We start from the raw sequence: 72,089 nt of genomic DNA, 5'->3' as shown, positions 1-72,089 counted from the left end.
GGTCTGAATCTCAATAGAAGGCATTCATAGAGTTGAAAGATTGCCTCTACTTGGCACTAATGCTCACATTACCAGACTTGCAAAAACCATTTAAGGTCGAGACAGATGCCTTTGACTATGCTATTGGGGCAGTCCTTACTCAACATAGGCATCCAGTGGCATATCACAATGAGACACTTTCAGAGACAGTTCAAAAATATCCCACTTATAACAAAGAGATGTATTCCATTGTGCAGGTCTGCTGACAATGGAAGCATTACATTTTGGGGAAGGAAATGGTCATCCACACAGATCACCGACCCCTGTAGTTCGTACAAACTGAAGGGAAATTCCAGAATGATCGCCATCAAAAGTGGTTGATATACCTGCAACAGTTCCATTTGAATATCAAGTATAAGAAGGGCAACACCAATAATGTTGCAGATTGCCTTAGTCGACCACTGATCATGGAATTAACCACCGTGCTCAACTCTTGCGGGAGCAAGACTTTTGATTGGCCACTTCTCTGCAAAATCGACCTAGAATTCGGCCACACATACTAGACACTCTTGGAGGGTGAACATGTTCTAGATTTTCACCTCTAAGATGCCTTGTTATGCCACCTGGGTCACGTTTGTGTTCCTTCAAGTGAGCGTGCCAAGATGATTTTGGAAGCACACTATAGTCAGGTTTCTATTCATTTCGGGGTCAAGAAAACGGTGGCAGTACTACAGAATTATTTCTATTGGCCAAATCTTTGACAGGATGTCGGGAAGTGCATCAGATCATGCACTGCTTGCGCTATTACCAAACTGACCATCAAGAAGCAAGGCCTATATACCCTGCTGCCTACCCCAAGTCGACCTTGGGAATCCATCTCCATGTATTACATGTCAGACCTTCCTTCAACTAAGCATGGAAATGACTGTGTTTTTGAGCTCATCAACAGGTTCTCGAAGATGGCCATTATGGTGGCCTCTAAGAAGAATATCACAGCAGAAGCCGCTGCTAAACTCTTCTTTGAACAAGTGTGGGTGCACTTTGGGATCCCACAGTTGATCATCTCAAATCGGGACAACAGGTTCCTCAGTACATTTTGGTCCAGTCTTTGGTCAATGCTGGACACCAAACTCACTAAGTCCACAACCTTCCATCCTCAAACTAATGGCCAGACATAGGTTGTCAACAAGATGATCATACACATTCTACGCATGTACAACTCAAAGAATCCACGCACATGGGATGAGATCCTCCCCTATGTTCAACACAGCTACAACTAGGCTCTCCACAGCTCAACTGGCCACAACCTTTTTTAGGTGGGCTTGGGATTCAAGCCACCATGTCCCATTGACGTGGGCATGCAATTTTTAGCTACTCGCGCAGATTCGGCTCATGTCTAGTCCGAAACAGATAAGGAAAACAACTTTATTGAGCACATCCAACATATTTTCCAACAGGTCCATGGCATTTTGGAGAAATCAAAATCCAAGTACAAGCAGCGACATGATCAACATCGGGTGCCACACAAGTTTCAGGTGGGTGATAAAGTCTAGTATCATTTGTAAAAGGAATGCCTTACCAGAACCTATTAGAAAATTAGGCCACTGTGATATGGTCCTTACACCATTATCAACGCCATGGGAGACAATGCATTTGAGCTCAGCATTCCCCCATTCCTTGGCATGCACCTAGTGTTCAATTTGGACCACCTTCGGCCATACTTTCCACCATTATTATACACATCCAACATTGCAGAACATCTCACACCCACAGAATTAAGTCCAGATTGCTTGGAACAAGCTGCAACTAATTGAATCATGGACACACAGATCAAGTGCACTCGCTAGCAGAATATCCAACTATATCAAGTTGTCAAAGTAGGCCAACTCCTTCACCAGGGCAAGTGGCTCTCCAGGGACCAAGTTTAGCAGAAGTTTCCTCATCTCATGGAGGAACTCAACGTAATGGGGACCATTGCTTCCTAAGGGGGGAGGAATGATCCAGGTCGATATTGGTGGATACACACCAAGTCCACTTGGACCCCCACCATTATTTCTTTCACCTTTTCACTTTCCTTAATTGTAGCACAGTTTAGTATTTTTAGCAGTTTTTCAGGTCCTAAACTTTCGGAGCCATTTTGAGGCCCTAAACGACATTTTTTGGGAAAATTGGGAGCAACGGGTCTATAGACTAATGCTTCTCTTCCCAAAGTTGTATTTCTCAAATAGATCTTTCTAACGAGATATTGTGCGCATTAAACAGAGATCGTATGCCAAAGTTACGACCGTAGGAAGTTGATGTACCAATTTTCCCAAACAGGGCCCACAATTTGGCATTTCATCTTCTAGGGTTAGGTTTTTGGATGTTTAGGGTTTTCCATTGTTTCTCAACAATAAATAGGCCTTCAAGCCTCATTGTAACACAGTTCAGAGGCATGTAGCTGCCACATCTCTTCTCAGAGATAAGCTACCATAGCCCTAGATGGTTTATTCAGTTTATGTTTGTAAGCATATTTCAGTATTTTACATTAATGAAATGAAGTATTATTTCCACTGCATCTTTGTGTATATGCTTATCTTTGTATTTTGTTGCATTATTTTTTAAATCCCTGTCATCTTTCAATGCAAGGAAATAGTGAGTGCACTTTGATTTGCCCTCTCTTGAATTGAACAATGAAGCAATATCTCTAAGGTGGTTCTCTCCTCCATAGGGTCCAGTATCAAACAAACTGGAAACCTCTCCCAATCAGTGGTTAAACACATTGGTTGAGTTGAATCACAACCACAAGAAATATCCACAACAATGGACAACATCAGCACAACATGAGTTTGTAGATCTGACTACGATCTCAGCCAATGATAAAATAATTGGAGAGGAGCCATGCGACAACAAGATCTCACAACCTTCGATCTCACAGCCCTCACAGATCTGGGCCTTCTTGCTCTCAGATTTGAGGCCTCACTATATCTCCCGCTCTGGTTCTCAACTCCACACCATAAGCTCTGATACCATATTAGAAAACAGAGAGTTAACACAACAGAACATATTATTAATTCAGGCCTAAGCCTGCACACTTACTTCATGCACATACATCACAATGTGTCCCATTATATAATGATGGGATCACTAGACTATAACAACATGGAAGGTAGAGTCTATGACTCAGATACAACTAACTTACACAGACTACGAAGACACAACTCATGATAGATAGACTCAACACTAACTACGAGAATACAACTCATCAACTCTATCTTGACATATCATTTCTACATTATTCCAACAGTTGGACTGCGAGGGGCTCTCCAGTTCAAAATGGAAGATAGTTGTAATCTCATTAAATATTCTAATTTGGTTAAATTATTTAAAAGTTAAAATAAAATCAATTATTTAATTAATATAATTATATTTTAATTTTTATATATTTTAACTAAATTAAAAAGTTTAACAAATATAATATGACATTACAATTATTTCTTTCATTTTGACATGAAGATACTTTATATAATTATTAATAAATAATTTTTATTCAATAAAGCTATTTAAAAATAAAATAAAATAAATAATTATCACTATTTTCATTACTCATGTTGTTAAACAACTTCTAAAAGAGAACTGTTCAACATTTCTTGCACACTACACTTATCATCATGACTAGAGAGATTGATTGTATATTTGATAATTATATTTATATTCATAATTATAATTAATAATTAAATCAGCCTAGATCTATCTTATCTAACAAGCATTGCGAGGGATCAAATCTCTTTAGGTGCAAACTTCTTTTAGAGTTAAAAGAGATTGATCACTCTCTATGCTTGATAGATTTAAATTTAAAATGGATCTAGGTTGCTATTCAGGGTTGAAGATTTAAGTTGCTTTCATTTTTTAAAGATTATTCAACATAATATTGTTGGTTGTATGATAGGGAGAGTTTCCCTTGCCTTTTATTTACAATATTTTGTTTTCATAACATGTAAAATTTGAGCTTTGTCAAGTTTTTTTTATAATAATAATTAAGGGTGTACAACACAATCTTACATGTGTCAAATGCTTTGGGTAATCTGGTCCCATTGCAATCTATTTATCTCTTTAACACTTAATCAATATGGAGATTTTGTGAGTGTTATATATATATGGTAAACCACATAACCTTCTTTTGTTGAAGTAATATAATTGTCTTAATTTACACAAAAGAAAAAATTTAATCAATATTTTAATATTTATTTAACATAGTAAAAGTTTAAAATCTCTATGTGCATGTTCTATGTCCCTTTGCAGAAAATCTAACTCAATCGTCCTAATATGATCTATTCTACGATGACGACTCCAGAGGGGGCCCCTGCCCCTCCTCCCCCTACAAACACGACCACAAATTTTGAAGCGTTAGTGGAAATTTCATCAAATTGTCCCAGAAGCAAGCATTCACAGACAAAAAAATTGTTAAAAAGTCTAATGCAATTCACTCGATTTCCATCCCTAAAGGAGCGATCAATACAAAGTTAACATTTTTTAGAGTGTTCCCTCATTAGAAAATCTATGAGGATGTGGCCATCTCCCTAATCAATTGAAACCTATATCGAGTAAACTTGGATATGGAAGACGAATGGAAAGACTCAATTTTAAGCATGTGGTAATGATTTCTTTTCTTTTTATTTTTTAACTAAAGGAAGATAGGGATATTATATTCGAAAATCGGTTGTATTTATTTAGATCTAAGGGTATACCTTTGAGTTAGTGGTCACTGGATTTTAATTCAGATGAAGATATCCTAACAATGATCAATGTTTGGGTAAAACTTCCATGACTCCCTCTTTCCCGCTACAATGATAAATGCTTAAGAGCTATAGGAAATGGGGTAGGGTGGCATTTGTATATAGTGGAACCAAAGGACTTTCAGTTTACTCATGCTAAGATATACGTTGAACTATATCTTGAAAAGGGGTTACCATAAAAAATCAATCTTACCCTCAGAGGGTGGACTTGTTGCCAAACTTTAGTTTATGAGAAATTCCCATTCAAGTGTCATTACTGTTACGAATACAACCACTTAGCAAGAGATTTCAAGAAGGCTCTTACAAGAAAGGGGCAAGATCCACCAATGAAACTAGGGGAGTAATGGAAAGTACAAAAAAAAGGAGGAAACAAAGCCAGATTAATGGGAATAGGAAACAACCTATGAAGAATATAAATTAGGCCTCTACATCATCAAATATGTTCAAAAATTTGCAAAATATTCCAGACAATGATCAAGGAAACCCTAATCATAACTACAGTTTACAAATTATAGAGAAAAATCTAGAAGAGCACAAGGAAGGGTAATTAAATGAGGATGAGGACAAGCCTAATAATGAAGATCATGCATACCCTCCTCAATCAGAGCCAGCATTTGAGGCACCCCATTTAACTCCACCAATAATCAAGAGTCCTCCCCTAAATCTGAGAATGTAGAAAGAAGTCATCACCGTTCATGAGTAATCATTAGAAATATGTCACAAACCTAATTTGGGAAAAGGATAGTAGTAGCCATGAGACAGAGAGCAAAAAAAGGAAGCAAGGATGACATAAAAGAAGGTGATATAGGAGAGTGAAGAAAATCAAAATAAGAAAATGGGAAATCAACTAGTCGTCTCAGACATTTTAAAATTGAAAGGACCTAAAGGATTGGAAAATCCAAAAAAAGTAGGAGGTTCCTCTCAAAACCCTCCTAATAAATGTTAATTATACCTTTGAATATAAGGGGTCTGGGTCTCCCAATTAAAACCTAGGCAATCCAAGATCTATTGAAACAAGAAAAACCTTGGGTACTTCTACTACAGGAGACAAAGGTTGAAGAAAAATATGCGCATAAGGTAGCATAGCTGTTTTGGAAAGGTAGCTTTGGAATAACGCAAGGCTCAAGAGTAGAATTAGGAAGACTTGGTATGTATTGATTTGATATGCACTTTTAATTAACTGATAGTAATAAATCACAATTTTGGATAACAATCATTCTTAATAGGAAGGATACAAAATAATGCATACCTGTAATAAACATATATGGGCCCATGTTGTATGGAGAATAACCTAAATTTTGGGACTCTTTAAACTCTACTAAAGTTGAGATAGGTACTCCAATTTCATTATGGAGGGTGACATTAATACAATTCTTAGAGTTAAGGAGAAGTGAGGAGTATCTCATGACGGAGATCCTTTTCATGAAAGGATGTAATATCTCATCAGTGATTGGGACCCGGTGGACGTCGCCCCTAAACTCAAGAAATTTACTTGATCAAATGAAAGAAATGGGGATCATAATCATACTGCACCACCTAGATAGGTTCCTCATTCATATCAACTGGTTGTTGAAAGGATTAGAATGTTCCTCTTTAATCCTTGATCAAGGTGATTCATATCATCATCTGATATCATTATCTCTTGTTTAAATGGAAAATTTGGCTCTGATTCCCTTTAGATACAATCGTGTATGGCTAAATGAAAAAGGAGTAGAAGATATGATCGAGCAAGCTTGGCTAACCATGATGACTCGATCGCCAACCTAGATATGGGAGTCCAAACTCAAATTTGTTAAGAAATCTTTGAGAAATTGGCTTAAATATGAGTATGTGCCTATGAGACATAAATGAAAGGAATCGATCGAGTAGCTTGAACAACACCAAAGTTTGATTGAAGAATGTTTAGTAGAATAATGTCACCTTGATAAGAGTGTTGAATTTCCATGACCTTGGATGTAGGATAGAGTCTTAAAATCATTGACGCTACCAAACAAAGAATCTCAACCATAAACTACTTTGGACAGGGGAAATATAAATAAGTAAATCACATATGCACAATATACACAGTTTTAAACAAAATTGTACAATATGTACAATCCCAATCTTCGTTATATTAAACAAGTTGTGTAATAAAACAGTCTATGTTTTACAACATATAATGACAATATTCTTTGCAACTTTTGTGTCATACCTCATCCTATCAGTCCTTCACTTTCGTCTTGCTCACTAGTAGTGCCTTGGTCCATCAAGGCATCTACACATCGAGACTCTAAGAGGGATGCCGCCTAACACGGTTGCAAGTCATTTATGTAGCATGTACAGGGGCTGATCTAGTCTACTCTCTGGGTAGGCCTAATCCAGAGGTCCAAAATTTCATGCTAGAAAAAACTTTTGTCAATTAAAGTGTTGCACTTCAACACCGATCTTCACCAAACCTTCAACCACTCTTCATCCTTCAATATAGCTCATCTAACGCTACTTTGGGCTATCAGTGCATTGCCCTCCAACCAGCTCTATGACACCCAATACTTCACTATTGAATTTTCTCCTAGGAAGAGAGCTTCCATCCCTGGAATGTCTTCCAATTGGATCCAACGGGCTTCTAGATAAACTAATCCAAAACTGGTCAACTCCTTTGACCGAAGACATACCGAAAGGATGTTGTTTGTGACTCCTGCACTGCTGCAATTTTTGGGACTTGTTAGGGCACACAACACAATCCTTAACCATCCTCAAATATGGCCCAAAATTTCCCTTATGAAATGTGGTTGTCCTTCAACGGAATGCTTCCCCTCCACACTGCTCTTTTAGGGCAGATTCAAGCCCATAAACACAAACTTATTCTCCTAAAAGACAACGACATCCTACAAGTGTATAGAAAAACTTGTGGAAGCCTCTAATGAGGATATTCCACCCACCAAACAACCTCAAAAGTAAACCGTTGTCCCTACCTTGGCTGTGGCCTACAAGAATAGGGTTTTGAACCTCTCACTAGTAGTTTTGTCCTCAAAACAAGACATCTGAATAGACCTTAACCCCCGTTGTTTCAGATTCTCTTTTGCTGCGAGTAGGGTACAAAATTGTTCTCTCCAACAAGTTATATTTATAAGGTATGTGTTTCACAAGATTGGATGCCTAAAATGACTTCAATATGCCTTATATTTATACACATACAGGGGATCAACGTCTCACTTGAGGTGACACATATTAAGTCGGTCTAGTTGACAACCAAATTAATTTTCCAGCTTCAAAAACTAATATCTCTCTAACGACAACTCAGGTTTGGACAATTTTTGATGCATTGGAATCATCTTTCTGAGCATTATCATCCTTATCCATCACATTCTGTGACTCCATCATGGTTTTTTGCCAAAATGCAATGGGTTAGAAAACCCCATTATTAGGTTCCAAGCCCACAAATTTCCCTTGTGGCACTTTGTCCTCCAAACCCTGAACCCTAGGGCTTGTAGTACCTCCCAAGCTACATAAATCAACACTGCCTCTTATCGAGGGAGGTACTTCCAAGGCTAGGAAGTATCTCTTCATCATAATCACTTCTCATAACACTTATCCAACTCTTGGTGCTCACAATCGCAGCAATCTCAGTACGGTGAACTACACCCTTCTTGGAAGTGGCATTGTCACTGATGGAAGAAACCTGCTTCTTCTTCTTATTCTGTAACATCTTCCACTCTTTCCATGATTCCTTCCTGGAAGTTGTAGGAGCACCATTTCTCACCACTAACCACATGGTCTTCTTGAGTTGTAGAGTCTCCCTCTGAATCGTCATGCTCCCTCTCAAACAAGACTCCCTCTGAGTCTCTTGAAGCTAGACCTTATTGGGAAAGTGTGCCTTCTTCTCGAGAACCTAGAACTTCTCGGTAAAGTGTACTTTCTTCTTGGGAACCTGTACCTTCTCCTTCAAAGCCTACACATGCACCTGCACTTGCTCCTGCTTCTCTAGAACCTGCACTGGTCCCTTCTTCTTTCCATGATGCTCAAACTTGGCATTCAACCCGTAGAGACCATGTTATCTAACTCTGAGTACAATCACATCTGAATTAAAGCCTTTGAGCTTGACTCTTGCCTTTCCATCCTGGAACAAGACCTCAAACCCCTTCTTCTCCATCATTGAGATGGAGAGCACATTATATCTAAGTCTTGGTAAAAACAGTACAACCTGGATCCACATTATACATCCTATCTCCATTCTGAATGGCACAACACTCGATCCTCAAATCTCCAACTGAATCTTGTCGCCCAACACCATGTGCAACTTTGAGTCCCATCCAGCTAGAGTCTCAAAAATATCACGTGACCCTGTCATATGCTTCGTCGCACATGTGTCCACATACCATCCGTCCTCTTGAAGGAGAATCATACAGCCATAAAATCATATGCACAACAAATTAACTCACAAACAATAAGCTGGCAACACACAAAAGACAAACTGGCGGAAGAGGCGGAGAGCCAACATGTGGTCTCTCATGCTCATGTATTTCTCTCTTATTCAAATAATTTAATAATACATTTAAATACATGAGCAAGTGGTCTTAAGATTTTGCGTCTATCTTAGACGCACTTGGTTGAGACATTTTCTCAACTTACACACTAATTTAGGAGAGCTAGTTGGAGAGAATCTCTCATCCAAACTAGAATCCTTGGTTTGAGGAATTCTCATGATTTAATTTAATTAATTATTTTATTTGGATTTATAACTTTTTTTAAGAGAGTGATTCTAACATTCCCCCCCTCAATGATAAATCCAATAAGAACAAGGAACCATCTTCCAAGTTCTCAAGTCTATCCTCAAAAATCATTTGCCTGAAAAACCGCCAAAGCAGGATGCTGAAAAAAAACTCAAATTTGAAGAGAACATGAATCAACTACATGTTTGATTCATCTCTGAATTTCACTTGGTTCTGACAGGCTGCTAGATAAACGGATCCAAAACTGGTCAACTCCTTTCAACCAACACATACCAAAACACTATTGTTTGTGACTCTTGCACTACTGCAATTTCTGGGACTGGTTAGAGCACACAACATAGTCCTTAACCATCCTCAAATTTGTCCAAGATTTTCCCTTAGAAGTGTGGTTGTCCTTAAATGGTAGTATGCCCCTCCACACTGTTATTTTAGGGTAGATTCAAGCCCTTAAGCATAGACTTATCCTACTAAAAGATAGTGGAATCCTACAGGTGTATCGACAGACTTATGGCTACCTCTTATGAGGACTTTCCACCCACCAAAATTTCTCCAAAACTCGATGTCCTTGCCTTAGCTATGGCCTACAAGAATACGTCTTCGGCCCTCCCACCAATAGTTATGTCCTAAAAAGATGGACCCCTGAACATACCTTAACCCATGATGTTTCATATCCTCCTTTGTTGTGGTAAGGGCACATAATTCTTCTATCCAACAAGTTCTCTTTCTAAGGTATGTGTTGCATAAGATTATATGTGTCAAATGACTTCAATACACCTTTTATTTATACACATACAAGGGCTCAACATCTCACGTGAGGTGACACATTAAGTTAGCCTACTTGACAACCAAATTAATTTTCCAACTTCAAAAATTAATATCTCTCTAACGACAACTTGAATTTAGATGATTTTCAATGCATTAGAATCATCTTTTCGAGCACTATCATCCTCATCCATCACATTCCGTGAATCCATCATGATTTTTCCCCAAAACACGATGGGTGCCAAAACCCCAATCTTGGGTTCGAAGCCTGTAAGTTGCCCTTGTGGTGGTTTGTCCTCCAAACCATGAACCCTAGGATTGGAGTACCTCCCAAACTACATAAATCAACAAAGAGAGGGAATTAACTAAACAAATCTTTGTATTGAATTGATAGGAGGAAGAGATTTTCCATCTAAAATTGCGATGTTTATGGATGCGCATTGGTGATCAAAATACCTTCTTCTTCCATAAGTAGGCCAAAGAAAAAGAGCTAAGGAATACGGTGAAGAAGACCATTCCTGAGGGAAGGTCAAAATTCACCTCCTGTGAGGAGATAAAATAGGAAGCTTTTTGACACTCTTAAGCTCTCTATCAAGAAGATCGAGAGGTTGATTTTGATTTGGCTCAAAAAATTTCCAATGTGTTCCCATTGTAGTTATGACTTCTATGAATTTGTTCCTCGTAAGAGATATATATGAAGCAAAGGTTATCGAGGTAATTTGGAGTTTGGATCCTGACAAGGCCCCATGACCAGATGGTTTCTCTATCAATTCCTTTAGGGTGTTTTGGATCTTGATAAAAAAGGATATGTTGAGGGTGTTGAATAAATGAGAATAAAACAAATATTGGGAGGTTCCACCAATTCATCCTTTCTAGCTCTTATCCCCAAGTAATCAAACACTACGATTATTTCTAGATTTCACCCTATATCCCTTTGTAACTCGACATATTAAGTCCTTAGAAAAATCATAAAAAATGGATTAAATAAGTTGCTTCCATAATTTATCTCTAAGAACGAATGGTGGTTTCATGCAACATAGATAATTTTTTGATAACATCATATTTGTTTATGAGGTGATACATTCAATTAAGGAAGAAAGTGAGCAAGGAATGATGGTGAAATTAGATATGGAAAATGCCTTCAACTAGATAAGTCATTCTTTCCTTTATGTAATACTTGATAAAATGGGATTTAGCAGAGAGTGTAGTAGATGAATCAAATCGTGTATTGGATCTCCTTGGATAGCCCCAATGGTCAATGACCAACCAACATCATTTCTCATAGCTTCTAGAGGGTTGTTGTAAGGATTTCCTTTATCCCCTCTCCTCTATATCATCATGAAAAAGAGCTTAAGTCAAAATTTGAAGCAATCTAGACAAAAAGGTAAGTTAGTGGGATTAAGTATAGAGAAATGTAAAGGGTGCGAATCATTCTCATTTTGTAGATGATACTCTTATGCCGGGGGGAGATTCAAAGATAGTCACAGTAAGATCTAATAAAATATTAGACTCTTATTTTTCCTTTTCCGATGGATTGGTTAATAAAATGAAGTTACAAGTCTATGACTAGAACTGTGTAGAATCAACCATTCTTGAGCTCTCAAGAATATTTGAATTCCCAACAATTCCATATTATAGGGGCTCAAATATCTGTGTATTCTCGTCTCTCTAGTGCAGACGAATGGGAGGAAGTAATGCAAAAGTTAAAAAAGAGAATCCATTCTTAGGTAGTGCAAAGGTTAAAGGTAGCAGAGAAAGTGGTATCAATAAATTTAGTATTGGCCTCCCTTCCAATTTATATGGGATCATGCTTTTTAACTCCAAAACGTATCATTCATCAAATCAATGGGCTTTTGAGGAAGTTTTGTGGCATTGACCGAAACATAATGAAAATCGATTTCATCTTGTGAATTGGAACACTATGTGATTATCCAACGCATTTGGAGGATTATCAATTAAGGAGCCCAAGCTAATGAATTTGACATTAGGAGAAAAAATAGTATGGTGACTTCTCTAAAAATAAATGAATGGTGGAAACGGGTCTTTATTTGCAAATATTTACACAAGAATAGGCTACTTAAGGGAGAGCGGGAGGCTTGCCAAGAGAAGGGGTCAAAGATATGGGAGTTGTGCAAAGAAGTGACTACTATTGTCAGTGATAATATAGGATGGAAAACATGAATTGGAGCATGCATCCACCTATGGAAGGATCACACTCTAGCTGCAGAATTAGTAAGTGATATGAAGAGATAAATGACTTGGAAAAATGGGTGGAATATGAGGGACTTAGGAAGCTTGTTGACATTTCCCAATGAGATAACATGAATAGGGGATCAGATGGCACTATGAAAACATCCCTCCCAACCTTAATCAATCATGGGACCTATTGATTAAAGCATTTAAAGGGTATGTTCTAGTAATGACATCAAGGTTGGATCGACATATCTAGAAGAGCAACAAAACTAGTAATTATTTAGTCAAAGAAGGACAAAACCTTTTTACTCAAAAGCTACCTCATTCCACTATTGATAGTAAATGGGGAAGAATATGGAATACACATGAGATGCCAAAAATAAGCTCTCATGTTCGGAATTGGTGCATGAGAAAGTATTAGCTGCCAAAATTTTAAAGAAAAGAAATATCCATGGTCCATCTTGTTGCGTGCTATGACAAAATGTAGAAGAGAATATCCACCATGTCTTCCATCAGTACCCTTTCTCTTTGGAGGCATGGAAACTAGATTTTGTGTAGGTCTTAGAACTTCCTAGTATCCCTAAGAATTGGGAAGAAATGTTTGATACGTGGAGCGCAAAATACCATGGAAAAGAAATATGAACTCAGTGGTTAAGAGATTTTGGATTGCCCTTCAAAATTATATTTGTTAGGGAATATAAAAAGCTTAGAATCATGTAATATTTAAGGAAGTAAGTCCAGATGCAATCTCCCCTAACTCTTAAGCATTATCAATGCTCTTTGGGATGATTTCCACCAAAGGCTATTACTCAAACGATATTGATGACCTCTTTTCATCCAAAAATGATTGGCTAAAATTAGATCCTTTCCATCATGATGGTAGCTCCATTTTTAAATGCTGAGATAAAAAATTAGCTACAATCAAATCAGATCCGTATGAAATCTCCAAATGGAAGAAGAATTTGAGACATTATGTATTATATTTTGATGGAGCATTGAAAGGAAACCTTGGGGAAGCAAGAGTGGGAAGGGTTATCTTTCTCTTTGATGAAGAAAGGGAGATTCAATTTTCGTAGGGATTAGGAATTTCAACAAATAATCAGACTAAATATTTAGTTGTGTGGTCAGGCTTGGAACTGGCCTTCTCTAAGGGATTTTTCCAATTGATGGGTTTTAGCGACTCAATGATTGTGATCTAGCAAGTGAATAAAGTTAAAGAAAATGGTGCACAAACTTCAACTCCTATTTTGCATCAAACAAAACTATTACTTGATAAATTTGATCTGATGAATTCTTCCATGTTAAGGGAAACCTTAACACGGAGGCAGATTAATTGGCTAATCAAGAAACACTTTTAGAGCAAGGTGTGCTAAAGATAGATGAAGGGGAGTTGAATATAAAACAAATCCCATGAGAAAAATAGTGGATATTTTTTTTCCTTCAAAATTCCCAAGAATTAAATTGAGAATAAGGTGTCGGGTCTCATTATCTAATATGATCATGCATTATTTCAAAATCACATTAACTCCCTCAGCACTGCGGTGGAATTTTTCTGTGGTGGAAGGACATGCTCGTGTGTCCATCTGGATAGTGATCATCACACTATGCTGGATAAAGGATGGTTGGAGAAGCAAAGTTACAGTTAATAAAAACTTTCAATGTAGGAGGTCTTCGTTCTTGCATTCGAGATGTAGTTTTCATGTGAGATATCTATGCCCTTATTGGAATTTGTTTCAGACAACAACCTTTCCATTATGGCCTCTAATTCTCATGATCAGTTGGTACCTATGGCTTGAGGCGACATTAATGTCAAATGTAGAGGCTTTGAATCAAGGGAAGTTAGCTCGATGCTATATAAAGAACATCATAAAAAATATGAAATCCCAGAGTCGTGGATTAGAGTAATGACCTGCCAAGTTTATGAACAGGTTTGGCATCGGTTAAAGATTATGGAGCATAATTCTAAAAATACAAAGGAAGAGCTCGACATCTCGCTAGTTAAAATAGCGGGTGCTCTGGAATTTCTCATTGCAATGATGTCAAGGCATGTAGAGATGATCCTGAATGAGTCACGAGCCATGTGCAAGCTCTTAGACTAGAGAATGGGAATATTGGAGGTCAAGATGGATTTTCTACAATTAGAAATGAAATGTTGAGCGTCCATGTGGGAAATATGGGATAGGTAGAGAACACCAATGATGATGAGGTTTGTAGTGGAGCACTTGAGGATATCATGGAGCAGCATCAGACTTATGTTTGTCAAAAGGAGAGAAGTCTTGACTATGCAGACAATGAGGATGTCATTTTATGTTAGGTCGAGCCTAAAGAAAATGAATCCCACGTCGGTTCCATTATGGAGGATATGTAGTGATTTACCTAGTTAATGTTTTGTTATGCTTTGCAAATATAAAGTGTTTGTAGGTGTCTTCTAGAGAATCTATGGAGAGAATCAATTTAGAATTGTTATATGTGGCTCACGAGTAAATTATGTCAACTCTTTTTGGAGATTTTAGACATTAGAAGAACACTATTTTACTTCTGACCTACAAACCAAACTCTTTTAACGCAAAGCATAGCCATTTCCTTATATATATATATATATATCTATATATATATATATATATATATATATATATATATATATATATATATATATACATACATATATATATATATATATATATATATATATATATATATATATATATATAGATATATATATATGTATATATATATATATATATATATATATATATATATATATATGTATGTATATATATATATATATATATATATATATATATATATATATATATATATATATATATATATATATATACATACATACATATATATATATATATATATATATATATATATATATATACATATATATATATATATATACATATATATATATATATATACATATATATATATATATATACATATATATATATAATTTATTTCAATGCAAAATGTTACAATATCTAAGGAGGTGTGTGTTGAGATTTTTTCTGTTTTAGACAAAATAGGAAAGAATCCCAGTGTGTGACAACAATAGATATCTGTTGCTAGATTAGCTCCAGGTTGTTGGGAGCAAATTAATGCATCCTAAATTTGATGTGAGAGGTAGTTAGATTCTCTCTGCTATAAAATAGGTGGTCATACAGATAGCTGGGTGAGAGTGTTAGAGTTTCATTGATGTAATCTCCTGTTTGATTAATGAGAATTGCCGATGCCTTAGTTTGGTGGACGTAGCCCAGAATGGTTGGGTGAACCACATTAAAAGATGTGTCCCTGTGAATGATTTTAAATAGCTATGTTTATATTTCACTGTTTGTTGTGCATCTGATCTCCAACAATTGGTATCAGAGCATGTTGGAGGCAAGATTGGACTTGCATACTGGAGGTGGAGCTGAGGTCGTTTATTTGCTGCCTGGAGGTGCTGCCTGGAGGCGCTGCGTGCGTGTAAGTGATCTAATACCTGGTGTGTTGTGGAGCCGTTCAAACAAGCGTGAAGACAAGCCATTTGCGTGGAGCGTGGATAGATATACACCTGCGTTCATACATTTCAAAACGGCAGTTGCGTGGGTATGTATTTAATACACTGCGTGGATATACTATAACAAATGCGTGTATATATGTTCAAAACAGCACGGATATATGTGATAAACAGCGTGGGTATGGATTTGTAAACAGCGTTGATATATATTTGAAAAACAGCGTGAATATCCATTGAAAAACGGCGTGGATTTTCTGTTTTTTAAACCAGCATGAATATATAACATAGAACGGCGTGGATTATTTTGTTTGCTGCTGGAGCCGTGTGAACCCTGCGTGGCTGTAAATCTGCGTGGAGATCTAGTGTTTGCTGCGTGGGAGATTCGATACATGCGCTTTGTTTTATGCGTGGGGATTTCATTGTTTTTATCGCGTGATTGCTGGTGTTACAACGGAGATACAGCGTGCGGATTTTATTTATTTTTTTTTTTTCATTTTTAAAACAAATCGCATGTTTGCATACCATTTAACGCCGGGTATGGTGGTTTATTTCATCCACGGAGAGTTTGCCAGCACACGCAGGTAATATAAATTGCGTGAATTTCCTTATTGGCGCGGATTATCCAAAGACAGTAGCGCCAACCTACTGAATTAGCGCGAATGTTATATAATTAAGTGCGCCAATGCGCTAATGAGCCAGTTAGCGCGCATATGAGTGGGATTGTCGCGCCAATTTGACGTTACTTAAAGCGATTTTTAAGTGGCGCGGGTCATGTGTTGATCAGCAAGCGCCAATTTTATTTACCTTTTTTGTTTTAAATGAGATTAAATGTAAACTGAGGCACAGGCATTTATTGAGTTTAATTTTTTGATTTAAAATTGGAATTGGAGATTGTTTGTGTTAGACGAGATGGCGAAAACTCAGAGTGCCCGATTCGAAATCGAGAAATTTAATGGCAAAAATAATTTCGAGATCTGGAAGGTCAAAATGCATGATCTACTGGTACAGCAGGGCGTGGCGAAGGCGTTGTTGGGCAGGTCCAAACTGCCTTCCCCCGTGACAGATGATGAATGGTCTGAATTGGATGGAAGAGCCTTGAGCGGAATTCGGTTGTGTTTGGCTGATGATGTTTTATTTAACATCGTGTCAGAGACGACTGCAGCTGGTTTGTGGACGAAGTTGGAGAAGCTGTATATGACAAAATCCTTGACAAACCGGATTCTCCTGAAGCGGCAGCTTTATGGTTTGCGGATGAAAGAAGGTACCTCGATTACTGATCACCTGAATGTTTTTAATACCTTACTGGTGCAATTAGACAGTCTAGATGTGAAATTTGATTCAGAGGATAAGGCAATAACTCTGTTGTGTTCATTGCCCGAATCCTGGGATCACTTTGTTACTTCCATAAGCTTTAGTACAACAGACATCCTTGAGTTTGACGATGTTGTTGGAGCCTTGTTGTCTGAGGAGACGAGGAAGAGGTCGAATGCAGATACCTCTACATCAGAGGTAATGATGGCCAGAGGTCGCTCAAGAGAGAGACACTCCGGGGGCAAGCATAGCGACTCTCGTTCAAAGTCCAAAGGAAAGAAGACAAAGGTGAAGTGCTGGCATTGTGGCAAGGCTGGACATCTGAAAAAGGATTGCTGGAAGCGAAAGCAGGCTGCTAAAGATGGCTCGTCGACAGAAAAGAAGGAAGCCAACACCACAGATACAGGTTCAGTATCTGGTTCAGGTATGAGTGATGAGGTATTGTCTGTTAATATGTCAAATCATGATCAACATTGGTTGCTAGATTCCGGTGCATCAAACCACATGTGTATACATAGAGACTGGTTTAAGACATATAGATCAGTGAATGATGGAGTCGTGTACATGGGTAATGATGTCACATCTAATATTGTGGGGATAGGAAGTATAGAACTGCAAATGTTTGATGGCACAACCAAATTGTTAACTGATGTGAGACATGTACCAGATCTAAGAAAAAATCTAATTTCATTAGGAGCACTGGATACGAATGGATATAAAACTGTAATTCAAGGTGGAGTTATGAAAATCTATAAAGGTATCTTACTAGTAATGAAGGCTAAGAAGGTAGGAAATCTTTTTCAATTAGAAGGTAGAACTGGGTCAGATCATGTGTCGCTGTCTGAACAGGACAGTAGTTCCATTCACTTATGGCATCAAAGGTTGGGCCATATGAGCGAACGAGGGTTGAAAATTTTGGCTGACCGCAAGTTGCTTCCTAATCTAAGATCTGGAAAGTTAGATTTCTATAAACATTGCTTGTTTGGAAAACAGAGTAAACAAAAATTTAAAACAGGCAAACATACTAGTAAAGGAATACTTGATTATATCCATTCAGATGTTTGGGGTCCAGCACCTACAACTTCGTATGGTGGCTCGTCGTATTTTGTGTCGTTTATTGATGACTTTTCTCGGAAAGTGTGGGTCTACATGTTGAAAAAGAAGTCTGATGTTTTTACAGTTTTCAAGCAGTTTAGAGCATTGGTAGAAAACAACACTGGTAGAACTATAAAATGTTTAAGAACTGACAATGGTGGTGAGTTTACTTCCAAGTATTTTGACAGCTATTGCAAGGATGCAGGGATCGAGAGACATAAGACCACGGTTTATACTCCTCAGCAAAATGGAGTTGCTGAACGTATGAACAGGACTCTTCTAGAGAGAGCAAGGTGTATGCTCAGTAACGCCGGGTTGCAGAAGGAGTTGTGGACGGAAGCGGTGGCAACAACTTGTTATGTGATAAACCAATCTCCATCAACGGCGATAGGCTGCAAGATTTCGCAAGAGGTATGGAAAGGACACCCTTGTGACTATTCTAAACTCAGAGTGTTTGGTTGTGATGCATATGCTCTAGTGCCTAAACATCAGCGAACTAAATTAGATCCGAAATCGAAAAGGTATGTCTTTGTTGGGTATGGTGATGGAACAAAGGGATTTAGATTGTGGGATCCTACTACCCGCAAAATCATCATCAACAGAGATGTAAAGTTTAATGAATCCTCTCTTGTACAGTTAGATGTAGATAATAAATTGAAACAGGATGATGTATCTGATTTTCAACACATTCAGTTTGACAGCACTTCAGATGATAGTCGTGATGACCATAGTTCAGATTCTAGTCATGAACAGGTTTCAGAGTCAGATTATGAACAGGGTTCAGATGGAGGTCATGAACAGGTCTCAGATGGCGATCATGAAGAAGTTCCTACAGAGGGTAGACAGCCAATTGTGGAAGCACCAGAAACATCCTTAAGGAGGTCTACAAGGATCAAACGTCCTCCGAGAAGGTATGATGATTATGTTACTTCAGTTGCTTTGACCGCTAATGATGATGAACCTTTGTGTTATCAGGAAGCTGTGGAAGGTTCAAAGTGTGACAAATGGAAAGCAGCCATGAAGGAAGAAATGATGGCCTTAGGTAAGAATGGCACATGGGATCTGGTTGAACTTCCCAAAGGCAGGAAAACTGTTGGATGTAAGTGGGTGTTCAAGGTGAAACGAGGTGTGAATGATACGGAAGACAGGTACAAAGCGAGACTAGTTGCAAAAGGGTTTTCTCAGAAAGCTGGCATAGACTTTCATGAGATATTTTCACCAGTGGTTAAAATTGTTTCAATTAGAATTGTGTTAGCATTAGTGGCTTTGCTTGATTTAGAGTTGCAGCAGTTAGATGTTAAGACTGCATTTTTACATGGTGATTTAGATGAGGAAATTTATATGGAACAACCGGAAGGGTTTGTTCAGCGTCGCAATGAGAAATTTTTCTGCAGGCTCAAGAAGTCATTATATGGCCTGAAGCAGTCGCCTCGGCAGTGGTATAAGAAGCTTGATTCTTTCATGTTGAGTCAGAAATATGTAAGAAGTGAATATGATCATTGTGTTTACTTTAAGCAGTTAAATAATGACATGTTCATTATCTTAGTGTTATATGTTGATGATATGCTTCTAGCAAGCAAAAGCATTGAAGAAATCAACAGGTTGAAGACTCAGATGGCAAGGACGTTTGATATGAAAGATCTAGGAGCGGCAAGACAGATTTTGGGCATGGAGATTTTCAGAGACAAGGGCAATGGTAAGCTGTGGCTGTCACAACAAAAGTATGTTGAGAAAATACTTTTGAGGTTTGGTATGAATAATGTGAAGCCTGTTTCAGTCCCTTTAGCTTCCCATTTTAAGCTTTCTTCGAGTTTATGTCCTAATACAAATGAAGAAAAGGATTATATGTCTCGAATTCCATATGCCAATGTAGTAGGATGTTTGATGTATGCGATGGTGTGTACGCGACCAGATATTTCTCATGCAGTTGGGGTTGTCAGCAGGTATATGACAAATCCGGGTAAAGAGCACTGGTCAGCAGTAAAATGGGTGCTTCGGTATATGAGAGGCACAAGTAGTTATTGTATAACTTACAATAAGAGTAGTGAATATGTTTGCGGATATGTTGATTCTGATTTTGCAGGTGATTTGGATAAGAGAAGGTCAACTTCAGGATATGTCTTTACTCTTGCAGGTGGAGCTATTAGTTGGATGTCAAAGCTACAAAACATTGTTGCTTTATCCACTACTGAAGCAGAGTACATTGCTGCTTTGCATGCTTGCAAAGAGGCGATTTGGTTGAAAGGTTTGCTTGGTGAGTTTGGTAGGTTACAGGACAACATCAGGTTACTTTTTGATAGTCAAAGTGCAATACATTTGGCTAAGAATCCAGCCTATCATAGTAAATCAAAGCATATTCCAATTAAGTACCATTTTGTAAGACAGGTTATCACTGAAAGGGGCGTCTCTCTTGAAAAGGTGCATACAAAGGAAAACTGTGCAGACATGTTCACGAAACCAGTTTTGTTAGAGAAGCTACGTTGGTGTTTGGCTTCTCTTGGCTTGCAGAAAAGATAAAAATAATAAACAAACAGGGCATCAGGCTAATTGTTGTCAAGGTGGAGATTGTTGAGATTTTTTCTGTTTTAGACAAAATAGGAAAGAATCCCAGTGTGTGACAACAATAGATATCTGTTGCTGGATTAGCTCCAGGTTGTTGGGAGCAAATTAATGCATCCTAAATTTGATGTGAGAGGCAGTTAGATTCTCTCTGCTATAAAATAGGTGGTCATACGGATAGCTGGGTGAGAGTGTGAGAGTTTCATTGATGTAATCTCCTGTTTGATTAATGAGAATTGCCGATGCCTTAGTTTGGTGGACGTAGCCCAGAATGGTTGGGTGAACCACGTTAAAAGTTGTGTCCCTGTGCATGATTTTAATTGCTGTGTTTATATTTCACTGTTTGCTGTGCATCTGATCTCCAACAGTGTGGCCAACCGATTGTTATTCAGTTACATATTACAATTACAAAAAATACAAGTGCCTCTCTTTCCACTTAATTAATGTAATTATTCACTCTGCCCATTAATTGTACTCACTATACTTTATGTGGAAGGAAGTCACATCTAAACCTTTGAGATCTAGGCAAATTCTCTAATTTATTTTTTTCCATTTTTAAAATACAAACCATTTGTAAAATATTTATATTATTATTTTTAAATTAAAATTAAAATTTATTAATAAATTTTTATTAAAAATTATTAAAAATTAAATTTAAAAATTATTATTAAATTATTTAATATAATTTAAACAAATAAAAATAAAAATAAAAATGATGAATCAAATTTATTTTAAATTTTATCTTTAAAAAAGGGTCAAATCATATTGGTGATATGTTATAGATAGATTACAATTTTACCATTTTCCAAAGTACCATTTTACCATGTTTTATTTTAAGATTAAAATAAAAGTCAATTTAAATAAGGTTTACAATAAATTATTTGAGATTTAAACTTATTTTAAAAATTACATATTCATGTTTAAACTTTTATATATATATATATATATATATATATATTATGGTGTAGGTCAAATTTTTTCACAGTAATCTTCTTTGTGGAAAGGAAGACTATCATGGGCTAAAGAGGTATAGTAATAGCTATCAAAATCGAGAAAAAAATAATAATAATTTTATAGATAATCTTTTATATTAATAATTAATTTATCATTTTATAGGTAAATTTAATGTTTTTTTTTCTAATCAATTTCATCTTAAATTTAAAAATTCATGAAATTTACATATTAGATCTATTTACATTATATAATTCAAATAAAAAATTTAACAATAAATTTCTTTATATATTTAAAAATTACTGTCTCGTGAAAAACAAATTTGAACAACACACATCATTCCATATTTAAATTCAAATTTAGTAACTATATTTAGACCACACCCACATCCCCTATTCATTTCTTTTGCTGAGCCCAGAGAGTTGTACTTTAAATTGTTTAAAACTCTTTGTATCGACAGTGAAATTTCCACATCTATGAATTTAGACTTTACACCCAATCCCGCACATTCTTGTTCATCTAATGTAAACATTTCAAGAAAAACCCACCGGTCTCTTTAAAGACAACTCCTTCAACAAACCACAACGTACTATCGTGGCAAACTACCAACCACGTGCATGGTTGCGTGTTTGGTATGGAGATTGTGATCGGCACGGCAGTGCCGACACACGAATCCGAGGGTCAGCGAACGAATTATATCGCAGGAATGGTCGGCATCGGATGTTTAAATCGTGATGTGATTCTCCGATTATCCACATTGACACCTCTCGAAAGGGAAGAGAGACAAAAATGAGCGCCATTGTTCCTCCTTCTGAAGCAATGGGCCTTCCAGTTTGTGTAACAGGTGCAGGGGGATACATCGGATCATGGCTCGTAAAGACCCTGCTGGAGAATGGCCACACAGTGCATGCCACTCTCAGAGATCCAGACAGCCCATCAAAGAATTCATGCCTTCTCTCATTCCCAGGGGCCCAAGAGAGGCTTCGTCTTTTCAGAGCAGATCTCTGCGAGGAAGGGAGTTTCGATTCTGCCATCCATGGCTGCCGCGGCGTCTTTCATGTTGCCACTCCCACAGATTTCGGTTCCCAGGATCCGGAGGTAAGCACGAACACTTAATAAGCATATTTCAATATACAGGGACTACAAAACTGAACCAAATATTGGTTGTCGGTAGAATGAGATCATAGAGGCTGCAATCCGAGGAACACTGAATGTTCTGAGATCGTGCAAGCGAGTTCCAAGCGTGAGGCGTGTCGTGTGCACTTCATCTCTCACCGCAGCATCCACGGCCGACGAAAGTGCCCATGTCGACGAATCGTTGTGGAGTTCAGTGGACTCCATCAGAGAAAACAAACGTGAAAGTTGGGTAAGCGCCTTTTTATTTTTTTGCTTTTTCTTTTTTTCATTTAAAAAAAGAGAGTAAATTCAGTGTTGATTTCAAACATTCTACTTTCTATCTTTTCTGTTGCTGTATCTTACAATTTCTGTTTCAAAATGATGTGTATCATCCTTAATCTATACATATTCTCTGTTTGCATATATTCCTATCTTTTCGTAAGCGTCTTCCTTATCCATTTTTGTTAAAAAAGGATTTCTGTTCTTGTTTTTCAAACATTATAAATATCTTATATTACAGCATGTAACCATCAAATTATTCAATCCCTAAATAAAGTTGATGTATCCAACCCTGTACATAAGCTGCAAAATAATACTTACCTGTCTCCAAGTCAATTCCTCTCTTGGAGAGAAGATCAACAACCTCATTTCAGACAGGTTGGGTAAGCTGCAAAATAATACTTACCTGTCTCCAAGTCAATTCCTCTCTTGGAGAGAAAATCGACAACCTGATTTCAGACAGGTTGAGTAAGCTGCAAAATAGTACTTACCTGTCTCCAAGTCAATTCCTCTCTTGGAGAGAAGATCAACAACCTTATTTCAGACAGGTTGGGTAAGCTGTAAAATAATACTTACCTGTCTCCAAGTCATGGAGAGAAGATCAACAACCTGATTTCAGACAGGTTGGGTAAGCGTTTTTATCACATACGTTCTAATTTTAACTGAGTCAGATCCATCATAGAAAACCATTAATTCAGACGAGTCCATCGAACAAAGCCATTTAATAAAATTGAAATGAATTCAGATCAGTGAATTGAAATGAATTTGTATTTGTGAAAGCAAGTACAATAATTTGTAAACTACTTTTTCGCTGTATTTTTAATATAAACTTGCATGTTATATGTTATGAATTATATAGTTTAAATTTAAGAATCATATACACTTACATGTTATATATTATGAATTATATAGTTTAAATTTAAGAACCTTGTAAGTAAGAAATAAATATTCTGTAAAATATAGAAGTGAAACTTTCTTCAAAAGATGTGATCAATTAAAACTTATAGATATAAAAATAAAATATATAAATCTAGAATAAAATCAATTTAAGCTAATTCTTAATACACCATGCTGGACTTGATTGGACTCCATGAGAGAAGAGTTAGGATTAGGTAAGATCTTTGATCAGATAAACTCTACTTTGAACCTATACAGATCCATCCTACAAATCGATTTTTTTTTTTTTTTTTAATTTATTAAAGATTAAGGAAAACAATTGAAATTCTAATTCATTTAAATAACGAATATATATTCGTGAAAATAGTTACTTTTGAATTTATTAAAGTTTAAGGGTAACAACCATTGAAATTCTAATTCATTTAGATAATGAATATATATTCGTGAAAATAGTTACTTTATACCATCACATTTGGTTTATAGTTAATTATTTTATAGTTAATTATTATTTTATAGTTTTTAAAATTAATGATTTTGTTACTGTTTTGTTATTTTTCACATAATAATTTATATAATGATTTTATATTTATCTGTGAAAATAAAATGATTTTAAAAATATAAAATATCTTATAATTAAAAATTTGTAGATAAATATTGAAAATATGTTAATGTTTTTTATTTATAATTATAAGACAAAAATTTGAATTAAAGAAATTATGAATATTCAAAAAAGAAAAGGTATATCCATATATTAAATTAGAATATATTCTAATTTAAATTTAGACTAATACACCTAAGAAAGTTATTTTAATTTTGTTTTGATTTTTAATCTATCAAATAAATCTAAGTTCAAAAACATGTACACTGTTAAATAATTTTTCTTACACCCTTTTAAAATAAATTTTCATATTATACATATAATCCTCACCACTCCCCTAACACATTATTTCTCGAGAAAGAAAAATCATAGTATCATTTTTTAAATCAAATATTTAGACAAAGAGATCCCTAACACATTATTTCTCGAGAAAGAAAAATCATAGTATCATTTTTTAAATCAAATATTTAGACAAAGAGATTGAGTTGAAATCCATCACCTACCAAATTTTCTTGGTTGTTACTATTCCTAATTTTTCTCATTTAATTTTCCTTTTTTTTCATTAAATTTTATATCTTTTAGTTAGAGGGAGAGATTGAGTTGAAATTGATGATATCCTTAGTATTTTTTGTTAGGTTTAAATCAAATATTTAGAGGGAAGGATTGCGTTGAAATTAATGATATATCATATTTCTTTGAGGTTATTTTTCCTAATTTTTTTTCTTTATTTTAAGGTTTAAATAAAGATTAAGTTGAATTTTGTGATCTCCCATTCGTCATATGCATTTACCTGGAAACTTTTTTTCTTCTTTACATATTTAAATGAAAATGAAAGTCTGATTGACATTTATAATCTTTTTCATGTACAATATACTTTTAATTAATGATCAATCTGCATTTTAATGTGCAATTAGTTTAATTTTTTCTTATATATGCAAATTTTACAACACGTGAATTGTATAATATGCATTCTTTCTTTGTAGTTTTACGCAGAATCAAAAACACTTGCAGAGAAAGCTGCACTAGAATTTGGAAAGGAGGAGGGTATAAATGTGATCAGTATTATCCCGCCCATAATTGCAGGCCCTTTCATGACCGCCAAAATACCCTCTAGCGTCCATGCAACATTATCCTTGATCACAGGTACAATTTGTTTCTTATCATCGATCCATTTGTATTTTGTAACATTCCTTCATTTTTTTTTCCTATGGGGTTTCTGATGTTTCTGATTTTTTATGGCTGTCAAATGTGGCGTAATCCATAGGTGATCCCTTATCATATGGATTGCTACAATCCATTCACTTCCTACCAAATACAGTCTCGCTCATCCATGTTCAAGATATCTGTAATGCTCATATATTTTTGATGGACCACCCATCTGCGGAGGGACGCTATCTTTGCTCTGGCCATACCATTAGCATGCGAGAGTTTGCACATTTCATTTCTGGACGCTATCCACAGTACAAAATAACTGCAAAGTCAGTTATCCCTTACAAAATTACTTTTCCACATATATTTGGTTTAAATTGTCACCTGCATATTGTTTACTGGGTTCCTTCAATTTTCTATAATTTGTTATTACGTTGATTGATTGATTGATGCAGGTTGGATGAATCACAGTCTGCTAGCGGTGGTGGTAGCATTTCATCCAAGAAATTATTAGATTTGGGGTTCAAATATAAGTATAGTCTAGAGGAGATTATTGATGACAGCATCCAATATGTTCAGAAACTAGCCACACTCAAGTGACGACCTAGATTTACTTTCATTGTGATATTAAGTTTTAACAAATCATTAACCTAAAATTGCTTTCATTGTGATATTAAGTTTTAACAAATCATTAGCCTCATTGAATATGTCTTACAATTTTATGAGTAGTGCTACTTGAATGTTGTTAACACTGAGGTTTGGAGCACTACAAATCACATAGATGTGAGATGTTATTTCTTCCATACATTACCATAGTGAGAATGGCGTGATACTGTCTTTGCACTATATGGGTATAATGTGTTTTTGGTGCTTTTGTTTGGATTGGCAACTATGAAAAAAATGTTTAAATTTATTTACTGTTAATATATATTTCAATGTGTTTCTCCAATCCTTGCAATAAGAGATTTCTTGCAATATGAGTTTGCTGCTTGATTGCTGAAAATGAGGTTGTTACACTAATAGAATCGTACCGGGAATTTTCGAAATTTTTGACCGAATACTGCCTAACTTGGTAACTATGTTTCACACCAAAAAACGATTTGCCTTGCACTACATTGTAAGGGGGAGAAGATTAAATTTCTTCGTTATATATTGCTTCGATGATTAGGGGTAGAAAATTAAATTTCTTATGAATATATTGCTATATTTTTATTAGCTAAGGGTGTAGTAAGATTAATATTGATGAATCAACTTTTATTTTGAAAAATTATGTATATATTGCTATATTTTTATTAGCTAAGGGTGTAGTAAGATTAATATTGATGAATCAACTTTTATTTTGAAAAATTAAATATTACGATTAATTTTATTGTTTTTTACTTTTATGTTAAAGTCACTTATGGAGAGCATAATTTTCTATTTAATTATTACACCAGAGTTTTTGATCTAGTGTGTAGTGAAATTATTATTACTTATTTGTGGATGTGTAATAGACTATAATTTTTTTTTTGTCTAATTATTATCTAAATGTGAAGTGGGATTATTATTTTATAAAATATTATAATTATTTTGTTTTGATCGTTATGCAATTTTATTACAATTCCATAAAAAATCGAGAAAAAAAGAGTCACAAAAATAAATATCATTGTTGCTGCCCCTGAAGGGATGGGCCTCCCCGTGTGCGTGACAGGAGCACAGGGATGCATTGGATCATGGCTCGTAAAGACTCTACTAGAGAACGGCCACACAGTGCATGCCAGTCTCAGAGATCCAGAGAGCCCATCAAAGAATTCATGTCTTCTCTCACTCCCACGGGCCCAAGAGATGCTTCGTCTTCAGAGCAGATCTCTGTGAGGAAGGAAGCTTTGATTCTGCCATCCACGGCCAGGGCATCTTCCCCATGTTGCAACTCCCATGGATTTTCGTTCCTAGGATTCGAAGGTAAGAGAAACAATAAAACATAAAGTTACTGATGTTTTTGGGAGAACAATATGGTATTAATGGAATTGTTTTGTACAGAAAGAAGTCATTGAGACTCTTGTGAGAGGAACTCTGAATGTTCACAAGTCTCAAAGAATTCATGTCTTCTCTCACTCCCAGGGGCCCAAGATGTTAGAACACACAACGGATTTATAATGAGAGGGAAAAGCAAAGAATAATTCACAAAGACAGACAAATGGAGAAAAAACAAGATTACTCAGTCAGAAACAACAGATTAGATAAAACAATCATTGGAGAACAGAAATCACTTTTCGTTACATAATAGGCTTGGCCTTGGCTTGCTTTCCTTGGCCAAAGCAATTACTATTTTATAGAGGCACAAGAAGGATCTAGATTCCTGTATGTGATTCAGATGGAGTTCTGGAATGATGTAGAAACTAATGGCGGCGTAGAAAGATCTAGAAACTATTGGCAGTGTAGAAGAATCCAGAATCCTGCATGTGATTCTAGAAACTATTGGCGGTGTAGAAGGATCTAGAATCCTACATGAATTTGGCTTCACACTTAACATTCTCCCACTTGAAGCCAAATATGAATCAAGTCACACCGAGTCCTACCATGCCTCTACATAACTCATGTTTCTTTCGTGGTAGAATCTTAGTGAGCATATCAGTAGGGTTCGTATCTGTATGGACCTTTTCCAAGGATAACTGTTCTTTCTCCAACACATACCGGATCCAATGGTACCTTAAGTCAATGTGCTTGGTTTTTGAATGACATGCTAGGTTTTTCGCCAAGTGAATGGCACTCTGACTATCACAATATAACACATACTTGTCCTACTTTATTCCTATCTCTCCTAGGAATCGCTGCGTCCACAACATCTCTTTACAAGCTTCTGTTGTAGCTTTGTACTCTGCTTCTGTTGTAGAGAGGGCTACTATTCTTTGTAGCCTTGACACTCAAGATATTGTTGCACCTGCAAATGTATACAAATAACCTGTAGTGGATTTTCTGGTATCCATATCTCTAACCATATCTGCATCTGTAAATCCTTCAAGCACAATCTCATCATGACCAAAAAATAAACAATGATGACTAGTACCCTTGAAATACCTCAAAATCCATTTTACTGCTTGCCAATGTTGTTTGTCTGGATTGGCAAGGAACCTACTCACTCCTCCCACTGAATATGCAATGTCTGGTCGTGTGCATACCATGGCATACATCAAACTGCCAACTATTGAAGCATAAGGAATCTTGCTCATCCATTTTTTCTCCTTGTCATCACTAGGAAATAATTCAGTACTCAGCTTGAAGTGGGCTGCAAGGGGTGTACCAACTAGCTTGGCATCCTTCATATTAAACCTGTCAAGCACCTTCTTCATATTTTTTCTTGTGACAGCCACAACCTTTTGTTTTTCCTATCACGCATAATCTGCATGCCCAGTATCTATTGTGCTAGTCCCAAATCCTTCATTGCAAATTCGCTACCTAAATCTTTCTTCAATCTATTGATCTTATTCTTATCATGCCCAAAAATCCACATGTCATCCACATATAACAATAATATGATATACTTTCCTTGATCATACCTCTTGATATAGACGCAATGGTAAGCTTCCAACCTCTGAAAACCATGTTCCTACATGAATGAATCAAATTTCTTGTACCATTGTCGAGGTGCCTATTTGAACCCATAGAAACTCTTCTTCAACCTACAAACAAAGCCTTCTTTGCATTTTTCTATGAAATCTTATGGCTGCTCCATATAAATTTCTTCCTCCAATTCACCATGAAGGAATGCAGTTTTACATCTAACTATTCATATTCTAGGTCTAAACCAGCGACTAGACCAAGAATGACTCTAATGGATGACATTTTAACAATAGGTGAAAAACTTTCATTGAAGTCAATACCTTCTTTTCGGGCAAAACCTTTCACCACTAGCCTTTCTTTATACCTCTCCTTCTTTTAGTCACCTTAATGATTAATCCTGTAAACCCATTTGTTTTGTAGAGCCCTTCTACCTTTTGGAAGGTTTACCAACTCCCATGTTTTATTTTCCAGCAAAGAGTTCATTTCTTCTTCCATTCGTCACTGTGCTCAACTTTACAAGCTTCTTGAAAACAATTGGGTTCACCTTCATCACTCAACAAAATATAGTTTGAAGGAGGATACCTTTGTGAAGGCTTATGAGGCCTAGAAGATCTACGAACCAACTGTGGTGGTGCATTATCAGGTTGAATCTCCTGTAAAGGTTCCTGTAAGATTCCTTCTTCTTGTTGTTCATCATTTTCTAGTTGTTGTTCTTCATGCTGCTGAATTTGCTGTTCATTTTCTTGTATTGGTGGTATGTTTTCCTAATGCTCTTCAAACCTATCAATAACCTTCTTGACCTCCAACTCACCTATAGTCCTCTTGAACATTTCTGACCCATTAAATATAACATCCTTGCTTCTAATAATTTTATGTTTGACTCGATCCCATAGACGATAACCAAAACCTTCATCCGCATATCCCAAAAAAACGAATTTCATAGATTTATCATCTACCTTAATTCTATTTTCTTTGGGAATATGTACGAATGCTTCACATCCAAAGATTTTCAAGTGAGAATAATTCAAATTCTTATTATTTCAAACTACTTCAGGGATACCGCCATCCAAGGTTGTAGTTGGAGATCTATTTATGAGGTAGCAAGCGGTCCTAACTACGTCAGTGCAAAAATTCTTCTCCAAACTAGAATTGGACAACATAATTCACACCTTTTCCATTATGGTGCGATTCATCCTTTCTGCGACACCATTCTATTGAGGAGTACCAGGCACAGTCTTCTCATGCTTTATGCCAAACTTGTTACAGTATTCCTTAAATGCATTTGAGAAATATTCTCCACCATTATCTATTCTTAAACACTTCAGCAACTTGTTAGTCTCTCTTTCAATAGCAACATGGAATTTTTGAAATATTCCAAACACTTCACTTTTACATTTCATAGGATATGCCCAAACCTTCCTGGAAGCATCATCTATAAATGTTAGAAAATATGATGCTCCTCTTAATGATTTGATGTTAACATGCCCAAACACATATGAGTGTACCAATTCTAACATGTTTTTCTTTCTGTCATGGCCACCTCTAAGAAATGAAACCCTTCTTTGTCTACCATATATGCAATGCTCACAAAGATCAAGATTGTAGGATTTCAAACGTGGTAATAAATTTTTACCAATAAGGATTTTTAATCCCTTCTCGCTCATGTGACCCAAATGTTTATGCCACAGATTTGCTGAACTTCCTTCTTTTGTGACAACAACCAAATCTAATTTTTCTATCAGTTTCTTCAATGTGTATAATGTTCCTGCCTTGGGTCCTTTGGCCATGACCAATGATCCTTTGTTAATTTTCCAGCCTCCTTTTCCAAAGCTTGTGGAATAGCCTTCATCATCCAGTAGTCCCATAGAGATTAAACTCATACGCATTTCTAGTACATGCCTAACCTGTTTCAACAATATATCTTTTCCATCTTTCATCTTGATCTGGACATCTCCCACTCCAACAATACTGCAAAAATGATTATTCCCCAAATGCACTCTACCATAATCACTAGGATTATATGAAACAAAACTATCTTTGCATGGGATTACATGGTGAGATGCCCCAGAGTCAAGGATCCAATAAAAAATACTGCTAGATGTATATACACATGCATCCTCTAGTAAAATAGTAAACGACACATCACCATGTGTGGCTACAGCAGTAGTCTCACCTTCATTTGTGTTGGATGACTTATGATTTGTATTAGATGGTCTCTGATCCTTTTGTCCTTTCTTCCAAAATCGACATTCTTTCTTCATGTGCCCAGGTTTGCCACAATGAAAGCAGATGATCCTTCCTCTCCTTGATTTTGATCAGCCTCTTGATCTTAATCGCCCTTGCCAGCCTCGATCCATTCTACCACGATTAGCTAGAGCTAGAGCCTCTCCTCCCTGGTTTTCCACAATTGTTGTAGTGTAGCTCCTCATTCATTCAACTGCTACTGAAATCATCAAACTTCAGGGTCCCAGTAGTTGTTGAAGTGCTCATAGCTACAATTAAATTTTCCCAACTGTCTAGCATAGAACACATTAGCAAAATGGCTCTAATTTCATCATCTAAAATGATTTTAACAGAGGCAAGTTGATTAGTAATAGTATTAAATGCATTCAAGTGCTTAGCAACTGAAGCACCCTCCTTCATTTTGATATTATAAATCTTCTTCATCAAGAACACTTTGTTTGATGCCGTGCTCTTTTCATATAGATCACAGAGCTTCTTCCATAATCCTTCTGTTGTCTTTTCTCCGGACACATTGAAATAAACATTCTTTTCTAAATATTGGTGGATTGTTGAAATCACCTTTCTATCTAGCTTATTCCACTCTTCATTTGTCATCGATGAGGGTTTCTTTGTTGTCACTTCAATCGGCAAATACTGATCCTTTAAAATCAGTATATCCTCCATCTGTGATTTCCATAGGGAAAAATTAGCCCCGCTCAACTTCTCCATATCTGTAACAGTTGTCTCCATTTTCAATCAAATTCATGCCCCAAAACACAAAAACTCCACTTAAAAATAAAACTTTAATTATTACTCTTTAAAACTTAGTAATAATGACCTTCCTCGTTTTAAAATACCCTTTTCAAAATTCCTGCTCCTTTCAAAATATACTTTTCAAAATTCCAACATATAATTATATAAGTTTCATAATAAATACAAAAAACATATATAATGTTTTAACCTTTTCACATTTCATACATATATATGTTGGTTTGAGAAAAAACTTAACATATATGTGCAAGCTTGATGTAAAAAAAACTTATGAACACCACGTTTCAACTCCAATCTCCACGTTTCAAACTCCAACAACACGTTTCAACATAGTTCCACGACCTTGTTTTTCTTACAACAACTGTCTTTTAGTTCCATCGTTCCTCAACTATTTCCTAGACAGATCCTTCAATAGCTCTAGAGGTAATAGCCAATGTTTTATTGAATGCTGCCAGAGTAAGGAGAATGCACTAAGCAGCTTGCACAGTGGATATTCGACCCTAACTCTGATACCAGTTGTTAGAGCAGAGCATACATAACACACAACGGATTTATACTCAGAGACTTAGATAGCAAAAGCAGAGAATAATTCACAGAGATAGAAAAATGGAGAAACAACAAGATTACAAAATTAGAAACAGCAAAATAGATAAAACAATCACTGGAGAACAGAAATCACTTTGCATTACATAACAAGCTTGGGCCTTGGCTTGCTTTCCTTGGCCAGAGCAATTACAATTTTATAGAGGTAGAAGAAGGATCTAGAATCGTGTATGTGATTCAGATGGAGATCTGGAATGATCTAGAAACTAATGGCGGTGTAGAAATATCTAGAAACTATTGGTGGTGTAGAAGAATCTAGAATCCTACATGTGATTCTAGAAACTATTGGCAGTGTAAAAGGATCTAGAATCCTGCATGAATTTGGCTTCACACTTAACACAAGAGAGGCTTCGTCTCTTCAATGCAGATCTGCGCCAAGAAGGGAGCTTAAGTTCTGCCATCTATGGCTACCGCAGCATCTTTCATGTTGCCACTGCCACAGATTTCAGTTCCCAAGATACACTTAATAAGCACGAACACTTAATAAGCGTATTTCAATATACAGAGACTATGAGATCATAGACGCTGCAATCTGAGGAACACTGAATGTTCTGAGATTGTGCAAGTGAGTTTAAAGCGTGAGGTATGTCGTCTGCACTTCGCCTCTGACCACAACATCCACGGTCAATGAAACTGCCCATGTCGACGAATCCTTGTGGAGTTTAGTGGACTCCATCAGAGAAAACAAACATGAAAGTTGGGTAAGCATTTTTTTTATTTTTTCAATGGAAAAAATGCTTTCTTTTCATTTAAAAAAGAGAGAGTACTTTCTATCTTTTCTGTTGTTGTATCTTACAATTTTTGTTTCAAAATTATGTGTATTGTTCATACATATTCTTTGTTTGCACATATTCTTACCTTTCTGTAAGTGTCTTCTCTCTATTCCTATTACTCGAAGGCATTTATGTTCCCAGTTTTTCTGTTTTTGTTTTACAAACATTGTGAGTGTCTTATCTTTATAGCATGTAACCATCAAATTATTCAATTCTTAAATATTTTATAATTAAAAATTTATAGATAAATATTAAAAATATGTCAATATTTTCTATTTATAATTATAAGACAAAAAATTAAATTAAAAAAATTATGAATAAGAAAACATATCTACATATATTAAATTAAAATATATTCTAATTTAAATTTAGACTAATACATGAAGGAAGCTATTTTAATTTTGTTTTGTTTTTTAATCTATCAAATAGCAAGTAAAGAAAATTGAAATAAATTTAAATATGTGAAAACATGTACATGGTTAAATAAATTTTCTTACAGCTTTTTTACATAAATTTATATAGAAAATTGAAATAAATTTAAATTTGTGAAAACATGTACATGGTTAAATAAATTTTCTTACGACTTTTTTACATAAATTTATATAATATACATATATTCATCACCACTCCCCTAACACATTATTTTACAAGGAAAAAAAAATCATAGTATCATTTTTTAAATCAAATATGTGTAGAAAGAGATTGAGTTGAAATTGATGATACCCTATGTCATTTTTTTTGTTAGGTTTAAATCAAATATTTAGAATGAAGGATTGAGTTGAAATTAATGATATATCATATTTCCATTTTTTTTTCTAATTTTTCCATTTATTTTAAGGTTTAAATAAAGATTAAGTTGAATTTTGTGATCTCCCATTCTTCATATGCATTTATTCGGAAACTCTTTTTCTTCTTTACATATTTAAATGAAAATGCAAGTGTTTAAAATTTATAATTTTTTCATGTACAATATAATTTTAATTAATGATCAATCTACATTTTAATGTGCAATATTTTAAATTTTTCTGATATATGCACATTTTACAACACGTGAACGGTATAATATGCATTCTTTCTTTGCAATTTTATGCAGAATCAAAAACACTTGCGGAGAAAGCTGCATTGGAATTTAGAAAGGAGACTATAAATGTGATCAGTATTATCCCGCCCATAATTGCAGGCCCATTCATTACCGCCAAAATACCCACTACTGTCCATGTGACATTGTCGTTGATCACAGGTACAACTGGTTGCTTATCATCGATCAATTTTTATTTCTTAACATTCCTTTGTTTTTTTCCTCCCTATGGGCTTTCTGATATTTCTAATTTTTTATGGCTATCAAATGTGGCGTAATCCATAGGCGATCCCTTATCGTATGGATTGCTACAGTCCATTCACTTCCTACCAAATATAGTCTCGCTCATCCATGCTCAAGATATCTGCAATGCTCATATATTTCTGATGGAGCACCGATCTGCAAAGGGACGCTCTCTTTGTTGTGGCCATACAATTACCATGCCAGACTTTGAAAATTTCATTTATGGACACTATCCATAGTACAAAATAACTGCAAAGTCAGTTATCCCTTACACCATTATGTTTCCACATATATTTGGTTTGAATTGTCACCTACATATTGTTTACTGAGTCCCTCTGTAATGCTCCCGGAAAGTTGTAAATACTTTTATTTTACTACAGTAAGAACAAACTGGTTACTATTGTTTTTACTTGTTTGAATGAATAATATTGTTATTTTTTTTGTAAATAAGAAATGACTGGATATTAATAGATGTTGTAACTTTTTTGGAAGAAGTTAGAAAAGGGCAGTTGCCAGAAAATAAACCCTAACTACCTCCCCTAACTGGAGAAGGGCTCCCAAGAAAAGGGAGTAGGGGGGAGGAAAAACCATGCTAATAGGTTAGACGAAAAAAGGGAGAAAAATGCCATAAGACAGAGGTCTTGCGAGCAAGTTTGGGGGGAGATGAATCTCATGGTCAGGTGGATGAAAGTCAATAGAGAACGAAGGTGAATTTTCTAGTGGAGTCCTTTACAATCTTGGAAAGACCAGGTAAGTGAAAACCCACCTGGAGGAATCTGTTGAACAATCTTTATGTGTTTAATATTTGTGAAAGGTAGAGCCGAAATGCTTACATCAGAAGATAGCAGAAATTACTTGGTTAAGAATTAGACTTTTATTCCAAGAAAAAAATAACATAGGGTTATTCTGTGTAAAACTGGTCTTGATTCCGTACTCAGAAATAGTAAGTTGAAGTCTGTTTTGTATTGGTTAAATACTTATGATCGAAAAGATTTAATTGCTATTGAAATAGTAATAGAATGAAAGTTGACTTCTATAATGTAACAAATTAAATATTCGGAACGAATTACTCGTTAACGAAGAAATAACTGAATGAAGTTAGGTATTATAATGTACACAAATTAGGTGCAAGATGGTGGATTTAGTTTCTTTAGAAATTCATTACTAAGTTGGAGAGAAAACTAATACATTACTATAGCAGAATTAGAAATAAAATGCAAAGTGAAGCTTGGAGATACGTGGAATTATCATAACAGAAATAAAATTAACAAATACATGTCTAAGCCAAAACAAAACTGTTGTATTAAGGTAATAGCATAAACCACATAACACCCAATAGGACGAATGGACCTGTACAGGTAAAGATGTGCACTGATAGATAAGACCCAAGTCTCTGTAGAGTTCCTTCCATGACCCTAAGGCGAGAAGGAACCCTTAGAGGGTCATAACGAATGGTAATGGGCAAACATTATACCGATAAGTGAAAAAGAAAACTCGCTATAGTAAATCCAATGTATACCAAATGTGGAAACACATTGCAGAAAGACAATGACCAGATAAATATATGGACTAATTGACATGCACAACAGAATTCATCAGCACATAACTACACAGAACTAATAGTTTTAAGATATATCCATAGAATTATGCAAGAAAAGCTAAAGCATTGTCTATTCTTCTGAATATAAGAATAAATCCAAAACACATAACGGTCGATAGAAAATGAGTGCAAATATTTCAGAGTTTGGAATGCAAATAAATTAAACCATATTCCAAAGTATTAGGGGAGATTCTAAAAGAAAACCCCAGATAGACAGTTCATATACATGCTCAGAAGTCCTTATGGACTCGGCTTAAATTCAAGTTAAATAAAAACAATATAGCACATTCAGACCAGAATCAAGGTCTCCGTCCAAACTTGAGCATAATGAAAATTTAACAACTTAGCTGGAGAGATTTACAGGGTCTCGACCCAAGATAACTTTAAACAGTACTACAACATCAGACCCAGTGCATTATGCTACTATAACTCTAGAGAACTAACTAAAAGAGAAACAGAACATGAGTTTACGCCAATGCGGCCAGGTCACAGGCCATGAGAAGCCCACGGCTCTAAGGAGCCAACATAAATCAGGAAAACAACAAGGCGCTTTGTTCCGGAACAGTTAAGGATGAGTGCCATGACTGACAAATAATAAGAAACAAGACTATAAAAACCCTTTTGTTGTAGAATGGAACAGAGTCCTAGCAACTCCGTTACCCTGAGAACTCCAACTGACAAATTGACCCATGACATTGAAACTTTTAGCAGAGCCACTAGAGCTTACCTGGAGGCCTTCACTGGAGGGAGGGAGCTTGAAGAACTTTGCCTTTCCCTCGCTGCATGCTGGCATCCCTTGGCCCCACAACTATTTCCCCTACATTAAGAATGCAATAAAGTTGTTACTGTAAGGATTATGCTGAAAATGAAAATAAAGAAATTACACATTGAGGAAAATAATCTCAGGTAAAATGCTTACATGAATTAACAGCGGAGGGTTTTTTGATAGCCCAGCTTCTATGGTTGAACCCCCAAATCGAAGACCCAACATTGCAGACAGATTCGACCTACGAAAGGAGAAGCGGTGCAAGAGCAGGCGCCAAGGAACAAAGGGGCAGAATGAACCCTACCTCCATTGTACACAAATGTGAAACTCTCTGGGAAAAGCTTAGCCCTCGGATCAAAAAACCAAAGCCTCTGTTGTCGATGGGTGGAGGAACCCGAGGTGCACAGTAGCAGATGGACAGCCTGCCCGTGCCACGCCACCATGACAGAGCAGGAGTAAATGTTATGCCAGGTGTGAAGATCGAGTGAACTCTACAGCTAGTGAGAAGTTAAATGCGACTGTAATGGTGGTACTGTGGACTTAAATGTAGTTGATAGCATCTGTAGTGGAGTCAATCACGTCATTGTTATCAGAAAACTTTACCAGCAATCACCAATTTCTTATTTTATGTAGCCTTGTATCGTTTAATGTAATGAAACTTAAGGTGAAAGACCACATCCCTGATGGTGGTATTAATTATTTTATTTCATTTACGTATATTATTTTTTTTGTGTGATAATAGGTGTATGACATGTGGTATCAGAGCTTAAGTTATCAAAATTGAGACCTCTGGCAAATACTTTAAGCGAAAATAACATGTTATTTCTTGTTTTGTTTCTGAACTGTGGTAACCACTAATTTGATGAGACTAGGGAATCAACACAACAACATACTATGAGGAGGACAGATAGTATTCCACATAGGAATGTGGTTGGCTCAGGACCAGCAACGTTGCCTGAAAATAACCCTGAAATTTGGGTGCAGTTAGGAGAGGAGGCTCACAAAACTAATCTTACAATATTGGAAACGATTCAGGAACTGAAGAATGGGATTTCCCGCCTACGGAAGGAAAATTGAAGATTAACCATAGAGCAGGAAAAATTATGAAAAGTTTGTCCGACAAGCAGAACCAGTGCCAGCTGATCCCTAACCCTGAGCAAGAATGGATGTCAAAAGAACAAGGTTACCACACGGAACATGAAGGAACAGTAGGAGGGGAGGAGAATCAGGAGGAGAAGTCAGATAATGCTTCTGAACATCCCACATCAAAAAGGCAGTGAGTGGAATTGCAGGGTGAGTTTCGGAAGATTAAGCCGCCACTCTTCGATGGAGAATGGGAGGAGGTCATGGAAGCCTTGCTTATTAACATGAATAAATACTTCCAACTATATGAATATGATCACAATCTAAAAGCTCGGTTGGCTATCTTCCAATTACAAGGGAAGGCCACCTTATGGTGGGAAGAGGTCAAGATTGTTCGAGGAGGAAATGAACAGAACATAACATGGGAAAAGTTCCAAAAAAAAATTAAGGAAAGATATTTGACTGAACAATTCTACGACGAAAAAGCAAAATAATTTCACGACCTGTGACTTGGGCAGCAAACAATGGATGAGTTTATCACCCGATTCACCTCTTTACTCCGTTATGTACCTTACATACGAGAGGAAAAGGCCAAGGTTCAACGGTTCGTCAGCAGTCTACCCTTGGAAATGAGAGAAAGAATTGAGTTCGACAACCCAAAAATGATGGATGAGGTTATACGAAAGGCCAGGATCTGCTATCAGCAAAGTAAGCAAAAGGGAGAAATTCTGGGAAAAAGATGGGTTGACAAGAAAAGTAGTAAGATTTCTGTGGGTAATAAAGGGAATCATGGTGGTGTGAGCAAAGGATTTTCCAAAGGACAAAATAGCAGAAATCAACATAAGAACTAGCCCAGATTTAAGCCACCTTCTGAACCCAGATTCAGTGAGAAATCTGGTAAAATAGATAATGAAGGGACAGCGAGGCCTCCAATGCAATGCTAGGGATGTGGAGGCCCGCACTATGTTAAAAACTGTCCACATTGAAAAGGCACCGAACAGGTTTCGCAAATCCACGAAGCATCTACAATAGGCGATGTGGCCCGAAGTATACTAAAAATTAATGCCGCTCTCGAAGACCACCAGGCAGAATATTAGCCAACTATGGTGGAGTTTGGAGGTAAGATTCTTCATCATACTGTGTCTGTATTAATTGATCCTGGAGCTACATTAAGCTACATTACTCCTAAAGTTGTGGAATAATGTAAACTACAGACTGTCAAGTTTAAAAAACCATGGCTGGTACAGCTGGCAACTCGGGCAAGGAGACATGTGTTGGCCAAGGACAACAACTATTCTTTGAAAATAGTTGGTCAACCTTTGATGGCAGATCTAAACGTGCTTCCCCTTGGATCGTACGATGCATTGATAGGCATGGACTGGATGGAAAAACACTGGTCCATTATAGAATGTAAAACAAAAACTATGAGCTACATGAATGAACTAGGGGAAAAGCAGGAAATGCAAGGTATCTTGAGGTTAGTACAGATTCGACCGATAACCGCCTCCCAACTAGAAAAATGTATTAGGAAAAGGTGTGAGGTCTATGCTATACAGGTTGGTTATACCAACTCCAAAGATAAGATTACCACTTTGGACAGTATTCCAGTGGTCCAAGACTTTGCTGATGTGTTCCCTGAGGAGATGCGAAGACTGCCACCCAAGAGGGACATAGAATTCACAATTGATTTGGTACTTGGGGCATCCCCAGTGTCCCACACTCCCTACCATATCAGCATACCAGAATTGACTGAATTAAAAATGCAATTGCAGGAGTTGTTGGATAAAAATTACATTCGCCCCAGTGTGTCACCCTGGGGAGCTCTCATGCTGTCCGTCAAGACGAAGTATGGAACCCTTCATATGTGTATGGACTATTTTCAGCTAAATAAGTTGACAATCAAAAATAACTACCCTTTACCCCATATTGATAAAAATTTTGACCAAGTAAAAGGGGCAACCATATTTTCAAAAATTGATTTATGATCCGGATATCACAAGATCAGGATCAAGGAAGAGGATATAGTCAAAATTTCCTTTAGAACTCGTTATGGACATTACGAGTTAGTGGTATTACCCTTTGGGTTAACCAACGCCCCCACGACTTTCATGTGTTTAATGAATAGCATATTCCATCAGTACTTAGACAAATTTGTGTTAATTTTTATTGATGATATATTGTTATATTCTCGGAATATGGAGGAACATAAGGAACACCTTACATTGGTTTTAAAAACTCTTCGAGAACATTAGTTGTATGTCAAATATAGCAAGTGTGGTTTATTTAAGGAACAAATTCAGTACTTAGGACATATTATTTTTAAATATGGAATTGCGGTGGATCTCGAGAAGATAGAGACCATATTGGAATGACCAGTACCGAAGGACGTAGCAGATATAAGATCCTTCATGAGATTATTAGGTTACTATAGATGGTTAGTGGAAGGATTCTCGAGAGTGGCCTATCTAATCACCTCCCTGCAGAAGAAGTGGAAAATTTTTAAATGAATAGCCAAATGCCAAAAAAAATTTGAGTAGCTTAAATATTTGCTCACCACGACGCCAATATTAAGCATAGCAGATCCAAGTAAGGACTTTGTGGTGTGAACAGACACAAGTAAGGAAGGGGTAAGTGGAGTATTAATCCAGGAAGGTAAAGTAATCACCAACGAATCTAGGAAATTAAAGGATTATGAGTAGAAATATTCCACTTACGATTTGGAGTTGACAGCTTTTATTCACACTTTATAAATGTGGGGTCACTATCTCATGGGTAAAAAGTTTCGATTGATGATGGACCATCACAACTTGACTAATTATTTCAACCAGCCCACCTTAAATGATAGGCATACTCGATGGGTAGACTTCTTAAGTGGTTTTGACTTTGAAATTAAGCACCTGAAAAGGAAAGAGAATCGGGTAGCGAAAACTTTAAGTCTGAAGGTACATTGCCTCTACGAAATTTCTTGCAGTGAAGGGCGGTCCACTTTCACCGAGATGATTAAAAAAGCACCAAAACAGGATCTGAATTATCAACAAATGGGACAACAAACTCAAAATCCAACCAACCACGAATACCGACAAGGATATGCGGTGGATGCTACCGGTATGCTGAATTATAAAAAGAGATTATATGTACCCAACCAAGGTAACATTAAAAGTTTTATTTTGGATGAATTCCACAAAATTCCCTATGCAGGACACCCAAGGTACCAAAAACTGATTACTACACTCCGGAAGGAGTATTACTGGCCTGGCATGAAAAGAGATGTAACAGAATACTTAGCACGTTGCTTGGAGTGCCAACAAATCAAAACAGAGCATCAACACCCTACTGGGTTATTACATCCGCTACCAATTCCGGAGTGGAAGTGGGAAATTATTTCTATGGACTTTATAATAGGTTTACCCAAAACCAAAAGAAACAACGATTCCATCATGGTGGTGGTAGAAAAATTAAGTAAATCAGCTCATTTTATACCAGTTCAGTCCACTTTTAAAGCAGTTCAGATTGCCAATATTTTTATGCAAAATATCTTCAGGCTGCATGGGTTACCTAAAACTATAATCTCTGACTGGGATGTAAAGTTCACATCAGCCTTCTGGAGAACCTTGTTTGAGGGGTTAGGAACTCAATTAAACTTCAGTACTACCTATCACCCTCAAACAGATGGACAAATAGAATGGGTGAATCAGGTTGTGGAAGATATGCTAAGATCTTATGTAATGCAGCAGCCAACAAAATGGGAAGACTATCTGCACTTGGTCGAATTTGCATACAATAACGGCTATCATACCTCTTTGCAGATGAGCCCGTTTGAAGTACTGTATGGATGGAAATGCCGCACACCCTCCAGTTGGGGAGGACCAGAAGACAAGCTAATGTTGGGACCCGAAATGTTAAAAGAGATGGAAGGAATGGTCAAGAAAGTACGAGCCAACTTAAAAGCAGCCCAAGATAGACAAAAGAGTTTCGCTGATTAGAAAAGAAATTTTAAAGAATATCAAGTAGGTGATCATGTGTATGTAAGGATTCGAGCGAAGAGGAGTGCGTTACAATGGAGTGGGTGTCCCAAGCTGGCACCCCGGTTCTGTGGACCATTTCAAATTTTAGCAAGGGTTGGGCTAGTGGCATACTAGCTAGCCCTACCAAGCCATATTTGGGTCCACAATGTATTCCATGTGTTGGTTTTAAAAAGATACATTTATGATCCTAAGCACATAGTCAGTTGGCAAGACATTCAGGTAAGAAGGTAACCTTAGGTAGGCCAGATAATTTGATGTTAAAGGTAAAACTAATTTAAATATTGTGTGTTTCAGGTCGAACCGGAAGGAGAGTTCCTGGTCGAGCCACTGACTATACTCGATCGGAGAGAAGTAATGTTGCGAAAACGAGCCATTTCCCAGGTTAAAGTGCAATGGCAGCACTTTGGACCAGAGGAGGCCACCTGGGAGGATGAACAACTCATTAAAGAAGCTTATCCGAAGCTATTTGTGGTCAAAAACATCAGGACGATGTTTGATTTCAGGGGGGAGATGTAATGCTCCCGAAAAGTTGTAAATATTTTTATTTTACTACAGTAAGAACAAACTAGTTACTATTGCTGTTACTTGTTTGAATGAATAATATTGTTATTTTTTTTGTAAATAAGAAATGACTGGATATTAATAGATGTTGTAACTTCTTTAGAAGAAGTTGGAAAAAGGAAGTTTCTAGAAAATAAGCCCTAACTACCTCGCCTAACTGGAGAAGGGTTCCCATGAAAAGGGAGTAGGGAGGAGGAAAGACCACGTCCCAGATGGTGGTACTAATTATTTTATTTCTTTTACGTATATTTTTTTTTTTGATGTGATAATAGGTGTATGACATCCTCCAATTTTCTGTAATTTGTTATTACACTGATTGATGGATTGATGCAAGTTGGATGAATCATGGTCTGCTAGTGGTGGTGGTAGCATTTCATCCAAGAAATTATTAGATTTGGGATTCAAATATAAATATAGTCTAGAAGGAATTATTGATGAGAGCATCAAATATGCTCAAAAACTAGCCATACTCAACTGACGACCTAGATTTACTTTCATTGTGATATTAAGTTTTAACAAATCATTATCCTCATTGAATATGTCTTATAGTTTTATGAGTAGTGCTACTTGAATGTTGTGAATAGTGTGGTGTGGAGCACTACAAATCACACAAATCGAGAATCTCAGATTTTATTTCTTCCATATATTACCTCTGTGAGAATGGTCTAATACGATCTCTACACTATATGTGTGTAATGTGTTTTTGGTGGTTTTGGTTAGATTGGAAACTATGAACAAAATATTTAACTTTGTTTGGTGTTAATATATATTTCAATGTATTTCTCCAATCCTTGCAATATGAGATTGTTGAATATGAGATTTTTGCTTGATTGTTGAAAATGAGATTGTTGGTTGTTTAATATTAAAGTTTCTTTCGATTCTATTTATTTGAGTTTCCCCATTCTCTTACTAGGAACAAAGTTTTGGTTACCTTATTTTTTTATTATAATAAATTTATGTTTTTAACATTTAATCAATTTATATCTTTAATATTTTTATCTTTATCCAGCATTTAAAAAAAAAAACTCTAACATCTAAACTTTATTTAAATGAAAAACATTTTAATATGCAAAGTGGTGCGCACAATTACTTGCGCTATTACAACTACAAAAGTCACACGCCTCCATTTTGAAAATATTATCTACTTTTTCTTTTTAAAAGCATGTGATGCCTACTTTTTACAAATCTTATATACTTTTATTTTCCCCTAGTGCCATTATTCTCACTCTACTTAATATATTTTTTTATGGAATATAATGGCTATAAAATTTAGTTAAATTTTATAATTCAATTTTGTGTATTTGAAAAATAAAAACAATTTGAATATATCTTTGAAACTTTAGTCACTCTTGTTATCTTATATGGATGTGAGGTTTGGGGTTGCAACATCTCTAGAGAAGCCTAGAGAAAGATTGAGAAAATCCAAAAGCGTTTTATAATGTATAACCTCAAAATTAAAAGCAATACACCCTATCCTATTCTCTTTTTAGAAGTGGGTCTTTCCCCTATCGAAATCCTAGCTATGACTAGGCTTCTGTTGTACAAGCACAAACTCAATAACATAGGAGACCATAGACTTCCTAAGCTAGCTTTAAATTCCAGCGAAAACGACCTAAGGCTCAAACGAGGTTGGTATAAAGACACGAGGGCCTAGTTAAACCATTGGGAGATTGATGAAAATGTTGCATTGCAAAACATTAATAACATTAAAAATATGGTTACTTCTAAGTCCAAAGAATAAATGTGGTGCGAGAAAGATTTAGCAGCTAAAAGAAAATTAAGATATTATAAGGAGGTCATGAACCCCACCCTAGAAAATCAAAAGTATCTCTTTGTTTTAGCTAGTTCAAAGAAGAAAATTAATATAGCCAAGATTAGAATGAACTCTCATGAGCTACATAGTGAAACGGGTCATTGGGTTGTTCTTAAAACACCATGGATGGAAAGGATCTACCATCTTTGTGAGAATATGAACATTGAGGATGAAAAACACTTCCTCTTAGAGTGCCCCGCATACAACCACATTAGATCTCAGTTTCATAATCTTTGTTACAACACTGACCTTCCTAGCCTCTTACGATGTCAAAATTATAGTGAGTTTGGGAGACTTCTCTCCAAGCTTTTTGAGCATAGGGATAAAATCTTAAATCAAACTAAATAATTCGTTTCTTAGGTTCAATAGACCAAAATTTGGTCTCAATAGACATTAACCATCATCATCATCATCAAATTTAAAATTTATATTTATTAATAAATTTATAGTAAAAATTAATCTAAATTTAATTTATTCAATTTTAAAATTATTTAATATAAAATTTATAAGTCGATTAATTAGTTATTGTTGTGTTATAACGTATTATGTAAACCATAAGGTTCACAATACAAATTCTTATATATCAAGCCAACCAAAAAATATTTAATACATAATTTAAAAAATTAAAAATGAATTTCAAAATTACTAACAAAAATTATATTAATTATGTTATTGAAAGATGGTATAATTATAATGGTTATTGATAATAGGTTGCGGATAGATTTTTGTTTCCATCAAAAACATTTCAATGTATATATATTTGTATAATAATAATAATAAATATTAGATATATATATATATATATATATATATATATATATATAAATTTTGGTATATTTTTTTATCTTAAATTTATATGATGGAACCATATACTTTCCAATATTAAAATAGACACTAAATTTATTTTTACATTCAAAAATTACAATCTCATCAAATATTAAATTATTAATTTTTTTTAATCTAAAATAACTAACACACAATCATTTTTATATAAATTTTAAGGAAAAAAAGCATAAATAAATAAATAGCGTGCTCTGTATAAAAAAAATAGGAGAGAACGACCTACATCATCACTTGTTCATCTCTTTTGTTCGCATTTCCATGAAGAACTATTGGCAAGAAATTTCCACATATATCAATTAGACTTTAAGCCTCGTCTCACATTATCGTCTTCGTGTATTGTAAAAATTTCAACAACCCATGCAACACCATACTATCGTGGAAAAAATAGGTGACCACGTACTATCGTGGAATGTTTGGTATGGAAATCGTGGTAGGCACGAGATGAATCTGAAAGTCAGAATATGAATTATATCAGAAGATCATCGAAACAACTTCATACTTTCGCACCTCTCGAAAAGTAAATGTGCACAATGTGACGTTCTGGGCGGATGGTTTGCACACTCCCGACCTGTTTCGAATCCTGCAGAGCTGCTATAGCTGCGTATTTGTACTGATGATGATGTATACGATGTACAGATTGTAAATATATATTGATATATAATTTCTTTAGCGGCCCTGTTCCCCTGAAAAAAAGAGAATTTTAATTAATGATCCAATCTATAGATCAGTATATATTTATTTTAAACTTTTACTCAAATATGCATATTCTTTATTTGGCAATGTAATTATGCCGAAATATATTGTACACAAAATACATAAATCATAATTCCTAAAGTTAGGATAAAATATTTATTAATTTAGAATATCATATTAATATTGGAGAGATATAGAAATAGAATATTGTTGTAAAAGATATGACATCTCAAATATTGTCATATTTTAGGCTCTATCTTAGGAATATAGTTAATAGATTGGTTAGAAATTGCATTTATTGTAAATGAATCTTTGTTAATTCAATAAGTGATCTATAACTAGAATAGGTTAGGACATTGAGCTTATATATACCTAATTCTCTTCATTCCAAAAGTGTTGGAGTGTGTGTAAACTCTTGTAAATTTTTTATGTAATTTCATTTCCTGATTAATAAATTTGTGTCTTAGGACATTTCAGCCATTATTGTGGTATGTCAAAAAGAGATTCTAGCTTTTGGAAAACTCCATTAGATTAATCAGCTTTTAATAGGTATGCAAACTATTGTTTGGTATGTAAATTTTTTTAATGAAGGAAAAGAAAAAAAAAAACTAATAAATAATATTTGATTAAAAAAAAAGAGGAGAATTTTGGTGTAGGGGCAGTTCGTCTTAACATAGCCCGAAAGATACTTTTAGGTCTTTTTCCAATTCAGCGAATTTCATGAAAATTCTCCAGCTTGCATATCCAAATCTTCCCCTGTATGTTCGAACGCTGCAAACTGCTTTTCTAAAAACGAAACATTTTTAATCTTCTTCGCAATCTCTTTGCTAATTTGGATATCTCACTGTAGCCACTTCCCTGAGATATGTTGCAATTCAAGATACTTTACAAAACTACACCCTAGTGTCTGATTATCAAAAGTCAAATCGCCACTATATATTTTCACATCTTTCTTGAATGCCTTAGGCTTTCACCATTCATTATCTTGGAAATTCCAGCGCAACTCATTTGTGTTGCAGTAGCAACTTGTGGATCAATCCATGCGCAGAACAAAGAAATTGGTTAACATTAGGCTTACATTCGGATATATGTCGATTTCAATATTTATGTTTACAATGTAAAGTGTTTTACTTCAAAAAGAGGTTAACCCACTTGTTTGAAGGAATTTCATTAATTCTTTTTAATCTTGATTTTAAAGGAATTAGAATTTATTAATAGAGTGAGGAGTGTTTTGGAGAGATAAGGAATAATGGTAGTTTTTATTTTATTTTATTTTGTAAAATGGTGAGATAAGTATTATTGAAATTGATTTTGTTGTAATGGAGTAATGAGGTGAGTAGGGAATTTTTTTGTTGGAATGACTATTTTTTATAAAATTTGTAAATTGGGAGTGATAAGGAATTTTGTGAGAGGTTTTGCTTTAGTATTATATCTTGCTTATGGGTTGATTTACAGCGAACAAGGAGCTAGGGTTTCAAGTTTCTGCAAGTGTTGAACTCCATGGAGGGGCACAAAGTGGGGAGCTCCACTCCCTCCTACTAGTAGGCCATGGCCAGCCGAGGTAAGAAACCAATAGAAATTGTCAGAGGTCCTTCAAGAGAAGGGAAAAGGAACATGGAAGAGGATCAAGATTTAACCAAATCAAGGGAGAATAATAGCACAAAAGAAAATGAGGAAGAAGAGAAGAAACAGGAACAGAAAACAAAGTGCAGAAGGGGCCATGTAAACCCAAGGGTGAGGTCACACCCAGAGTAGCTTTAAATGATCCTGCTATGCAGGCGCATAGGGACCACATGCGGACCTATGCTATCATTTGTAAATTCATGGGATTATGGCCCACTGAAAAGGCATTACAAGCATGGATTAAATACCATCGGAAACCAAAAGGAAGCATAGACCTACATCTTGGGTCAAAGGGTTTCTTCACTGTGGTATTTACAAATATTGAGGACAAAGATCGGGTGTTTGAAGGTAGGCCCTACTTTCATGCAGTGGTAGGCCTCTACATGCGGCCATGGATGATGAATTTTGTACCGGAGCGAGAGACTTTCACTTCGGTCCCGGTTTGGGTAAGACTCTACTCCCTACCTCTTGATTAATAGCAAACGGAATCGTTATTTACGAGAGGAAACAAATTAGGGCATTTTGTCAAAGCTTCTAAAGCCACCAGAAGGGGAAAATACACTTCCTTCGCATGAATATGTGTGGACATGGATCTCTTTGGAGCTCTACCAGATGAGGTCATCATGGAAGTTTTTGATGAAGAATGGGTGCAAATAGTAGATTATGAACATATTCCTTTCAATGGAAGTTTTTGATGAAGAATGGGTGCAAATAGTAGATTATGAACATATTCCTTTCAAATGTCACAAGTGCCATGAGCATAGGCACCTATTTAGAGACTACCCTCTTAGTAAAATAGAGAATAGAAGTAAAGCTACCACAATGAAAAATACTGAAAGCTTTCACAAAGTGGGATATAGAGGAAAAGGGGACAAAAGGGGACCAAAGAAACATCAAACAAAATGGCAACAGGCCAATTTGAACAGGTTCCAAGTACTCAAAGAAGAGGAAGAGATAACAAAAGTAGATCGGGTAATGGAAGGAGGCCTAGGGGAGAAGGAGAAAGAAGAAGATAGTGAACAAACACAGGATATTAATAAACAGAAAGAAACTACGTTGAGCGATGGAGAACTGGAGATGGACCAAGAAATGACCCAGAGTGAGATGGAAATGGAGGACCATGAACTGCAGGAGATTCTTGACAGAGAACACCTAGATCTAGAACGGTTCTTGAAACAGGGGACCATGGGAGGGGTAGACTCATTACCTGAAGAAGAGTTCAACAGGGTGGAAAACTCTGGCTAAAGGGCTAGAAAGGAAAACAAACAATGAAAGGCAGGGCAATGAAGGTGTGAAAACTATGAAAACCACACCAGGATTAGCTCCTAGAGACCCAGAAAAGAAAAGAGGTAGAAAAAAATAGAATGAGCTATTGATAGAATGTTGAAAGCTAATGATAGACTTAGGCAAGATGAAAGACCTAACCAGCTACTCCTTTACAAATATTTAATAATAAAGTTCACACCTTGGAATATTAAAGGTCTAGGTAGTAAAAGAAAGCAAAGAATACTTAGCAATAGAATGAAAGAATAAGCTCTGGATATGATCTTTATCCAGGAAACTAAATGCTCCATTCAAAAAATAAAAGAAATTCACAGCAAATGGCTCAATAGATTTGAGTTTCTAGAAGTCAAAGTAGATAATACATCAGGGGGCATACTCAGTCTTTGGAACCCTCAAAATATTGGAATAATAGATGCCGAGGCATCTAGGAATTATTTATCAGTGACTATTCAACCTCTGGGAGATAGGGAGACTTAACTGGTCACGAATGTTTATGGCCCTCAAAGAATGGATGATAAACTCAGGTTTCTAGATTCTCTTATGGATCTAAGAGATAGACATGCAGGAGTACCATGGATCATGGGTGGGGACTTCAACATGATCAAATCACTTTTGGAGAAAAAAAGAGGAACCAGAACTTTAATCAAAGACTACAAAATTTCAAACTTTATAGATAATATGAAGCTAGTTGACACTGATATGAGTAATGGCCTCTTTACTTGGAACAATAAAAGAGGAGGAGAGTCTCAAGTAGCCTCAAAGTTAGACAAATTCATAATCTCATAGGACCTTATGCTCATCGACAAGGAAATGATAACGAGAATTCTCCACTTTGGAGGCTCGGACCATTGGCCTGTTCAGCTTAAGGTTGAGGGCATTGGTACCCCCAAGAACATACCTTTTAGATTTGAGAATATCTAGCTCACCCACCCAGATTTCATCAGCAACATTACAAAATGGTGGACAGAAGATCTACATATTCAGGGTACAAGAATGTTTGTGCTACACAAAATACTAAAGCACATCAAGCTCAGACTTAAATACTTGAACAAGAATGAATTTGTCAATATTTTTGAAGTGAAAAAGGTTGTTGAAGACAAAATGCAAGAACTCAATCAAGCCCTTATCACGGATGGCTTTGATAAAGTCAGAAATGATCAAGTCACCAAACATCATGAAGACTAGGAGAATTTATGTAAACAAGAGGAAATATTTTGGAAACAAAAATCTAGAGTTCAATGGCTAAAAGAAATGGAGCGAAACACTAGATTTTTCCACAGATCCACCATGGTGAATAGATCTCATAATAGGATCTCTTCGACCAAGGACGAGGGAGGTCATTTACTTAATTCCCATGAGGATATAGAAACTATGTTATTTCAACACTTTCGACCTATAACAAAGGAAACCATTTCAGACAGAGATCATTTTATCAAGGACTTAACAAGACATATACCTAGGCTTGTAACAAGAGGGGACAATTTCAATCTTAATAGGCCAGTGACCGTAGACGAGGTTAGTGAGGTCATCAAAGAAATGCAGAATGGTAAAGCGCTAGGCCCTGATGGTTTCAATGTGGATTTCTTTAAAGTTTGATGGAACATTGTTAAACAAGATATTTTGAATGTAGTGGAGGATTCCAGGATGAATAGAACGATTCTGAAGGTGCTCAATACTTCCTTCATCTCCTTGATCCCCAAACAGGAAAAGGCTGAGACTCCAGACATGTTTAGACCCATAGCTTTGTGCAATGTGGTGTACAAGATTATATCCAAGGTGGTTGCCAATAGACAGACCACTTCTTCCTACTCTAGTTTCTCTGGAGCAATCTAGATATGTGGAGGGCAGACAAATTCTCAATAACATCATTCAAGCGCATGAAGTGGTGCACTCATTGTTAAGCAAAAGGAAGGCTGGCATGATTATGCAATTGGACCTAGTCAAAGCTTATGATGAGTTGAATTGGACCTATATCAGGAAGGTCATTATTGCCTTTGGGTTTGATCATAACTAGGTAAGATGGGTCATGGCCTTGGTAACTTCCTCCAGCTTTTCAATTCTAGTTAATGGTTCTCCTTCCAAGACTTTTACTCCTTCAAGAGGCCTCAGGTAGGGAGATCCGCTCTCTCCCTTTCTCTTCGTCCTCATGATGGAAGGACTTGGTCAGTCTATCAAGCATATGAAAGATGTTGGTAACATCAAGGGTCTCCAACTTTCTGAGACTGGACAGGCTTTGACCCATCAACAATTTGTTGATGATGCTATGTTGCAGGGAATCCCCACAGTCAAAGAAGCACTAGCTTATAAATAAATCCTCTGTGACTTTTCCATGGCTATAGGTATGGAAGTTAATCTCTCCAAATTTAAGATTTTTTTCTTTAATAGCAATATTGCTATTTAGAGAAATATCTCCAAAATTCTGGGCTTTCAAAGGGATGTCCTTCCAAATACTTGGGAGTTCCTCTAACTATTAAACCTTTGCACAAGAGCATTTGGGAGCCGGTGATTAATAAGATGTAGGATAAAATCAAGAAATGGACTATTAGATATTTAAACTTGGCTGGTCGGTTAGTGCTTACAAAAGTTGTACTTCAATCAACCCCCGTCTTCATGCTATCAGCCCTTCCACCTCTAAAAAGAGTTTTGCAACAATTTAGAACCATTCAAAGAGACTTTCTTTGGTGTAAGGGGGAGGAGAGAAAGAAATGGGCCTTGGTAGCCTAGGATAAGATTTGAAAACCTAAAAACCATGGGGTCTTGCATTGGATGATCCAGAAGTACTAAGCAAAATTTTAGGAGCAAAATTATGGCGGCATTGGGTAAAATATCCAAAGGCTCAGTGGGCTAGTATCTGGAAAGAATAATATGCCAGCACTTGGAAAGATAATGATCACATAAGGATGACTGGCATCATAAAAGGCTCACACATTTGGAATAAGGCCTGGGAGAATAAAGGCTTAGTAAAGAAGAATAGCTTCTGGGAAATCAGAGAGGGAGATCTTGCTTTGTTCTGGGAGGATAAATGGCAACAGGAACCTACACTGTTAAGAGAGGACTTTCTGGACCTTAAGAAAGAAACTGATACCAAAGGGTTACTTAGGGTAAAATATTTTTGGGATCAAACCAATAGTGAAGGAAAATGGAGAACCTGGAAGAATATAGATTACAGGGATGATAGCCCCTTGAAAGAAAAAGATGAGGCACTTCTGAAAATGTTGGACCAAAGGAAAATTTTAGTGACAGGGGTGCAAGACCAACTTAGATGGGGCAACAAAAATGAAGGTACCTTCAATCTTAAGGAGGCAAAACACATACTCCTTGAGTTGGACTCCAGTGTACCGGACAGGGTTTGGCAGACCCTACGGAGGCATCAAGGATGGATGAAAATCAAACTCTTCATGTGGTTGGTACATCATAAGAAAATTTTGACTTGGGAAAACATTCGGAAAAGGGGTGTTCTGGGTCCTTCCAGATCCCAGCTCTGTGAAGCCCAAGAGGAAACAATGGAACACCTTCTCAATAACTGCATTTTCACCTCCAGGTTGTGGGATACTTTTGCCACTATTTTCCAACAGACAGACAGGGACAAAGGAAGCATTATCAACACCCTAAATAACTAGAGACGAAACTTCTCTGATTATGATTTTCTTTGCTCAGCTTGGGCTTTAACACCAAGTTTCATAATATGGAATGTCTAGAAAGAAAGGAACAACAAAATCTTCAAAAATGAGAAAATTTCCTCCCAACACATTTTTGACCAGATCTTAAGACAACTTAAGGATACAGTAGGTACTATAGTGTGAACTTCCCCAAGAAATCCTCCTTCAGAAGCGGAAATGTAGATACTTCTTCAGTTGGGTATGCAGGGGCTTATACCACAGGGCTTGGATAGGAAGGTAATGAAACTGGACACTAAGCAAGATTACTGGCATCCTCCCCCTCAGGGTTTTTTGAAATACAACATTGATGGGGCCTCAAAAGGCAACCCGAGTATTGTTGGCTTTGGAGGGGTGTTAAGGGATGAAAATGGTTGCATCCTTTTTATTTTCCATTGCCATTTGGGAAGAACCACTAACAATATGGCGGAATTAATGGCACTTGAGCAATGTTTAGAATTCCTGAAGCAGGATAATCTCCAGAATATAATAGTTGAAGCTGATTCTAAGTTAATCATTAACTCGTTCAAGAGAATCAGTTGTGGCACGGATCCAGAAAAAGTCTCAAAACACTGGAGGTTGCTTCAGGTCTTTCAACGAATTCAATTTCACCTCTGGTGCTTACATACTGTGAGTTTTTCCCATGTGCGAAGGATGAAAAATAAATTGGCAGACATTCTGGCCAATCAAGTGGTGCTCTGCACCAAAAGCAGGGTCGAGCTGAGTTGGCAAGAGATGCCGCAGAACAGATTAAAGGCGCATTATCATGATCAGGTGGATGAGGATAGAGTGGTGTTTCGAAACAGAACCACAGAGATGGGGTCTAGTTGACTTGGATTCTTTATGAAGTGTTATTTCTGAAGTGAGGTCATATTTGGGATGTAGGTCACTGTCAGTCTCCTCAACCCTTGTAAGTACAAACACAGAAGTCTCAGGTGGTTACTGCTCATCAGACGTTGTTTCTCGAATGGACGATTGGATATTCATCTTCCTTTTGTTCATGCGCCCGAGGAAATGGGATGGTGCAAGGGGCCGGATTGCAGGCTTCCTCGGCAGACTCAAAACCCCCGTATTTCCTTCTGTGGTGGCAATACTGCTCTCGGGGTGGTTTCTGGCTTTTTGCATGCCCTTCAAGCTAGAAGTGGTATTTCAGAGTTGGGAGCAATTCCACTCACCAAGCAACACGTGGTCAAGGGAGGGGAGGAAATACCGCCCTGATAATGAGGTAATTCTCAATGCTTTTGGCTCATGCAATATCATCCTCAGCCATTGGATCAAGCACGATGAATCTACGATCAAGAATAAGCGAGCATGTTGGTGGGTCCAGGTCGTTAATCACACGCTAATTCTCTGTGCTTTTTGGTCTTGCAATATTATCCTCTGCCGTTGGATCTGGTGAGGAGAATCGACAGTTAAGGAAAAGTATGCAGGTCCGAGTGAGGGTTATCTTCCGTGCTTGTTTTGCTTCATGGTGAGAATCGGTGGATTTCAGGTGAAATACATGCTCGAGGGTTATCCCCCCATTCGGACCCGAAATCCTTATAATGTGGTCCCTGTTTCCTCATCAGGTCCGATTCTAATTTTAAAGTGCTTGCTTCTTTTTGCCCCGATTTGAGCCTCGACCGTCAGATCTTTGAGGGGGGATCGAACGGTCTCGGTTTTTGTTTGTATTTCGAGGGTTTTTTAGTCATGTTTGCGGGCCTTTGGCTCGATTTTTAAGCCTTTAGCTCGGTTCCCTAGGCTTTAGGCAGTTAGTTATTTCTTTGGCCCACAGTTCCTTTGGGACTATTGTATTTTATGTAATTTGTTTTCCGATTTAATGAAATAGAAGGTACAAATCTTGCTTTAGCAAAAAAAGATAAGGAATTTTGTAATATTTGTGGAGTAATAAGGTGTAAGTTTTATCATTTTGGAGTGAAAAGGTTTTCTTTTTTTGGTTTTTGTTTTTGTAATATTTGGAGTAATAAGGGGTTTTTATTTTTGTAATCATTAGAGAAATAAGGTGTAATTTTGCAATTTGAAAGTTTGGGATGGTCATATTGTAACTCAAAGTAATTTTTTACTTTGAGGGGGCTTAGAGTGATTTTTGCACAAAATTTTGCAAGGGGATTGTAAATCAGTCAATTTTTGAAAGTTTTTATTGTAAATTCTTAAGAGAAATTGACTAGAGCCATGTGCAAAGCTTAGTCATTTTTCTCCTGCAACAACTATACAAGGGTCAAGGCCAAACCCCAATAGATCGTTTTTGCATGGCGTGTTTCCTGTGACGTGTTGCTCATCTTTTTCCTGTGCTGGATTCTTTTTGGTGCAAAGCCTTAAAACTACAATGTCGAAGTTAATTAATCTATTCTCTGACTTTGATAAGCTTGAATGGGTAAAATCATACAAGTCATGGAAATGTCTCATTGAAAGCACTCTAATATATAATGAATTATGGCAAGACATATGTGATGGAGACATTAAGCCTAATAAACCCACAAATGTAACTTTACTTCCAAAATGGGAAGTTAAAAATGTTAAGGCGCTAGCTCTTATAAAGTCTTTAGTTAATGATGAGATATATATTCATATTAAAAATGCCTCGGATGCATGGTCTACTTTGCATACTTTCAAAGATATATTTGATACACAATTTGAATAAAAAAGGTTGATCTACAACTTAAGTTGCTTGAACAAAAACTAACTTAAGGAGGAGATGTCGTTGAGTATATCTCTAGGCTTAAAAATATTAAGCAAGAAATAGTAAAAGCTTGATTTCAAACAATAGATGATAGTTTCATTACCACAATTCTAATTGTTGGATTTCCTTCTTCTTACACGCATTTTTTTGGAAACTCTACAAGTGACTGGAAAGTTAGACAAAATTATAGTTTGATGAGCTAAGTGAGGTGTTAGCTCAACACGACAAAACTTTTGGAAAGAAGAAACAAGGGGAAGATGTCTTATTCATAGAGCGCATCACAAGTAAATCATCAACTGACGATGACATTTCAATCAACATCCAGTAGCACATAGCGGACAAGGTCATGGAAGAAGCCAAAGCAAAGAAACCTTTCAGGGAAGAGGAAATAGTCAAGGCAGAGGCAACTTTCAAAATAAAGGCAACTTTCAAGGCAGAGGAAACAATTAAGGAAGAGGTCAAAGTCAAGGAAGAGGGCAAACTCAAAGTAGAGGTTAAAGGAGAGGCAGAGGAAAATATCAAGGAAGAGGTAGAGACTTGAGTCAAGTTGTCTGCAGAAGATGTAACAGAGTGGGCCATTTTACGGAAGATTGTAGAATTTCCATTGATAAAATTTGAAAGTTACATCAAACCGCAACTAAATGTGCCACTGATCAAGATAATGATGGTTCAGAATACATCTTCACATCAAGTCAAAGATCAGAATCAGTAGTATTAATTTCCACTTTTCTTAAATGTTATTATGAAGATGCATGGATTTTAGATACATGAGAAAATCAACACATGACTTTTCGACGAGACTTATTTTGGAACTTCCAACAATGACACCTTAGTTCAATATTTCTTTTTGATGATACAAAACATACTCCTTATGGAAAAGGTGTCGTTAAAGTTTATCTTTCTGATATTGGAGAAAGATTGATTTGAAATGTATGGTATGCAGATGCCTTTAAAAATAATTTGGTGTCTTTAGTCTCGATCCGACAAGCTGGACATCAAGTGGTTTTGGAGGATGGCCTAGTTAAAATGAATTCAATACAATATAGCATGAAAACAATGATGATAGGGTATGATTATGGAAAACTATTAAAGGAACATTTATTCCAAGGAATTTTGACTTTGCTGGGGAAACAAGCACAAACATTTCGCCTATCAGATTATGGCATGTGAGATATGGACATCTAAAATTTGAGAGTCTCTCTCACCTACAAAAACAAGAAATGGTTAAGGGACTTCCTACCTTCAAGAAATAAAATGCAAGATGTGAAGCTTGCATTTATGGAAAAAAAGGTTGAGAGACTTTCCCGACAAGTTCATGGTGAGCAAACATGTGTTTGTAATTAGTACATAATGACATTTTTTGACCCTTGTAAGCTTCTCTAGGAGGTTGCAAATATTTCTTACTCTTTATTAATGATTTTAGCATAATAACATGGGTTTACTTCATGAAGAACAAGTCAGAGGCACTTGAAAAGTTTAAAACCTGTCGTCAACTTGTTGAAAACGAAGTCAAAGGAAAGATTGGCACTCTTAGAACTGACAATGGAGGAAATTCACTTCAAATGAATTCCAAATTTATTGCAGAGACAATGGGATAAAATGACATCTTAAAAATGTCTACACTCCACAACAGAATGGAGTACTATAAAGAATGGATTGCACGTTGTTAGGAATGGCGAGATCTATGTTAACTTTTAAAAAGTTAAGTCCTATTTATTGGGTAGAAGCAATCCATACAACTGTTTACTTAAGGAACATGTCTCCCACTGATTCTTTGGATGGAATCACACCTTATGAAGGATGGTTTGGTTTCACACCTAAAGTTAAACACCTTATGGTTTTTGGTTTCGTGTGTTATGCCTTAGTTCCAAAAGAAAAATGAACTAAGCTTGACTCTCGAAGTTTGAAATGAACAATGATTGGATATTCAGATGAGAAGAAAGGATACAGGCTTCTGTCAAATGGGAAATTTATTGTCAACAGAGAGGTAATTTTTTATGAAACTGATAGTAAGAGTGCTCAACAAATAAAAAATCTTCTTCAAAAACTAGAGACAAAAGGAGATAAAAGGAACATAAACATTAAAAGTCAACCAAATTCACAAAATTGGCATGAACTTGATTTTCCTTCCTCTAAACGTGATTCATCTAGTCCATCTACTTCACCAACATAGTCTAGGTCTTCTGGGATTTCATCAAAATCTCCTAGTAGCAGTAGTTCTTTTAACGGTGATTCTATGCCCCAGAATCTATAGTTCATCAACGTACCTCTGTTTACATTAATCCTCTTTATAATGAGGTGAATTTTTAGAATCTCAAACAAGTGAAAATCTATTGCCAAAATGGGTTGTTCATAGTTTGAAGGATGTAGGGCCTAATGAGAAAAATAAAACAGGAACAAAGGGGTCAAATAGGAATGAAGGAAATTTTGGCTTCATCATGAATAATTTACTGAACCCTCCACATACAAAGAGGGAGTAGAATATAAAGAATGGAGTTAGGCTATGGTTGAAGGATATAAGGTAGTTCAAGACAACAAGACTTGGAAACTTGTTGATTGTCCTCAACATGTCAAACCCATCGAGTGTAAATGGGTTTATAGAATTAAGTACAAGAAAAATGTAGACATCGTCTAGTACAAAGCATGACTTGTTGTTAAGGTTTTTGCGCAACAAGAACAGATTGATTATGAGGAAAACTTTTCTCCTACAACTAAGTGGAGCACCATCCTTTTAACACTTGCATTAGTAACTCAAAAAGGATTGAAAGTTCATCAAATGGATGTTAAAAGTGCTTTCCTCAATGGAGATTTACAGGAAGGTGTATATATGACACAACCGCCAGGTTTTGAAATTGGAGGGCAAGAACATAAAGTCTGCAAAATGATCAAGGCTTTAAATGGGTTAAAACAAGCTCCATGAGCTTGGTATGCCAAAATGGACGAATACCTTCAGAAAGTTAGCTTTCAGTGAAGTGAATCTACTGATAATTTGTGTGTACATCAATAGGGTAAACATCTGGTGATTGTTGTTATATATGTAGATGATTTGATCATTACTAGAAACAATGATGATCACATTGTACATCTGAAAAAGGAGTTACATGCAGGTTTTAAGATGATAGATTTGGGACCACTTCACTACTATCTTGGAGTTGAAGTATTCCAATGTCCAAATCATATTTTCATTTCTCAAAGTAAGTATGTAGCAGATGTTCTTCAATGATTTGGAATGCAAGATTGCAAGCATGTTCTTACCCCCATGGAACAAAACTTGAAACTTTCAAAATTTGAAGGGGAGGACATAGTGGACAACACTACTTATATACAGTTGATTGGCAGCCTGATTTATCTGACAACCACTCGACTAGATCTATCTTATGTAGTTAGTATTATTTCATGCTTTATGCGGGAACCACATGACAGCCACTAGAATAGAGCCAAAAGCGTTCTTTGATAAATCCAAGGAACAAAAGATTTTGGTCTTCTTTACAAAAATACTAAAAACTTTGTACTTGGTGGATTTTCAGATGCAGAATTTTCTGGAAGTATTGATGATCGAGTATCAACCTTGGGTTACTTAATGAACATGGGGTCAGCTACCGTATCTTGTAGTTGCAAGAAACAATCTACAATGGCCACTTCTTCAACTGGAGTAGAATACATATCATCATGGGAAGCAACATGTGAAATTTTTTGGTTGCACAAAATTTTGCAGGACTTGGGCATTCCTCAAGCAGAAGATACATCATTATTCATCGATAGTCAGTCAGCCATAAAGATTGCCAAAAACCCAGTTTTTCATTCCAAAACAAAGCATGTGGACACCAAGAATCATCACATCAGATTGCTCATTGCAAAGGACATCATCAAGCCAGTTTAGTGTCCTTTATAAAGTCAAGTCTCCGACATTTTCACAAAACCACTTGGCAGGATAAAATTTACTAGGTTCAAGGATGAACTTGGTATCTGTTGTAATGTATCTTTGGATCATAGGGGGAATGTTAGATGATCCAAAATAAATAATTCATAATTCACAAAGTTACGATAAAATATTTACTAATTTAGAATAATTATTAATTTTGGAGAGATTTAGAAATAGAATATTGTTGTAAAAGATATGGAATCTAGAATAGTGTCATATCTTAGACTCCAATTTAGGAATATAGTTAGTATATTTGTTATAATTGCATTTATTGTAAATGGACACTTGTTAATTCAATAAGTGATCCATAACTAGAATAGGTTAAGACATTGAGCTTATATATAGCTCATTCTCCTGATTGCAAGAGTGTTGGAGTGTGTGTGTAAACTCTTGTAAAGTTATTATGTAATTTATTTTCTTGATTAATAAATTTGTGTGTCTCGCGACACTTCAGCCATTGCTTTTATGCAAATTCGAAAAAACTTGCAGCGAAAGATGCACTGAAATTTGGAAAGGAGGGTATTAATGTGGTGAGTATCATCTCACCCATATTTGTAATCCCTTCCATAACCACAATAATCCCCTCTAAATAAATGTAACGTCGTCATTGATAATAGGTACAACTGGATGCCTATCATTGATTATTATTTCTTAAATATTGTTAAGATTTAAAAATGTGGGGTTCCAATATTTTAATATAGTGTAATCCATAGGTGATCTGTTATGCTATTGATTGTTGCAATCCATTCACTTCCTACCTAATACCATCACTCAACTATGTTCAAAATATATGAAATGCTCACTTATTCCTAATGGATCATACTGTCAATATCTTTGCTCTGGACATACCACCACCATGTCGAACTTTGCACATGCACATAGACAAATAACCACAGTGTTAGTCATCCCTAAGACTATTAAGATTCCAAATATTTTGGTCTAAATTTTCACCTACATGTTTAATTGCATCCTTCAATTACATCTTTTATTTTTTATATGATGACTAATTACTATAGGTTCAATGCTTCATAGTAAACTGATGGTAGTGGCAACATTTCATCACAGAGGATATTAGATTTGGGATTTACTTATAAGTTCAGTCTTAAGGAAATTATTGATTATAGCAACCAATATTTTAAAAAACTAAACATACTCAATTGATAAACCAGATTTAATTTCATCATGATATTAAGAAGTCATTAGCCAGATTTGATATGTCCCATATGGTATTATGTGTAGTTTCAGTTTTAGTTTTGTGAATATTATCATGGAGCAAAACAATTCTCATAGATCTAGAATCTCAGATAACATTTTTTCCTAATTATACTACCAAGAAGACGGGTTGATAATATATATGTACTTGTATTTAGGGAATTAAATGTGATATTAGATGTGTATAGTGGGGTTCCCATTGAATTGGAAGTTATGAGAGAAATATTTAACTTTTTTTGGTATTCATATATTTTTCAATGTTTTCTTCAATTAATTTCATGACCCTTTTATGTTATAAATACTAAGAGAGGGTGGTGAATCCAAATTTCATTTCAATTAATATTCAATTGCACATTTAGAATTTTATACACGACTTCTCTTCAAGAAGCTCACATGTGTACACGTTTTTAATGAGCATAACTACTATACATGTAGTTTACTTATTCTTCACAATTTTATCTGGTTATCTGATTCACTATATCTTTAGGAAATCAACATGCATTAACCATGAGTAATATTGAAAAGAGAAGATAAACCATAACACATAATCAACACATAAACACATAGGGACATCAACATTTTAGGTGGAAATCTAATTTGGGAGAAACCTTCGTTCTTATTGTCTATGTCTTCTTTCTTATTATAAAGGGAATCTTTTTACATCTTGTATTGGTGAAGACTCTTACTAGTATGTAAGCTCCTACCACTTTTTTTTCCCCAGCTCCTACTGGAAGGAAGCTACTACTCTCTCATCAAGTTTATCGACAACTACCGGAAGGGAGATCCTACTCCCTTATTGAAGGCTTCAACCCTCAACACCTTTATGGGCCATGTTTCAAAATATTCATTCTGAATCCACCTATCTCAATCAACCATCAAAGACTGTAGGTTGCATTTCATCAAATTTTTAAACTCAACCCACACTTAACAATATGCTTAAACACTGAATACAAATAACCTCTCTGAAACCAAACACTGACCAATCAAGTATGTGATCAAACTATATAACTAAATACCAAAATACCAATCACCTCTCTGCAACCATATCATTCATATACCAAATCAACACTAACCAAGTCAATTTCTTTGTTTATCAACCAAGCTAAACACTATCCAATATCAACTCAAACTCTTTTCTCATCAAATGCCAATCTATCATAATCAAGCCATTCACTTAATGCAATCATTACCATATTGCACAATATCATTGTTAGCAACAAACTCAATGTAACATCATCAATAGGAAACCATGAGAGACTAACAGACAAAAAACAACATTATTCACATTAGAACTATAAACCTATATTCTATGTATTGCATCTAATCCTTGCAACAACCTCTGTCATACATAGCTCTATCCATAATCAAACTAGGATATAAATGCGACTGTAATTAAATAAATTTGTGTATATATGCGCTACCTATGTAGAATAACTATGCACAAATCCCAAATCAATGAATACCAATATTTTTTTACCAAACCATTATGTCAGTTCAAAGCATACTTCATCTAAAATTGTCATATAAATTAATAAGTAGAAAGACAACTTCTAACAACCCAGATCAGGAAATAATATTCAAATATTATTAACTTAGAATGTATACACAATGCTTATAGGTAAGGTTAGCCTATGTACATGATATTCAAGAATAAAACAAGCGTACAAACCTCAAAACATTAATCATTATATTATCTTTGCAGAAAACACTACCAAATCTCAAAGAATAATCAAAGCTACCATATAGATCTCATGAAAATCATCTAGTTTTCATTCATTGAATCATTACTACAAACAATTATGCATCCCTGCATAAAGACATTGCCAAAATAATCTCTGCAGACATATTGTCATAAATTTTTGCAGTGACAATGCTACATACATTGTTGTTATCATAGTCATTAACTTCTACATAAACCCTTATCAAGTACAAATACAATCACAATGATTTGCAACCATTAATAAACCAATTCTATAATACACCTGAAATAAACAAATCAAGCACATCCATTATGTTTTTAACAAATATTCAGATCTCTCCAAGTTGAACCTCTTCCTTCCATCCTAGTGCACACCCATTTTAAATCAGATCAAAAATGATTAATCCATAAAAAATTCACATACAAATGATTGATCTCCTTCTCCTTTTTATAACTCCTTTTCCTTGCCAATATCAAAGGAAAACACCTTGGGTTTGTTGCTGGTAATTTTTTGATGGGATAAAATAGATGTTGGTGAAACAAAATCATCGGATATTACCATGGGAAATGTTCATAGTTTTTTATTTTCTATGTGCAAGGTTGTGTACATGACTCTTGTTCATGAAACCTGCATATTTATGTGACTTTTATTCATAGGAGTAGCTTACCATTTTGCAAACTTCACCCTCTTCAATCTTCTTCAAATTAAACTTGTGACTAAGTTATCAATTCTCTTCTTCATCCTCTAAAGAACTTGTACAAGCATCCATATCATCTCGAGTAGTTGAAAAAACATTTGTAGTCATCATTCATCCACAGACTAGCCGGTGCATTCAGTCATAACAAGAGTTGGATAAGTTGACATTAAGGATAACACATTTGACATCTAGGTTGACATCAAGAACAACACATTAGCCATACTATCAACAATATCCCCCTTTGGACTTGATGTCAACCTCTTGTGAAACACCAAGTCGTTCTCTCCTCCTTTGATAATAAGGGAAAAGTGTGAAACCAATTTGAAAGAAGTACTCCTCATGACGGTATCAACATTATAGGTCTGATATGATATTATAGACCAAGGAGCGCAACTGCAAGATATGATTCTAACTAACACCATAATCTTTCATACTGATCATAATCCCCCTAAGCATATACTAGACCTTATGATTTGCAATAAGTATAAGGCTTGATGAAGAAAATACATGCCTATCCAAAAGTACATATGACCTCTCCAATATTACATCAATCATCTAGAACAACAAGTCTATATAATTGATATACATGCCTTTGGCATCCAATACCCCATAAATGGAATAATTCAACAATGTTTACGACATGTGATAGACAACATGGGTCTCTTCATGCTCATTACATCAAAAAATGATGATACTTAGCCATGCATATACTCTCATGATCAACAATCAAGATATCCATCAACAATAGATTATTATAGATAAGAGATTCATCAAGATCATATGTGAAGCTCCAACATCACAAGCCATTAAGTAGAATAGGACTAATCAACAACATATTGAATATCATGAACCATGACATAGTGACAACATCACATATATCTTCTAATAGTAAGAAAAATATTGATAAACTCATCATAGGTCAATTTCATGCAGTGACCCAAATTTAGATAAGTAGTTCCCAAGAAACCATAATGCCAATAGTGAACCATTGGAAGAATATAAGATGCTCCCTTTGAAATTGTGTCAGCTCATCATCATGAACATTATTCTTTCAAAATGCAACATTAGTAGTATATATATCCTCCTCATCAATGAATATGTCAATAAGAAATACATCAAATAAATAAGTCAATAGTAGCAATAATATGAGGTATCATTAATGACTCATAAACTCATCATCAACCAACACTCTTTCATATATTCCTAAGAAACATATGGGCATCATCAACAAAATGCAATCAACTAATGTGAGAACTATAATGAAAACAATGATCTGATGGAGGTATATGAGAACCTCTCTATGAATTTGTATCACTCATTTATTATCACAAAGAATCATACGCGACTATATAGGTTAAGGATTGTGAACACATGTGGTTGTCCTTCATAAGAGGTGCGTATACAATGAGAAATGTTAATTTTTACTCAGAATAAATTAGTCACAGCTCCCCTTGAAGATGTCATATATATTTTCCTGAACACAATTACTTTAGAAAATGCAACATTAGTACCATAAGTCATCACCAAAAGAATAATCTTAATCATCATCAAGATTGAACTAGTGAAATAGCACACATAGATAGCTCCCCTTGAGATCATGCACCAGTAACTAATCTTTTGGACCTGATACTCATCAAGTTCCTTTGTTGCTATCATCTACTTTCCATGAGGCTATGCACCTAACATTTAATTGTTCAGTCCTTGTTAGAGGTATTCATTAAGTACGATAGACTGCAGTATGGGATGTCTTCCCTACATTTCTGATTGTTGCTCTTTCTTCCTCAAAATCTACTTCTATTGATTTGATGGCTTGAAAACTCCACTCCTCCTACAAACTTTTCCCATCTGTCCAAAATGATGACACTCATAACACATCTTGTAATAATAATTTTCTCTTTGCTCCATCTACTAGATCTACAATAAGTTTCCTTATGACCAAACAAGTTACAAGTAAAACAATATTCATTAAACCATCTCTTATAATGGAGGATTGATCCTATCTATGATATTGATTTCTCTCTTTCTGGTGATATTTTTGGTTCATTTTGTTTCTAATGGGTATTATTAACGTCCTCATCATTTCCTTGTAGATATAAAACCTTGTGATTATATCCAAGACATATCTTAATTAGAGGAGAATGTTATTCATTAATTATATTTTCTAATGATTTAGATGTGTTAACCCATTTGAGATTCCAATTATATTGAGATTTTTTTTCTCATAATCTTCCCATAGATTCATAATTTATGATTCTAACTTTGTACAATTCCTATACTTTATTCAATTTATTTCATCAACACTTCCTCTCTTATATTTTCTGCTTCTAGAAGAGTTTTTAACAATTTTATTTCTTCAACAATACTACTCTATTTAGTTTACAAACCTTTGTTTGCATTCTAGAGTCTATCAATTTCTCTCAATGCATACATTAATTCATTTGTTTCATAATTATCTAATTCACTACCCAACCGATCTTGTAGACATGTTGATATGGCAGATTTTCGCTATACCAACGAAGGGGAACTAACCTGATCACAAACCCTAATTAGGTGTGCTTTCGTTTGGGATGGCTAGTTCCAATGAGTTTAAGGGGACCCTGTGAACTATAATAGGTGTTGAAAGATTTCTTTTGGGAAGAATACTTCAATTAAATCAACCAAATAAAACAGCTAACCACTTTGTATTAAATCCTATCTACACTACTTCCAGCTAGTCTAATCTAGTCCTAATTATCCTAGTCTATATTGTAGGAGAAAAAAAAAAGGAGGTTAAACACCATATATAAATCAAGTCCAAATGAATCAATTAATGGTCCACTTAAGAACAAGTATTTATTAAATCCTAATCATAATGCCATTACTTATACAGGAATATACATTCCTTTCCATACAAATAACATTTGCAACTGATGTTCAACAAGTCTGGAATCAACAACCTTCCATGAATTATTAATGCTATTGAATCACATTCAAATAACCAGGAATAAACATGAGCAGTCAGTTATCAATGTTAACAAAGAAAATCACCTTTGTCTTCATACTAGCAAAAACACACTGATTCTAAACATATTAGAAAAGGGGAAACAAATTGGAAACAACAGGCTCCTTCTCGAACCAAACAATCCTCTTTATTCACAATAAATCAAAACTATTTTCTCCAAACAAAAATCCCTTCTCTCCTATTTGGAGGTAGTATTTATGCCTCATGCCCCTTGACCTTTTGTCTTCCCCTGTTCTTTTCAATATACCAATCAAAATACACAATGGTAGAGCCATCAGTGTCACTGTTGACACATAGAAGGAGTCTCCGCTCTCTAGAATGCTTCATTTCCTGGGGAAATGAAGAGGATGACTATGTGTCATCTCTTCATGATGAGATCTGGGGTAGTTTCACTTCGGGATACACAAGCAACACCTAGAAACCGACTAAGAATTCCAAGGCTGGCTCTTTCAACAGAACACATCTTCGTATAAGGGTTCTTCAGATCCACTTATGCATCCGTTACTCGTTGCATGCACAAATATTGGACACCAGTCATGCTTATAATAATACAACATAAATTCTTTGAAACATAATTCTTGCCTCTATTAAACATTTATTACATCAAACATGAGAGAATCAGACCCTGATTTTTAAATTAATGCATAGGTTAAGTCCCGCAAGAAAAACTCAGTTTATATTGAAAATCACCGTAAAACACGGAACGAGATGGTATTTCAGAAAGTGTCATAAGTGGTAACCGGTATTGCAAGGATGGGCCCGGTTCCATTCTTCAAACGACACGTGGCAGTTAGGAGGAATGAGGATACCGCTTTTCGGGTGGGTATTCCTTGAGTAGTTAGTTCACCTGAAATCTGCATGGACCATGGGATCTCCGAGGGGTAGATCAACGATGGAGGATTGGAGTAGGCAAACATGAAATGTATGTAAATGGAACTTAATAGCCCTGGTGGGTCTGCAATATATGATTTCCCTTTGAAAAGCCCCAAGTTCAATGTTTTTCGAAAACATAAGAATATACCGGGAAACCCCGAGTCTGGCCATTGGGGCAGACTTGAAAATTTATATACCCAACTTTATAATCATCGGTGGGTGTGGGTGGTTATGGTGCACCATATATATATAGATATATATATCTATATCCTGGACCCCACTGATAGCGATAAGCGATGGGGCTCCAGACCTGAAATATGTCCATTTGAGATAATAAAATTGTCGGGTCCAAAAGCCATGGATTCGATGCACTTTAATGTTGATTTTGGTAAGCGAAAAGGTGTGATTTATGCATATTGATGAAGTATGTCCTTTAAATGGTTGTAAAGGAGTAAGGTGTGATAGGAAGTTTTTCTTTGGGTTGGAAAGGTCCTGATAGAGGAAATGAATGGAGGATTAAGAAGGGTGATGAGAGGACCGTGCAATAGGGGTTAGGTAAAAGGGGGGCTATTGACCATTAAGAATTGGAGACTTGGCTCGACGATGAGTTGAACTCTCTGGGACTAAAAAGATCATTCGGGGAGGTAGAAGACCAAATTTTAGGGGACCCATGCAAAACTGCTGCCAAGGGAAGTTTTGATAGGGTAGTGGTTGTGGCCACAACAAATGGCGAACTGTTAGGCGAACAAGTCATCTCTGTTTCCTAATAAACCTTGGATGAATGGAACATCAGGGTGTTAGGATAAACTTGAAATGCAGACTATAGAGATGGACAAGCATGGGTTCCGCTTCAACATTAATTGCTTCAGGTGGGATAGAGACAAATAACTTTTACTTACTGATAGGATTTTGACAAGCATTCTCCAATGGCGGTGTTATGGGGTTTATTGACATCCCCTTACCTGTTTCCCACTTTCAAAAATCCTTTTGGAGCCATCACTAATCTATCCATACCTATTTAGGTGTGTACCTCAGCTCTTTATTATTCATCAAAATTGATATAAATATGTTTGTCTGCACTTTATATAAGAATTTCAGTGTTGTATTTTGATATGATTGACTGGGGCACAGTCATGGATCTTGCCATATTTTTAAACCTCTTAAGAAAGTTTGGGCTTGCTATATCAACTGGTACTCTAAGCCCAGCAACAGTCCCTACTCTAATTGGCTTCCCAAACAACCTGTCCTTTTAGGTTGGCACAAGGACGTACATATCATTTTATTTTTAAATAACTCCTTCCAGTTTCAGGCACAAGGACTAGAGCATAATTATATTTTCTATAGGTATATGAAAGTGATTTTAGCCCATGAAAGGAGGCTTACTTGTAGATGACAGGTATCGGGAAACTTAGTGTGGTGGATGGAACCAATGGAGAATTACTGCAAACCTTACAGCTAAGGATAGGCTAGGTCTGAGTGGGATTTATTCAAAATGCAGCGTCCCTCCATGCCAGTCCAGTTGTAGTTACACATTTTTGTTTTATAAAGAAGCCCCTACATGCTCCAGGTGTCCAGGTTATCAACAGATCTTACCCAATTCTCAAGAGATGCCAATGAGTGTCTTGGTTTGAATTCCACAGTTGATTTTCAAGTTGTCATGAGCTGATTGAAAATTTGTTTGATTTGCAAGGTAATGATGGATTTAGGAACAATAGAATCATCAGTAGGTTAATGGGGAAGGGAAAGGCTACATGTGGTGAATGAGGGAAAATCTGAAAGGTAAAACGAGGCTGGAGGATCGAAATTAGTTGGTTGAAAATGGACTGTAATTCAAAACAGCAGGAAAATAAACTTTGCATAAAACAAAAGGGAAAGACAGAAATACAACTAAACTAACATCAAAATCAAATGAACTCTAACCTACTCAGGAGGTAACCACCCTGTGGTGGCTACTGGAAGTATCTCTTCAGATGTTGGCCATTAATAGGGAGCTTTTTAGTCTCTCTCTGTAATGTTTTCAACATGTAAGTTCCTTAACCAATTTTTTCAACAACTTGGGATGGGCCTAGCCATAAGTGTTGGAATTTCGTGTGTTTACCTTTTGGCTCACTCAAATTGTCCCATTTCAAGACCAGCTCTCCTATTTGGAAGTCCTTATCTCCTGCCAGATGATGATCAAACCATCTTTTTACAATCATTTGGTGATTCCTAAATTTATTTCTAACTTTATCTCTCAATTCCTCCAACCTCGCTGGTTGATTGATCCTCTCTTGAAGTAAGGCAGAGGGGGTTCCTCTTGAAGCTTGGGAGAGCTGTAAAGGGGGAAGGGTAATGTTGGGAGGCAGGATGGCTTCCTGTCCATAGACGAGGAAGTATGGGGAGTTTCCTAAGGTCACTTTTGGGGTGACCCTATCGGCCCAAAGGGCATTTGTTAGAGCATTGTGCCAGTTCCTCTGGTTGTCCATGACAGAATTATGGATTACGCATATGAGGTTCTTATTTGAGGACTTTGCAACTCCATTTCCCTGGGGGTAATAGTTTGTCGCATACCTTATGTGGATTGATTTATCAATAACAAATTTAGTCAATTTCAGTGATGAAAAGTAAGAAGCATTATCAAATATGAGAGCGTCAGGGATGCCATACCTGTTGATAATGAATTTCTTAATGAATGATATTACCTCATCTTCGTTCACCTTCCGAAGTGGTATGGCTTCAGTCCATCTGGTGAAGTAGTCGGTCATTGTGATTATATACTTATGCTGCTGTGAAGAGTTTGGGGTGATCTCGCCTATGACATCTAGGCCCCATTGCTAGAATGGGCAAAAAATCATAATTGGCCTGAGGGGGACAACAACCTTTCTTTCTCATCCTATGGTGGTTTGACACACCCTGCATTTACGAGCATAGATGTGCGAGTCTCTGAACACTGTGGGCCAATAATATCCGGCTCTTAGTATTTTGTGAGCAATGGTCTCTCCACTATAGTGACCACCTACTAGGCCGTGATGCATTTCTTTCAAGGCATGGTCGGCATCATCCTTTTCCAAACATCTCAGCCAGATTCCATTATAGATTTTTCTGTATAATATGTTATTGGCCAAATGATATTGATTGGATTTCAATATGAGTGCTCTCCTTTGTGATGCATCCATGTGCTCAGGACATGATCCTAGTATCAGATAGAAGTGTATGCCATAGTACCAAGACTCAGGGTCCAAAAAGGCTTCTGAAATTTCTTGCTCATACGTCAAGGCTTTGTTAATCCACATTGGCTCCTCGTTGAATTCCATTTGTGCATGTTGCATGCTCTGCATTTCTGGTGCTTCATATTCTCCTTCTTTATTCGCCAAGGCTTCTGATGCTAGCCCGCAAAGTCCCTGTCCTCGAACTATCTTTGTCAGCTTAATTTCGAGGTTAAACTCTTGAAGTGCAGTTATCAAATTCACTCTTCATTCACCCATTTCGTTCTGCACGAAGATGGCTCTTACAGTAGGATGGGGAATGATTACTTTGGTCCTGGCCTTTAGTAAATAAGGGCGGAAATGCTTTACGGCCTTGAAAACTGCAAAGCCCTGTTTCTCCATGTTTGGGTAGTTGAGTTCTGCCCCTTGGAGATTAGAGCTTATGTAAGAAATAGGGACTTCGTTGCCTTCATTATTTTTTTGAGTGAGTATTATGGCATATGAAACATCAGAACTAAAAGTGTACAAGAAGAAATCCTTGCCAAAATTGGGGCTGACCAATGCAGGAGCTTTAGCGATGGCTTCCTTGATTTTCCGAAATGTTCTCTTAGATTCATTGCTCCATTTATACACAATGTCTTTCTTCATCATCAGTTGCAAGGGGCGCACTATTTCTGTGAAACCTGAGACAAAGTTTCTAACGAAATTAACCTTCCCGAAGAAGGATTGCATGGCCTTCTTATTTGCAGGGGGTTGATTCTCATGATGGTCTCTATTATTTTAGGATCAATAACAATCCATTCTTTAGAGAGGATATGACCCAGTAGTTGCCCTTCTGTGACTGAAAAGACGATCTTGTTTGGATTCAATGATATTCCATACCTTCTACATCTTTCGAAAATCTGTCTTAGGTGATAAATATGATCCCTTCTGTTATATGAATACACAGTGATGTCATCCATGTAAACCACTATTGATCTGTTAATAAACCCTTAGAAAGATATGTCCATAGCTCTCTGGAATGTGCTGCCTATGTTAATAAGCCCAATAGGCATTTAACGATATGCGTAGGTGCCCCATTTAGTGTTGAAGGTTGTCTTCAACTGATTCCCATGAGATACCAATACTTGATTATATCCTGAAAACCCATCTAACGGGGACACAATTCGGACCCAGAAACGCACTAAAGGATGTGTTCCATAGAGGGGATATGATAGTTATCCTTTTGCGATGCTTTGTTTAGGTTTCTAAAATCTATACACAGCCTAATATCTCCATTTTTCCTCCTTATTGGCACGAGATTGGCTACCCAGTGTGTGTGTCTGACAGGAAAAATTATTTTATCATCTAGCATTTTGTTTAATTCTTTCTTCACCAATGTTCTAGGCTTGGCTGCATCTTACAGAACTTTTGCTGGTAGGGATGAGCCTCCTTTTCCAAAGGAATCACATGCTGCATAATGCTGGTATCAAAGGATTTTAGGTCTCCATATGTCCATGCAAAGATGTCCTTGCATTCTTTAAATAACTTTACAAATGCAACCTTTTCTTGTGGAGAGCACCCCAAGCCCAAATTAATAGTTTTTGGGTCTTCTTTGGTCCCAAGGTTGACTGATTCATACTTCATGGACGAGCTATACGTTTTGCAATTAGTTGGCTTCTTGAATTTATCATACAGGTCATACAAGTCCTCCATCTTGACAATTGACTTGGGGATTGTATTGAACTGATCCTTTTCCTCACCTTCCTTCTCATTCATAAGCC

General features: G+C 36.1%; 1 protein-coding gene and 1 pseudogene across 1 annotated transcript; both read left to right on the top strand.

Moving 5' to 3' along the window:
- The first annotated feature begins 22,585 nt into the window (after positions 1-22,585).
- On the top strand, positions 22,586-26,724 carry LOC149228823 (putative anthocyanidin reductase). Its single transcript, XM_089375736.1, has 5 exons — positions 22,586-22,937; positions 23,014-23,205; positions 25,713-25,872; positions 25,994-26,207; positions 26,334-26,724. Exons 1-5 carry the CDS (start codon positions 22,629-22,631, stop codon positions 26,476-26,478), a joined length of 1,020 nt encoding a protein of 339 aa, XP_089231862.1. The 5' UTR covers positions 22,586-22,628; the 3' UTR covers positions 26,479-26,724.
- On the top strand, positions 26,700-43,622 carry LOC149228822 (putative anthocyanidin reductase; annotated as a pseudogene).
- Positions 43,623-72,089: the final 28,467 nt, after the last annotated feature.

The sequence above is a fragment of the Pinus tabuliformis genome, chromosome J (assembly GCF_031772625.1).
Source record: "Pinus tabuliformis cultivar Carrire ecotype Pingquan chromosome J, CPIR1, whole genome shotgun sequence".
Classification (NCBI taxonomy): domain Eukaryota; kingdom Viridiplantae; phylum Streptophyta; class Pinopsida; order Pinales; family Pinaceae; genus Pinus; species Pinus tabuliformis.
Note: the sequence above shows the minus strand (reverse complement) of the source record. Positions and strands in the feature narration are given on the sequence as shown.

Excerpts from the sequence above, each read along its gene's own strand:
- LOC149228823 (XM_089375736.1), top strand. The coding sequence starts at position 22,629 with ATGAGCGCCATTGTTCCTCCTTCTGAAGCAATGGGCCTTCCAGTTTGT. Across the intron at positions 22,938-23,013 it reads TCGGTTCCCAGGATCCGGAG|AATGAGATCATAGAGGCTGC; the intron begins GTAAGCACGAAC and ends GGTTGTCGGTAG. Across the intron at positions 23,206-25,712 it reads AAAACAAACGTGAAAGTTGG|TTTTACGCAGAATCAAAAAC; the intron begins GTAAGCGCCTTT and ends CTTTCTTTGTAG.